Source organism: Paramormyrops kingsleyae, chromosome 14 (genome assembly GCF_048594095.1).
Source record: "Paramormyrops kingsleyae isolate MSU_618 chromosome 14, PKINGS_0.4, whole genome shotgun sequence".
NCBI lineage: Eukaryota > Metazoa > Chordata > Actinopteri > Osteoglossiformes > Mormyridae > Paramormyrops > Paramormyrops kingsleyae.
Genome location: NC_132810.1, coordinates 23,091,682 through 23,163,520, shown reverse-complemented (window position 1 = coordinate 23,163,520; position 71,839 = coordinate 23,091,682). Strand labels below are relative to the sequence as shown.

The following is a 71,839-nucleotide window of genomic DNA, read 5'->3' as shown; positions in this document are numbered from 1 at the left end:
CACCGGTGGTGAGGGATGCTGTCAAGCTGAAGGAGGAGTCCTATTGGGCCTTTTTGGCCTGTGGGACTCCAGAGGCAGCTGACAGGTACCGCGCGGGCCAAGCGGAATGAGGCTTCGGCGGTCACTGAGGCAAAAACTCGAGTGTGGGAGGAGTTTGGCGAGGCCATGGAAAATGACTTCCAGGCGGCTTTGAGGAGATTCTGGTTCACCATCCAGCGTCTCAAGGTGGGAAAGCAGTGCAACATCAACACTGTTTATGGTGGGGATGGGGCACTGCTGACCTCAACTCGGGCCGTTTTGGGTCGGTGGAGGGAATACGTCGAAGACCTCCTCAACCCCACCGACACGCCTTCCAGTGAGGAGACAGAGACTGGGGACTTGGGGGTGGACTCCCCTATCTCTGGGGCGGAGGTCGCTGAGGTGGTTAAAAAGCTCCTCGGTGGCCGGGCCCCGGTGGTGGATGAGATCTGCCCGGAGTTCCTTAAGGCTCTGGATGCTGTGGGGCTGTCCTGGATGACATGCATCTGCAGCATCGTGTGGACATCAGGGGCAGTGCCTCTGGACTGGCAGACCGGGGTGGTGGTCTCCCTCTTTAAGAAGGGGGACCGGAGGGTGTGTTCCAACTATCGGGGATCACACTCCTCAGCCTCCCTGGTAAGGTCTATTCAGGGGTTCTGGAGAGGAGGGTCCATCGGATTCTTGAACCTCGGATTCAGGAGGAGCAGTGTGGTTTTCGCCCTGGCCGTGGAACAGTGGACCAGCTCTATACTCTCAGTAGGGTCTTGGAGGGTTCATGGGAGTTTGCCCAACCAGTCTACATGTGTTTTGTGGACTTGGAGAAGGCATTCGACCGTGTCCTTCAGGGAGTCCTGTGGGGAGTGCTCTGGGAGTATGGGGTGCCGGGCTTCCTTATATGGGCTGCTCGGTCCCTGTATGACCAGTGTCAGAGCTTGGTCCCCATGGGCGGCAATAAGTCGGACTCGTTTCCGGTGAAGGTTGGACTCCATCAGGGCTGCCCTTTGTCACCGATTCTGTTCATTGCTTTTATGGACAGAATTTCTAGGCGCAGCCAGGGCGTTGAGGGTGTCCAGTTTGGTGACCTCAGGATAAGGTCTCTGCTTTTTACAGATGATGTGGTTCTGTTGGCTTCATCAGGCTGTGAGCTTCGTCTCTCACTGGGACAGTTTGCAGCCGAGTATGAAGTGGCTGCAAACTCCTCCACAACCAGTGGAGGAGTTTAAGTATCTCGGGGTCTTGTTCACAAGGATGGAATGGGAGATCGACAGGTGGATCAGTGCGGTGTCAGCAGTGATGCGGGCGCTGCATCGGTCTGTCATGGTGAAGAAAGAGCTGAGCCAAAAGGCAAAGCTCTCAATTTACCAGTCGATCTACGTTCCTACTTTCACCTATGGTCATGAGCTATGGGTAGTGACCGAAAGAATGAGATCGCAAGTACAAGTGGCCAAAAATGAGTTCTCTCCGCAGGGTGGCTGGCTTCTCCCTTAGAGATAGGGTGAGGAGCTTGGTCATTCGGGATAGACTCAGAGTAGAGCTGCTGCTGCTCCTCCGCATTGACAGGAGCCAGATGAGGTGGCTCGGGCATCTGCTTAGGATGCCTCCTGGACGCCTCCCTGATGAGGTCTCATTGAACACTGCTATAATATGGACACATTAACATTAGTCCGTCATAATTCCCACTGGGAGGAGGCCCCGGGGAAGACCCAGGATACGCTGGAGGGACTATGTCTCTCGGCTGGCCTGGGAACACCTCGGGAGCTGGATGAAGTGGCCGGGGAGAGGGAAGTCTGGGTTTCCCTGCTGAGACTGCTGCCCCCGCAACCCAACCTCGGATAAGCAGAGGATAATGGATGGATGGATGGATGGAACTTGACCTTCAAGGAGGGGCAGGAGGTGCCGCTGGGGGGGCGAGGCGCCCCCCTAATATAATGGTAGGGGAAACACTGGAGTTTACTGTGGTAATTAATTTTTACTGTGTTAACTTGGAGTGAATTGAAAATGACACCAGAATATAATAGAAAAAGCATCAATTTTCAATATGTGATTAGATGTCTCTGGGAAATGATTGAGCGCATCAGTTTTTGTAAGGTTCAAATGTTTGTATTTTTCCATCACTTTCTTGCAATAGCTATAGCAAAAGTGTGAGTCTATGATTCATAAATACTGAAATGCTGTGTCCCTCTTTCCGTGACTAATGTTTTTGTGTCTTATTTAAAGGAACAGGTCATTGGCTGGTAGAGCTGATATTGTCTTTCTAATTCTTTCTCTGTTTATTGGGTATTGATGGCTGAATCTAATGAAGGGACAAGACATTCAAAGACAGTTTTTAGTTTATTCAGTATTTATTTATGTAAGAACATAAGAACATAAAAAATTTACAAACGAGAGGGGGCCATTCGGCCCATCAAGCTCGTTTGGGGAGAACTTAACTAATAGGTCAGAGTTGTTAAAATCTTATCTAGCTCTGATTTAAAGGAACCCAGGGTTTTAGCTTCCGCTACACTAACAGGAAGACTATTCCATACTCTCATTGAACACTGCTATAATATGGACACATTAACATTAGTCCGTCATAATTCCTATCTTCTCAGAGTCAGAGATTAAAAAAGGAGACATGAATACATTTATAAACATGTAAACAAAACATTCTATTCATAAACAAATATAAAATTCTATCAGGAACTGGATATCACATCTTCTGTAATCAAAGATATAATGAATTCTTTAATCAAACATAAGGACACTACACCTACAGTATTGTCACGGAGTGAGCCGTGACGCTTGCATGCAAGCACACAGTGCGTCGGCGGCCAGTTGCCGGCAAATTTAAACACCCTTTTCTTTTTGTTATTGTTATTGTTCTTTTCATATGGGTTATGTCTATCCGGTATCATTAATTGCAAATAAACACACTGGCTGTTAAAATTATTTTTATTTATGGATAAAACTTGTAATTGCATTTCCAAATACAGGGTACTTACCACCATTTCAACTTCCGGGTTTTACATGGCGAAACTGAAGGACTGAACCACGTAGGTAAAATAGAGGGGTTTTGTGGGAGGTTAGTGGATGAAGCCATTTGGAAAGGGGTGTTTTAATTGTTATTACCTAAAATGTATTTGTAGGTGCATATGGGGCATTTGGGGTGATCAAAGCTTGCTTTGTGTTATTGTTTATTTTGTATTTGTTTATTTGATTTATTATTTTGAAATAACAGTGTTGTTATTTAGTTAATTGATTTTTGATTCTTGGTTGTTCTGGTAATAGTTCCTCGGATGGGCGGGGCGACAGCTTGCCTTAGGCTGTATTAGGCTCCAAGGCTCAGTGGGAGGACAGTTTTTCTTTTTGGTAAGGTGGGTAATGTGTGGTTCCTGGTGTGCAATGGCTAGTTTGAACAGGGTTAAGTAGGACATAGCCTGGCAAACCTATGCTTGTTTCTTTTTGTTTTGCTCAGTTTTGTTTGAGATTTGAATTGTTGTGATTATCCCATTGTTGCCTGCATGGGTTTTTAAGAAAAGAAAAATAAAACAGAAAAATAAAACTCTTAATTTTTGTGGGAATCTTTTGGGCCTATTCCATCCACTCCGCCGCTGACCATCCTGCCACATTTGGTGTCAGAAGTGGGATTGAGGAGTCAGGTGGAGAGGCAACCAACCAGGAAAATGGCATCAAAGACGGAGAGGAAGAGGGTTGAAGAAGAGCCTGACACAGCAGGGGGTGCTACAGAGACCACATTGCCCGTTCAAAGTGAGTTATCTCTTGACCGGCTGGCAAGAATGTTTGAGTCCTTTATGGATATACAGCGGGCCAGAGATGACAAGTTGGAAAAGGAGTCTGCCAAGCAAGTTCACCAAGTTTCAGTCCTCGACCATCTGGTGACACAGCTTCAGCTGGATATGGAGCGTGAGAGGGGGAACTTGCTACTTCCTACCCGAGGGCCAACACCGGAACCACCTGCCGCCACCAGCAGAGGGAAAGGTTATAAGCTGAAGATGGCAAAGCTTGAAGACTCTGACAACATCGAACACTACCTGACCACCTTTGAGAGACTGGCAACAGCCTGTGAATGGCCACAGGAGGACTGGGCCATTCATCTCATACCATTCCTTACTGGCAAGAAATATGAGATCAATGCTGAGACCCATCGCTTGCAGTTCCGTGCCTTGGAGACCAGCCCGACTGAGACACCACAAGAACTGTACGTCCGGCTGAAGGACCTCTTCTGTAAGTGGGTTAAGTTCGACCAGTGTACTAAAGAAGACCTCCTGGAAACCTTAGTGCTGGAACAATACCTGCGAGTCCTCTATCCAGAGGTGAAGACTTGGGTCAAAGAGCGCAATCCCACCACTGCAGCAGAGGCCGCCCAGATGGTGGAAAACTATGTTGCAGCACACAAGGGCTCCAGGAGCTACCGCTACGCTGGAGTGTTGCCAGGGGTAAGTCTGATGGGGTTGGTCGAGGAGCTGGTTCTGACACTATGCCTAGCCACAGTAGGAACGCTTTGTCCCTCCCCACAGAAAGTCCCCAGCCCAAAGCCATTTCTTGTTATAACTGTGGTAGGGAAGGTCATAAGAGCCCTGTTTGCCCCCTCAGAAAGCCAAAACAGTCTCGCCTATGCTATGTTCCTAACCCCATTCCATCTTTTAAGACCCAGCAGAACAGGGAACCCGTTATTACTGTTAAATTAAATGGTAAACCCGTCACAGCTCTAGTGGACACAGGGTGCACACAGACACTGGTGCAGGCTGACTTAGTACCCCTTGAGGGTAAGAACTGTGAGAACAAGCTAATTATTTGTTGTGTGCATGGAGACCAAAGTGAGCACAGTACAGCTGATGTCTATGTTGAGGTGTGTGGACAGACATACATGCTTAGGGTAGGGCTAGTCCCCAAACTCCCCTATCCAGTGTTGTTGGGTCAGGATCTCCCAGTGCTGCCAGAGCTAGTGAACAAGACTGCTTTGAGTTGTGTGGTGACTAGAGCTATGGCCAAAGAACAGAATAATGATATGTCAGAATTGCCTTATTATGGAGAGGATGTTCCGGCGGAGCCTACATACACCAGAGAGGAGAGTTGTGACAAGTCTGGGATTGCTGTAGAGGCTGCTGGGATTGCTGTACTGTTCGGGAGTGGTGTAGTCGCTGTGTGCACTTGTGTTGTGCGCCTGTTGAAGCGGTTGATTTGAATTATCTGTAAAGTATATATGAGTGTTTGTGTGCCAGCACGGTTACGAGGGTGGTTGTTGTTTCATTTTTAACTTTTATTTTTACGTGTGTAATTGTCTGTCCTTGTTAATTGACAGCGTGAGTTTTACCGACAGCTGGGGGCGCGAGCGGCGTTTCTGTCTGCGTCCTTCGCATCAAACACCCGCGGGTAATATTATCGAACATCGGTAACATTAACTTTAAAAGGACAGTTGCTCCGGAACTTTGTGCGGTCGCCGGTCGGGGCCGGGAGGACATTTTCCACTTTTTTTCCCGCTCCGGCAGTAGCCTGCTTTGAGAGGGTTTTTTGTGGTTTTTTGGCCTCCCTAGAGCAACTTCGCTTTTGTTTAGCTAAACGTGGTTCAGCAGGAAGTTAATCTCGGGTAAGTAATTGTAAATTTGGTTATTTTAAAAGTTTAATTTAAAGGTTGTTATCGCTGACGCTGCCGGATAATTTATAATAAAGTACCAATTTAACGCAAGTATTAATTTAGTGTTTTAGTGTACGCGGCACTTTGTTTTAACTATACGTTAATTTGATCAACTAAAAGTTTAAATATTCTCTATTAATATACTGGGCTGGGAGTAAAGGACGGGAACATAGTGAGTTAGGTAATTATGGGGCCAGCTCAGTGTTGTGTTTGCAAGATGTTTGCCCTTCTGGATGCTTGCGTCCAGACGGATTTCGTCTGCGAGCGATGTAGGTTAGTTGACTCACTCATGGTCCAGGTTCGTGACCTAGAGGAGCGACTGGCTCTCATCCAACATAACAATGAGTTAAACGAGAGAGTTAATACGCCTTCTAGGGAGACTGTGTGTACGTCACAAGCGGGGAGGGGGGAGAATGATGAACAGGTAGGTCGAGAGAGCTGGGTGAACGTAGGTCGTAGACGTAGAAAAGGGCGTACACAATTCACAGAGGCGGCATCACCTGAAGTAACGGTGTCTAACCGCTTTCAGGTGCTTCCAGCTTTAGAGCCGGAAGAGACTGGGGAGGCAGGTGAGCCCTTGGGCACCAAGGAGCCACCTAACCCCAGTAGGAGGGAGGTTGTGGTAGTAGGGGATTCAATTATAAGAGGTGTAGATAGTTATGTGTGCACCCGTGATAGAGGGTCCCGTACGGTGTCTTGCCTGCCTGGTGCCCAGGAAGGGGACCTTCCAGATCGAGTGGACAGGCTTTTGGCCCCAGCCGGGGTGGATCCAGTGGTCGTGGTGCATGTTGGCACCAATGACATAGGAAAGGGCAGAAGGGCTGTTCTGCAAGATAAATTTATAGAAGTCGCGGATAAGCTTAGAAGCAGAACATCCACGGTGGTATTCTCTGGAATACTTCCCGTGCCACGTGCAAGTCAGGCAAAGTTAGCTGAGATAAGGGGATTAAATGCGTGACTAAAATGGTGGTGTAGGAAAGAGGGGTTCAGGTTTATGGGGCACTGGAAGACCTTCTGGAACAGGTGGGACCTGTTCAAGCCGGACGGGTTGCACCTGAACCATAGGGGAACCAGTGTATTGGGGAGGCGTATGTGCAGAATAGTTGAGGAATGTTTAAACTAGGGACTGGGGGGGCAGGGAGGTCAGTTAATTTATGTGGGGAGAGACGGAATGCCCAAATAAATATTAAAAGTAGACAATGTAAAAGGCCTACCATTAGTGGTCTGTATTTGAATGCTAGGAGTATTAGAAACAAAATTACTGACTTAGAGGCTTTAATTTCTTCAGACAATTACGACATTATAGGAATAACTGAAACATGGATGAATGTCAATGATGGTGATGAATATAATATGGATGGTTATACGTTGTTCCGTAGAGACCGGATAGGCAAGAAGGGAGGTGGTGTTGCAGTATACGTAAAAGAAAACTTGCAGGCAAGGGATCTCACTGATAAAAATAAAAATTCAGAAGCTGTATGGATCAAACTTGATGCTAAAGATTCAAATGGCCTAATTGTCGGGGTTTGTTATAGAGCACCTAATGTAGCTGTAGAGGAAAGCAGAATATTATATGATGATATCAGGATTAGTAAGTAAGTAAGTAAAATTTATTTATAAAGCACATTTAAACACAGCTATTGCTGACCAAAGTGCTGTACATCAATGATAAAATAATAAAAAGTAAATAAAAGTAAATAATAATAATAAAATAACAATAATTGCATATTATAAGAAGCAGATCTTATCTAACAAAAATAGACACATTAGGATACCAGAAATAAGAGAATCACGGTTATAGGAAAGCCTGTGAATAGAGGTAATTTTTTAATCTAGACTTAAAGATGGCAATAGAGGGGGCACATCTAATATCTGTGGGTAGCTGGTTCCAAAGGCGAGGAGCAGCCACAGCAAAGGCCCTATCACCCTTCTGCTTAAGACGTGACCGTGGCACATGTAAGAGTCCTGTGTTGGAGGACCTAAGAGACCGTGGGGCTGAATACGGCTGGAGGAGGTCAGTAATGTAAGCAGGGCCCTGCCCATTTAAAGCTTTAAAAACAATGAGTAAAACTTTAAATTGAATTCTAAAATGAATGGGGAGCCAATGCAGGGAAGCCAAAACAGGGGTGATATGTTCCCGCTTCCTTGTTCTGGTCAACAGTCTAGCTGCTGCATTTTGGACCAACTGCAGATACGTTAATGAAGACATGGTGAGGCCCAGGTAGAGAGAATTACAGTAGTCTAGTCGAGACGTAATAAAGGCATGAATTACTTTTTCCAGGTCATTGTAAGAAAGGATTGATTTGATATGGGAGATGATTCGTAACTGATAAAAGCTGGTTTTGACAACAGATTATGAGTAATAAAAATGATGTGGTGGTTATGGGTGATTTTAATTTACCTGGGATACAGTGGGACACAGTCTCTGGCTCTTCTGTAAATGAACTTGAGATGGTGGAATTAGTACAGGATTGTTTTTTTTACTCAGTTTGTTAATACTCCTACCAGGGGAGAAGCCCTTCTTGATCTTGTTTTCTGTAATAACCAGGATAGGATTGGAAAATTAGAGGTTTTAGACCCATTTTATGGTAGTGATCATAACATGGTTAAATTCGAGGTTAATTTTAGTGTCCGAAGAGCAAAGTCGAAATTAAAAGTATACAATGTTAGGAAGGCTAACTTTAATGGTATGAGACGGAAATTAGAAACTGTAAACTGGACAGAGTTAAATAGCAAAACAGTAGAAGAGGCATGGGAATTTTTCAAAAGCACATTGTTGCAAGTGCAAGAGGACTTCATACCTGTTTCCAGCAAAACTAAATCTAGGAAACGACAACCAAGGTGGTTTACTAAGGAAATTAAGAATAAAGTCAGGAGGAAAAGGGCTCTGTTCCACAAATGGAAAATAACTAATGATTTCAAAATTAAGCAGGAGTATCTAAGTCTACAGGCAGAGTTCAAAAATGACATTAGGCTATCCAAGAGGGATGTAGAAAGAAAAATTGCATTGGAGGCTAAGCATGACAGTAAAGGTTTCTTCCAATATTTTAACTCCAAGAGAGCACTAAAAGCTGAAATCACTAATTTGCAGGATAGTAAAGGACTTATAATTGATAATGAAATTGATATGGTAAACGAGTTTAATGATTATTTTTCAAGGGTGTTCACAATAGAGAACACAAGTAACTTACCACCAATTAATACGAATACAGCATCGTCTATGACCAATATATGTATAACTGAGGTTGATGTGATACTAAGCCTAGCTAAACTCAAAATAAATAAATCGCAGGGGCCTGATGGCATCTTACCTATAGTCTTAAAAGAGATGAGGGATATTATTAGCCAACCTTTAACTTTAATATTCCAGAAATCGTTATCTGCGGGTGTGGTACTGGTTGGAAGCATGCTAATATAACACCCATATTCAAAAAAGGAGATAGAAGTAATCCAGCAAACTATAGGCCAATCAGTTTAACTAGCATTACTGGAAAAATAATGGAAGCTATAATTCAAGTGAAAATGGTAGATTACCTAGATGCAAATAACATCATAAAGGATAGCCAACATGGATTTAGGAGAGGTAGATCCTGCTTAACGAATCTACTTGAGTTCTTTGAGGAAGCTACAAGTGAAATTGATCTCAAAAAGGCCTATGATGTGATTTACTTAGATTTCCAGAAGGCCTTTGATGTTGTCCCCCACAAACGGCTCTTGCTAAAGCTTAAAGCTGCAGGGATTTTAGGAACTGTGGCAACTTAGATCAAAAACTGGCTAACTGACAGGAAGCAGCGAGTAGTTATTAGAGGCACAATGTCACAGTGGGCCTCCGTTCATAGTGGGGTACCGCAGGGTTCAATTTTAGGACCTCTATTGTTCCTAATTTACATTAATGATATTGACACAAATACATACAGTAAACTGGTTAAATTTGCAGACGACACCAAGGTGGGCGGGGTAGCAGATACTAATCTAGCAGCAGAGAGGCTTCAACGGGATCTGGATTTAATTAGCGAATGGGCTGATACTTGGCAGATGAAATTTAACACAGATAAATGCAAGGTAATCCATGCAGGGAGCAGAAATATAAAGTACAGATATTTTATGGGTTCCACTGAAATAAAGGTAGCTGATTACGAGAAAGATCTCGGTATGTATGTTGATGCTTCCATGTCCCCCTCTCGCCAGTGTGGGGAATCAATAAAAAAGGCGAACAGAATGTTGGGTTATATCTCTAGATGTGTGGAGTTTAAGTCAAGGGAGGTGATGGTATACTTATATAATTCCTTGGTAAGACCCCACCTAGAATACTGTGTGCAGGTTTGGTCACCATACCTCAAGAAGGACATTGCTGCCTTAGAAAAGGTGCAACGAAGAGCTACGAGAATGATTCCTGGTCTTAGAGGAATGTCTTATGAGGAGAGGTTAGCGGAACTGAATCTGTTTAGCCTTGAGCAAAGGAGACTAAGGGGGGATATGATTCAGGTCTATAAGATTCTAACGGGTCTGGATGCTGTTCAGCCAAATGACACTTTCAATATTAGTCTAAATACTAGAACTCGTGGCCATAAGTGGAAATTAGCGGGAGAACATTTTAAAACAAATTTGAGGAAGCACTTCTTTACACAGCGTGTAGTCAGAGTATGGAATAGTCTTCCTGCTAGTGTAGTGGAAGCTAAAACCCTGGGTTCCTTTAAATCAGAGCTAGATAAGATTTTAACAACTCTGAGCTATTAGCTAAGTTCTCCTTAAGCCTCCTCTCGTTTGTAAATTTCTTATGTTCTTATGTTCTTAAGCGCAGGCAGACCGTTGGCGAGATCATAGTACATTCAGACATGCAGAATGAGTCTGATGTTGATCCACCCAGTGTGACTGAGGCTGATGTGAGGTTTAAAGAGGATCTTGCTGAGATGCAGTGTTTGGACCCCACGTTGGCCCCGTTGTTTCAGAAGGTGAGGGAAGGTGCTTGTTTTGTCCCTGCTCTGGGTAAAGAGGGATTTGTTTTGCAGAATAACCTCCTATATAGGCAGAGTGAGGAAGGCTTGCAGCTTGTGGTTCCTGGAAAATACAGGGAAGAGGTACTGGAGCTTGGTCACACCATTCCCTGGGCAGGTCACTTGGCGTATATGAAGACGCTTCGGAGAATTGGAAAGCGATTTTATTGGCCAGGTATTTTTGTTGATGTGAAAAACTTTTGCAAGTCCTGTCCCCAGTGTCAGCTGTCAGGAGGCAAAGGCCTTGCTCATGCCCCCTTAGTGCCTTTACCTGTGGTAGATGCTCCCTTTGAGAGGATTGGGGTCGATATAGTTGGTCCCCTGGAAAGGAGCAAAGCAGGGAACAGGTTCATTTTGGTTATAAGTGATTATGCCACTCGATACCCTGAGGCCTTCCCCCTTAAGCTCATTACTGCTAAACAGGTTGCAACTTCTTTGTTACAACTGTTCTCTAGGGTAGGCATTCCTCAAGAAGTCTTGACCGATCAGGGCCCTAATTTTATGAGTAGAACGCTTAAGCAGGTGTATGATCTTTTGGGCATTAGATGAGTCCACTCCTTACCACCCACAGACTGATGGACTTGTGGAGCGTTTCAATCAAACATTGGTGAATATGCTCTGGAAGTTTGTGGAACACACTGGAAAGGACTGGGACCAGTGGCTTCCCTACCTGTTATTTGCATACAGGGAAGTCCCACAGGCGTCAACAGGATTCTCACCATTTGAGCTCTTGTATGCGCATCAGGTACGGGGCCCACTGGATGTTTTGAAGGAGACCTGGATAGGAGAAGCTTCAAACAAGACGGACATCATCTCCTACATCCTGAAGATGAGGGAGAAGCTGGCGGCTACATCTGCGCTGGCTCGGGAGAATCTCCAGAAAGCTCAAGAGCGTCAGAAGGCATGGTATGACCAGTCAGCCCGTACGCGCTCTTTCCAGGCAGGTGATCGGGTCCTGCTTTTGTTGCCCAGTTCAGACAATAAGCTGTTGGCGAAATGGCAGGGGCCGTACACGGTGGCCCGTAAGATGGGACAGGTGACGTACGAGGTGCATATGCCGGACCATCGCAAGAAACACCAGGTCTTCCATGTCAACATCCTGCCAGAGGGTCTCTTCGTAGAGGGGCCGGGACGGACGGAGCTGGTGGAGCACCGGATTGTGCTGAAGGATGAGCAGCCGGTGAGACAACCATCCTACCGGGTGCCAGAACGTCTGCTGCCTGTCCTGAAGGAGGAGTTGGATTTGATGCTTCAGCTGGGGGTGATTGAGCCATCTTTCAGCGAGTGGAGCAGCCCTATCATCTTGGTCCCCAAGAAGGACGGTGGCCTACGTTTTTGCCTCGACTTCCGAAAGGTCAACACTCAGGCAAAGTTTGACCCATATCCCATGCCAAGGGTCGACGAACTGGTGGAGCGTTTGGGCAAAGCCCAATTCCTGAGCACACTTGACCTATGTAAGGGTTACTGGCAGGTGCCACTGGCAGAGGGCAGTAAAGAGCTGACTGCCTTTAGAACACCATTTACCCTTTGGCCTACATGGGGCGCCAGCAACTTTCCAGAGGGGACGGAGGGCTTTGCTGCTGCCTATCTTGATGACATAGTCATCTACAGTGCCACCTGGGAGCAGCATTTGGAACATCTGCAGCAGGTCCTTTCCTTGGTGAAGGAGGCTGGTCTCACCATTCACCCAGACAAGTGTGCCTTAGCCAAGGAGGAGACCTCATACCTTGGCTTTGTCCTGGCCCGGGGTATGATTCGTCCTCAGGTGGGAAAGGTGGAAGCCATCATGGCTGCAGAGCGCCCTGCCACTAAGAAACAGGTGCGTTCTTTCTTAGGGCTGGTAGGTTGGTATAGATGCTTCATACCAAATTTTTCGGAGAAGGCGGCAGTACTGACTGAACTGACGTGTAAATGCCACCCGAACAAGATTGAATGGACGGAGGAGTGTGACATTGCGTTTAAAGATTTAAAAGACTCCTTGTGTCGGGAACCTGTGCTCCTCAGTCTGGACTTTGAAAGCCCTTTTACTGTTCAGACTGATGCCTCTGAGAGGGGCTTGGGTGCAGTCCTTTTGCAGGGGAACCATGGACAACTCCAGCCAGTGGCTTACATCAGCCGTAAGCTGTTGCCGAGGGAGCAGAACTATTCCACGGTGGAGAAGGAATGCCTAGCCATCAAGTGGGCCTTGGACTCATTTAAATATTATTTGCTGGGACGTAAGTTTGTGCTTGAGACAGACCATCGAGCTTTGTCTTGGCTTGGATGGATGAGGGACTCAAATGCCAGGATCACGAGGTGGTTCTAAGCTTTACAACCATTTGACTTTGAGGTGCTCTACAGGGCGGGGAAAATTAATTGTACAGCTGATTTCCTGTCAAGGATGCCACAGGGGGCATCTCCAGAAGGGGGAGGAAATGTCACGGAGTGAGGCGGCCAAATTTAAATCCCCTTTTCTTTTTGTTATTGTCATTGTTCTTTTCATCTGGGTTATGTCTATCCGGTATCATTAATTGCAAATAAACACACTGGCTGTTAAAATTATTTTTATTTATGGATAAAACTTGTAATTGCATTTCCAAATACAGGGTACTTACCACCATTTCAACTTCCGGGTTTTACATGGGGAAACCGAAGGACTGAACCACGTAGGTAAAATAGAGGGGTTTTGTGGGAGGTTAGTGGATGAAGCCATTTGGAAAGGGGTGTTTTAATTGTTATTACCTAAAATGTATTTGTAGGTGCATATGGGGCATTTGGGGTGATCGAAGTTTGCTTTGTGTTATTGTTTATTGTGTTTACAGTGTTGTTATTTAGTTAATTGATTTTTGATTCTTAGTTGTTCTGGTAATAGTTCCTCGGATGGGCGGGGCGACAGCTTGCCTTAGGCTGTATTAGGCTCCAAGGCTCAGTGGGAGGACGGTTTTTCTTTTTGGTAAGGTGGGTAATGTGTGGTTCCTGGTGTGCAATGGCTAGTTTGAACAGGGTTAAGTATGCCTGTTTCTTTTTGTTTTGCTCAGTTTTGTTTGAGATTTGAATTGTTGTGATAACCCATGCAGGCAACAATGGGATATTTAAGAAAAGAAAAATAAAACAGAAAAATAAAACTCTTAATTTTTGTGGGAATCTTTTGGGCCTATTCCATCCACTCCGCCGCTGACCATCCTGCCACACCTATAATATATGATATTTAGTTATGTTTACTTCACGCTATCTTCATAAACAACTCCCAAGTGAGGGGCTAGCCATAAAATACTCAAATTAGGAGTATTTTTATATATATATATATATATATATATAAATGAATGAATGAATGAATGAGGAGTTTCAGATCATTCAAGAAGACTTTAATGTGCTCTAAGTCCTCATGTCTTTATTATTGCTACTTGGCAAAATGGCTAGTGGGCGATCAGCAAGTGGGATGAGTCATTTTCTGATCACATTGTATAGATGTAAAATAAATGCGCAAGAGGGAAATTTGCCAATGTGCCAACTTTCCTGCCCTACACTGAGATGCATTTACTTACATTACATTTTCTGGTTAAAGTTCTACATTTCACTAATTCGCTTAGCTAATTTGTCTTATTAATCCAATGGAAAGAATCAGCATAATCAAAAATGTATTCTAAGTAAGTTACATTATTACTAATGAATAAAATATTCAGTGAATTTCAATGGACAAATTACTTGAGATTTTCTAGTACTCTGATGTCAAGATATTCTAAACAAACAGAATGAAGATTTTTATGAGATTTCCCCAGATGCTGTAAAAATCTGTCTTTCAAAAGAACGTCTCTGGTAAAATAGAAGAAAGCAATAAAAGTAATTTCTGGACTTTTTGCTGTCTACAAGTTCCATTAGCAAAACTGGTTTACTCGGAGGTAAGATATTTTTGTCAGTAGATTAATCCTGTGTAGTAGGCCTGTATTATATTCTCAGCATGCTATGTTGTGCTGTGCTATGCTATGCATCAATGGCACCCAACTGTGCTAAAATGGTCCCAATGATATGATTCAAGTGGTTGTTCCTTCACTCAAAGGGTAATACCACGCTGTGCAAAATCAATGCAATGGATCAATGCAGAAAGACATTTGAACACTGTCTAGAATGTAACTATGACATGGCTAGAAAAAGCCAACTGCAGTTTGGATGGAGTGTTATACAGTGCTGCACTTGTGCTCTTATGTGAAACTAAGCTAGGATATCATTTTGTGTTTAGTGCTAAAATTTTCTTCAGTTAATACCGGACTTGTCACTAGAGTTATACGTTAGTCCTGGGCATGTTCTTTGATGTGTGATGGCTCTCCCATAACTAAATCAACAGGTGAGACCAGGCAAATAATGTTTTTCGGAGTTTGAATTATTATCAAGACTTCCTTTCATTAAACATGTATTATTCTGATCAAAAATTCCCAGGATTACAGGGTTGGAGCCATTCCGGAATGCATTCATCAATTCCAATCCAAATCAGGAAATGAAACTGGAGTTGGAATTTAAATCTCCTTGAAATTTGGAATTCAGTTCCAGTTCTGTTCCTAATAGTTTTTTCCAGTCCCAACTCCAGTTCCATTTCCTGATTTGGATTGGAATTGATGAATGCATTCCGGAATGGCCCCAACCCTGCAGGATTCCTTAAATTTCAACCTTCATTTAAACTCTGTAGGTATAATATAATTCAATATATACTTCAGAATTCATGCATCTATGTTTATGACATACTTCATTATTTAACGTTGTGTATACAACATTTATCATCTACCAGTGGCAGCTGCTCTGAGAACTGTTAGCAATGACTTCAGAACAATCTATTTCTGAAAATATCATGGTACAAAACAAGAAAGAATGTGTCCTGTATAATTGCAAAAACAGCCAAAAGCATGTTTTGTGAATTCCTGAAATTTAAAACCTGAAAGGTCAACACTAATTGTTTATTATTTTCTGAGGCTTTTGCTTTAAAAGTTCTACTCACAAACCCAGTAATTACAAGAAAGGTGCTTTTCGTCATTCACTTTCTATGCATGTAAGAAAGAAACCATTCCTATAATTCTAGAAGACAGATATTTAACTTTGACTTTTAAAATAACGTTATAGGGTAGTTGCCTAAGGTGTACCATTTGAAGTTTCTGACAGCATTTAATTTTATTCAGCCTACTGAAGAATGTTATCAATGTGTGTTCCTCTGAGTGATCATTGTAACTTTTTTTGATTTTTAGTTTTTTTTCTCTCATCAAAATCACTCTCCCATTTTCTCATTAGGCTAATTCTTGCTCTTCAAAGCTGGCTAAAAGCTTTAAGGCCAGCATGTCACTGAAACAAGCATTCACTTTGAATTATTCATTAGGCGATTGGTTTAACTCGTAAGATTACCTTTATTACTGAATGTATGCTTAATTCCAATGGCCACCCCCCAATGTGGTATAATACACTGTTGTGACTCTGTAGCTCCGTAGATTATTTTTCTTGCAAAAGTAATTATGAAAAAGGCTGGAGACCACTGTGCCAAACCCTTACAGACATTCACTTCAAAACAGTGGAAGACAATAGCAAAATTTGGTTCATTACATGAATCAGGTATACAAAACAACACAGGCAAGGGTTGTGATGTGTGTCTTTAAGGGCTGATCTTTATGACTATTAAACTGTACATCTGGTTAAGCAGATCTGTATCATAAGTATAATGCATAATACATTGTAACATGTGACATAAGTAGCTGTATAATCCATGAGTCTGCTTTAACAATTTATAATTATTTATCACTTATGTTATTTTGATTTTTAAGTACTTATTGTTTGCTTAATGTGCAACAGTAATGCCAAACACCAAGCTGTGTGCAGCTGTTTGTAAAAACACCTGCAAAGCCATTAGAATAGCAATCATACTGCAACACTGAGCTTCACTGCCTCATATATGTTAATATATTCACAAATTCCAACCACTGCAAACAGTACTAATATGATTATAACTAATTATATGATTGTATTGTTCTTTTCAATCCAACAAATGCTCTCTCCCATTTCCATCACTGTTTACAGCATTAATTACTTATACACGAATCCAATGGTGAGTAAAGATACCGAGTGCACTTCTGCTGTCATTTTATTGCGTGATCTCCCTGCATTTCTGTGTTTCCTCTGTGAAATTGAGCTTTCTGCCTGCAGTTCAGCCTGTGTTACCTACAAGGCTTTTTCGATACACCAAACCTTCATATGACATCACAATAAATACGTGAAAGGCATTGAACAAGAATAACATAATAAATGGTCCAGTTGAATAGGATGTGACTGCATCAATATCAAGCACCCACATCACCCTAAGCTCAGATTATCCCATTTTCCCAAAGATTAACCTTTTGAAGACCCCTACCTGATGCAATTTCACCCAAGACCTTACGCAGCTATTTTCATTCACATAGCTCACATATTTAATCTTAATTTTCAATGCTGACTATATTTTCGGGCACAAGAAAAAAAACCTGTAAATGATATTACCCTTCTGACAGCTGCTAAACCTGGAGCAAATAAAAAGACTTGTTATTGCCTGGGAACATGTAATCTATTTGTAACTACATTAATTGTATTTCCTCTGAAAAACAGGACAAAAAAGAAACAACCTCAATTTAGTCATAGTTTAAGACAGCCGGTTTGAAACATACGAGGTAAAACAGGACTTGAGTTATGTCTTATGAGGAGAGGTTATCTGAGCTGAATCTGTTCAGTCTCGCGCAAAGGAGATTAAGGGGGGACATAATTCAGGTATATAAGATTCTAACAGGTCTGGATGCTGTTCAGCCAAATGGCTACACAGCCTGTAGTTAGAGTATGGAATAGTCTTCCTGTTCAAGTAGTGCAGGCTTAAACCCTGGGTTCCTTTAAATCAGCACTAGATAAAATTTTAACAACTCTGAGCTATTAGTTAAGTTCTCCCCAAACGAGCATGATGGGCCGAATGGCCTCTCATTTGTAAATTTCTTATGTTCTTATGACAGCTGACCCTTGTAATCTATCCAATTACTGACAATAAGGTATAAAAATAATCTTATTTATGAACTGGTATGCAAACATCAGTAAGCATGCCTCTAAACATACTGCAAAATGAATGTGCAGAAGGTGCCAACACACGTTTTCATTATATCAACCAAAATTTTAATTTTTGTTTTGATTGAACTATTTAATAAAGTCAGCAACTGACTTTACATATGTTAAACAGTTGCTATACATTGGATAAGTGAAGAATTAAACCTTAAAAAATAATGTTATACTTATAAAGCTAAAACAATATGCATTATATGTTTGAAATTAAAATGAATGGTATTTAATTGAACAGCATGGAGGCTAATAGCTCTAGGGCTGAGGGTTTGAATCTGGCCTCTGCTGTAGGTGAATTTGCACGTTCCTCTTGTACTGCGCGAGTTTCCTCCCACAATCCAAGAATCTCTAAATTTTCCCTAGGGTGTCTGTGTCTTGTAATAGACTGGCATCCTCTACCCTATTCCGCTTTGGACTGACCCCGTTACCCAGACCAGGATTAGCAACTGACCCCTTGAACAAATAAGCTATGAATAACATTGATTAAACCGAAATACAATTTTTTCTAAATTAAATCATATATTTTCCTAATTATGTCATACAAGGAATCAAATTAAAGGAAGCGTATTGTGTAGGGAAACTGCAGAAGTAACAAAATTCCTCATCCAATACAGTATGTACGATTTGATTATAATCTGGTTCAGTCAATGGGTCAAAAAAAAAAAAAAAAGTGTAGCGCTCAGTTTTCATGATAGTTAAAGAGGAAGCAAACATAGTACCAAAATATTGTTTTAATGGAAAAATTGGCAGCAAGTTAATATGTACATAGCAGATTCTGCGCACTTTCACTATTACAGGAAAATCCAGAGTAAATTTCTTTGTGGCCAGTCTGTTAACTGCAATTATGAGTCTCCAAAAGGAAAAAAAAAAATCTAAAATGTTAAAACAAGTTAAAAAAAATACATAAATAATATGCAAAAAAATATTAATGAGCATTGCCAGAAGTAAAATATCTACATGGGTGAAAAATTCTTATGAAGTAAGACTGATTTTACTGGACATGACAGTTTTCTTCCTGCTTTGTTAATGCCATGTCCTGCCTACGTTTCTCTCTCTGTTCAGGAGTCCTCTTGATGCTGAGGGACCTCCTACTCTTTTGGTCCTCCTTGTTCACCACGGGACTGTCAAAGATGACAATTTTAGGACTGTTGGTCAGAGAAGCAAGAACTCCAGATGTAGACCTGGCAGGGCTTTGAAGTGGTTTGGTCTCTTGAAGCTGCAAAGGAGAGATTAACTGTCAATGAAACATGAGAAGACAAGGCAGTGCAGAAATGTCAGTGATATAATCCACCAAAACTTGGAAACCAGGTTTAGAACAAAAACATCCCCCCACACACACTATATATAAAATTAAGTTCCAAAAAGAGCAGCTCTAAGTTTGAATGACCATTCAAGTTAACACAGAATGGATATATACTGTATATGCAATATTTCTAGTTTAGAGATGTATGTGCTATGTCATATATACTATTTATCCTTAAATGCCAGTCCCATTGGAAATAAGGCGAATGAAAGCCAGACACTTACTGCTTGTTGGCTGCTGCCCTCTGTTGACTGGGAGACGTAATGCACAGCGGAGTCTGGGGTTTGGCAGCTGTGCAGGGACACAGGGGAATTCTTGGCAGCCAGCCGAGGACTGCACCTCCGCACCACAGTTCTACGCATTATAAACGGGCTGGCCTCCCCCACTGGGATATCTGCAAAGCCTGGAGGGCAGATCCCATGATAAGAATTCCTCAATACATAAATCTTTAATCACAGAGACTGGGCGACCATGAATTTCCACATTTTTTTCTTGCATGATGCGTTTCACTGCAAAAGATACTGCAGCACTGACATTGAAAGCTTACCCTTTTTCACCAGCTCAGGTAAGCCCTCTGGTCTGAACTCCTCCTCGACTTGAGGCTGGCGGGACGCTTGAGGAGTGGCACACGCCCGGATCTTCTTTGAGATGTTGTGGAGGGCCTCTTGTGCCTTACTGGCTTCCTCGTTCTCATCAGGCCCTGGGGCCCTCTGCCTCTTCCCCGACACTTGACCATCCTGTTTTCTCCCTGCCTCCTCTTCCTTTTGGGTGGTGGTGATTGTTGGGTTCTGGGAAGTCTTTGATGTAGATCTTCTGCTTTTAGAAGCCAATTGGCTGGTGAGGTGTGATACCTGGTTCTGCAGGGTCTCATTGGCCTCCTCCAGCTTGTGCAGGCTCACCAAGAGGCTGCAGTATTTGTCTGTGCTCTCATCGGCTTCCCTGGTTCGCTCCTCCAAAGCCCCTTTTAACTCCTGAATCTCCATCTGCAACTTCTGCATGCTGTTGCTGCTGCTGCTTTCCTCTCCTGTGATGAGTACAAAAGGACATTTAGATGCCAGGGCTTTGGACAAATCAAGGATAACCAACAACTTCTTCAGTTATTTGGCCTGTTTGGTGCTCATTAAACATTACATACTAGGTCAACAAGTACCTTGTTTTTCTTTAGACTGAAGTGTTGTGATGAGCGCCCCCTGCTGTTCATTTTCCACCAAGAGCAATTGCTTCTCTTTCTCCAGCTGCTTGCAAGATTTCATCCAGAGGGCAAGCTTACTGTGTGCAGAATCTTTCTCCTTGGAAAGCTGGGTGACCTTCTGGGAAAGCTCATCGACCTTTGTCTTTATATATATATATATATATAAATATAAAAAGACAATGGTAAACCATACTGCACTATATAAATTCCATTTTACATAAATAGGATAAATCAGAACACTGCAGAGTGCTTTCAACAAATCAATAAATATCACATCAAATAGCAAAATCTGCCAGACCAGTTAAGAGACTTGGATTAATACCATAAGAGCAGTAATCGGGTACCTTAGCAGCTTACTGAGAAAGGCTGACTGCATATTTCGAACATTGATTTCTTCTCGCAATTACATGGGCCAGCCAATTAAGCAAATACACTTCAAACAATAACAGTGTAAACTATTGTGAAGCACACTTGGACAAACTGTCATTATGAGTGCACACACAGAATCTGGGAACACATTGTTAGCTAGATGAAAAATTCTTGACCTTCATTCTTTCAACTGCTTATCCAGTACAGGGCTGTGAGTTTTACAGGATATTCACATTAAAAATAATGCTTTGTTTTTATTTGAGAAAGCAAAAGTTTCAAGCTCTACGACCCCTGCTGCATGACAAGAAAGTGAAACAGCACTTAATGGGAGCTATATGCACACAGAAACTTGCCAGCGACATCAATTTTATTGATTCACCAAGTGGTTATGTGGCGTCTGCACACTGATTCCCTCTGCAATATATTTTTAGTATCTTCTGTCTTTCAAAATACTTGTTTACCCATGTACTTCTAAATATAGTCTGAACTACATCTTCTGCATTGTCGGCTCATTACCTTCAACTTGTCTTGCTGCTCCAGCCAGCTCTGCATCTCCCTTAGCGCAGAACTGAGCTCCTCTTTACTACACTTCAGGCTACCGATCTCAGTCAGATACTCGGTTGCCTTCCCCTCAGCAGTAATTAAGTCTTTCTTCAAGGCTTCAAATTCAGACTGATGCTGTGCAAAAGACAATGTGATGTTTCAAGCAGAGGAAATAAACTAGTTTACTATTAACTTATGCTATAGCTCATAACTGAAGTACTAATGTTAAGACTCCGAATAGTACCAGGTTTAACAGTAATAGCACAGAATGTTTCCAAAGTTCTCAGGCCCATGAATAGTTACTGTGTTAAACATCATGGACTTGCCTGCTGAATTTGTTTCTGTAGCTCCTGCTGAACTGTATCCTTCTTCTTGAGATCAAGCTCAAGGCTCTCCTTGATACGCATCAGCTCCTCCTTTTCAGAAGACAGGTTCTCCGAGGTTAACTGCAAGGAAAAAAACACAGGGGTGTGAGCAAGTGCTACATGTAAGTGACCCTGAGAATAACCGAATGAAAAAGAATTTCTTTATTGTCATTGTACTGGTATATACAACAAAACCAAAGTCGGAAAGTGCTGTGTTGACCAGATGGCAGGGTGCTTACCTTGAAGCTCTCTATCTGCTGTTCTGTACTCTGTTGCTGAATACTATGACTGTGGCGTTCCATCTCTAAAGCCATCCGCAATTCTTCTGCACTGCTCAAAGCTGAAGTGATTTCACTCTGCAGCTTCAAGTTGTCTTTATTTAACACATCAACCTGATGGAAAAAAAGATTATTAAGACCACACAGTTCATTGCGCCATCCAACATTAGAAACTGTTGTGTAGCTCCTGCTCCAATACTGCTTATACTTATACAGGGTTCTTGCAGGTTTCAGTAAGTTAAATTTAAGACCTATTTAAGACCTTTTAAGACCATTATGAGTAAAATTTAAGACCAACACGATGCATTACTAGAAACATTCGAATACCAGAAATTCTCATATTTTATGTCACTCATATCCTTAGCCCAACATCCACATATCATGTGTTTACAAAGTGTGTTTCAATAAGTTCACATGTGTTTAAAGCATGTGGGAGTGGTATTTTAAGGCTTAAACTATAAAAAAAATTATGTATATGGTCTTTCAGTATCGCGGATTTTCACCTATCGCTGATGGGTCTGGAACGTAAATTCCGCGATAGGCGGGGATCCAGACTAGAGGTCGACCGATATATCGGCCGGCCGATATTTAGCATTTTTTAATGTATCGGCATCGGCCGATATCCGAGTGCACTACGCCGATTTTCAGACAGGCACGTCTGCGGGCAGCCCAGTGTTATTGTTGCTGTGGAACACGTGACCCATGCTGCCTTGTGCAGGACCACAGCCAGAAGTTTTGGAAGAGTCCTGGGATAAAACGGTAAGGCTTAAATTCTGATCTTTCAATGACCTGTTTATTTAAGTAGTTTGCTATGAAATGTTGCTTTAAAAGAAAACACGAATTACGCTATTGGGAACTGGGGTAATGATAATGAGCCTTCAACCAACTGTAGCTTACAGGTAACATTATTAAGGATCATTGATTCTAATGGAGTTCGTTTTGTGCGCTTATTGGTGGGCTCACAGACGTTTTTTAATCGTTAAAAATCATTTTAATTGTTAACATTTTAATTATTACCATATCAGCCCGATGTTATCAGTTTTTCTTGTGTCGGAGAGTTTCACTCTGTGAGTGTGTGGGGCGGAGCAGGCAGCTCTCAAATACTGCAGCTTGTGTGAGAGTTGCGTTACTCTGCCCTGATCACAGACAGCGCCGTCCTCGGAGACACAGAGCTGCTAAGAACAATGCGTGGCGGAGAAAAGTGTTTGTTCGAAAGCGTGGTTACCATTTACTTGAGCTGATGCTGACAATGGTCCTTCTGTGCAACTTTTTTTCATTTGAGACCGGAGATTCAAACAATTTGTCAGACGTCTAGATAAAAAGTGCATGACTTTGCGCAGTTCGTTTCCTCATTAAACATGTCTATCCTTTATACGGGCTTATACGTAGACAACGTCACAATCACTAGGGGCTTATGTTGTCCTTGCATACAAGGCTGTGCAATACGACAGTTATTTTTTTTATTTTCCGGGATCACTAGATTCTGATTGTGAATTTGGCTTTAAGCTATCTGTCTGCTAACAACAGAAACAACATGTTAGTGTACACTACTCATCATACCATGATGCACTTAGTGTTTCTTTTCTCCTTCAAAATGTATTAGAGTGTAATTGTTTTAATGTGCATGGAATACTGGAATTGTAGAATGAATTGAAGATGAAGGTACTATAATAAAAATTCTAACCTTGCATTTATTCTTCTGTTTTAGTAATTGCTGTCTGATGGCTGAACAAAAATCTAATCCTGTACGGCAGCATTTCACAAAGCCAACACCAGGAAAAGCCAGGTGCAATATCTGCAGCAGACTGGTGAGCTTGGGAGCTGAAGAATGAGTTTGCTGCTAAAGAGATTCTGATGCTGCTATCTTTATTGTTTATAAGTTTAAGTTGTTTATAAGTTGTATTGTGTTTTTGTTATTTAAGTTTATATATTTAAATTTACACAAGTCAGTATTCAATAAATGCTAAATTGAGAAATTTTGTGTATCGTTTGTTATTATTAATGTGATATTTTATCATGCAAATAGAGGGGAAAACGTCCAATTTTCGGCCAAAAAATATCGGCAGCATATATCGGCCATCGGCTGACCCTGACTCCTAAATATCGTCATCGGCTGTTGAAAAACCCATATCGGTCGACCTCTAATCCAGACCCATCAGCCATAGGTGAAAATCCGCGATATAGAAAGACCATATACATAAACTTTTTATAGTTTAAGCCTTAAAATATACAGTGATCCCCCGCCTATCGCGGAAGTTACGCTCCAGTCCCATCAGCGATAATGAAAACAACTGGAAACAGCTGATAAACACGGGGAATTAGGGCTGCACGATATTGGGAATAAATCACATTGCAATATTTATTCTTTCTGTGATATATATTGCGATTTTAAAAATTCTAATTAGTTCAATAGCTCTATTGCAGGGGTATTCAACTAAAATTTAAAGAGGTCCAGTTAGAGAAAATTTCTTGAAGCAAAGGTCCGGAAGATCATGATGTCTAACTATTTAGTGTGATGTATATTTAAGTAGCATATCAGTTGTATCAACATTGCATGTAATCAGTACCTGACTGTCAAATCAAATTAATTCAATTTGAGATGTCTGCACACACATGTAACAGTTCTTACCTTGTAAATAGTATGCTTTTGTATTTAACCATGTAAACACACTTTTGACGTAGCTCATTTTAGGTTTATAATGGAATAATATAGATTTGCTGTAAGATTTCCTGCGCAAGTCTGAAATCATGAGTGGCGTGCCAGATGCTGAAAACGTACAATTTTTATTTCACCTGAGTTGATCTATATAACAGATAATATTACTTTATACATGTTAAAAAGCGGAAACTTCCACGAACATGAAATCACCAGTAAACTATGTCTATTTATCCAACATGTTATATAATACATACTGTATTTGAAAACTTTTCAGCTATATGATTTCAGGACAGACCAGCCACTCTCTTAGGAACATTACGGATTTTTGGTTGCGTGTGTTCACTTCGCTGCTGTTATTAACCCCTGTGTATGATAATAAAAACTTGCCTTGCCTTACTATAAGGAGACCGAGAAGCGTTCTCCTCAAGACCACACGAACAACTAAAAACTATATGCTGGAAACTAAGACATTCACAAGGTAACTCCATGAAAAGCTCTGTAAAAGTAGAAATGTGTTTATTTTATGATAAGATAACGTGAGCAAACTGGCTAGTAGTTGCATTTTAACTGAAAAAATTAACTCCAGTCATCAGAGAAAAAAGTTACTAACGCACTACATCAAAACATTTACATTGCAATAATGTATGGCATGAAATAAACTTGTAACTATATCATTCAGTAATACAAATAATAAAACAACATACCGTTCACATTGGCCTCAAGAACTAAGTTAGCGCTTGATTTCCCTGCACTTCCTGTTGTGGCTGAGCGTGCACCTGACGTCAGTGGCTGAAAGTACACGTTCTGCAGCCAGACCCTTCTCTCTCAAACTGTTTGTTTGCCTAGCTGCAGTGACCACGCAATGGGATTTGTAGTTTTATTACCACGCAGACACCAGTGCAGACCAGAAAACACAACCAACAGATTAGTTTTACAGCGTTTTACTATTTTATTTTTTGCGGACAACGCTTTTTGGGAATGAACGGAGGTAAGAATTTTAAGACTTGGGTAAATTAAATTTAAGACCTAGGATGAAAATCTGGGCATTTTATAGACATTTTAAGGCCTTAAATTTAACTTTCTGAATTTTAGACTTTCTAAGACCCTGCGGGAACCCTGTTATACCTCGGCATTCATTGGAAGCTCAGCCTAGCTGTACTTATGCCTTGTTGGATCCTTGACAGCAAGTATGTTTGCAATGTGATCTTTGCCTAGTACGTTGCTTTGGACAATGTACAATGTAAACGTAATCCAACATTTTTCAGCACATGAAAAATAGCACAAAAACTTTTTCATGCATTAATGTCTAGATATACTGCATCTACAGCTACAGGACCTGCATGGCTCTATCATGACTTACCTAGGCAAATTTTACTTGTAATCATTATATTGTTTATAGTCAGGACAAAATTTTAAATAGTTTGAGAAAAAAGTTGCACCGCTTTTACCTTTTCACTGAGCTCTGCATTTGTCAGTCTTGCAGCTTGCAGGTACTCCTCCTTTTGCTGGACATTGCCCTCCAAAGATGACATTGTGATTTGCATGATTTCACACTTTGCTGATGTCATTTCCACCTTCTGCTCCAACTCCGCCACAATGGACTGAAGATGCATCTTCCCCCTCTCAAGCTCTTCTTTTTCTGACTGAAGGAGGGACTGCTTTTCCTCTTTGTCGTCGTCTTTAAACATTTGCAGTTCAGCCACTTGTCGCCGTAACCTCTCGTTTTCTTCAAAGCTGACTTTCAGCTCACTCTGCTTTATCACAAGCTCTTCATGAAGCACCTGGGTTTTGGACTGCATATCTAACTGGAGCTCCTGTGTCTCCTGGAGCTTCTCAGACAACTGCACATTTTCACATTCAAGTGAAGATAGCTGGTATGTCAGGTCTTGCTCTTTGAGTTGCATAGATTCAAGGTCTTTCTGGCAAATTTGCAGGTGACTTTCCACTGCACTCAGTTTAGATTGGAGTTCTTCAGTGGTAACGTTCAAATTTACTTCAACTTCTTTCACTTGTCTTTCAATCTTTTGCAGTTGTTCTGCTTTTTGAAAAACTTCCCTTTCAAGTCTCTCTTTCTCACTTCTGAGGTCATTCTGATCTGCAGTCATTTGCTCAAATCTTTGGATGAGTTCAACCTTTTCAGCTTGTAATTCTTCAAATTCAGCCTTAGCTGTCTCAGCCTGAATGATTGCATCTTCCAGACTCTGTTCAGTCATCTCCTTCTCTTTCTCCAGTCGCTCTAATTTGTCCTGAAGCATGTCTGCCTTCCTTTGGGCATCTTGGAGCAGTTCACCCATTTGATGCTTTTTTCTTTCATCGGATTCGATTTTAACCCGGAGCTTCTCAATGCCAACTCTCATCTGGATCACCTCCTCCTGGGTGGAATTCAGCCTAGATGCTATTTTTCCCTTTTCTAAAAGGGAGGATTCCAGCAAACGTGACAATCTTGAATTTTCCATCTCTAGCATTTGGATTTTGGTCATAGTTGCCTCAGAGCTCTGAGACACATCACACTGTTGTTCTTTAAAATGATCCAACTCCTTCAGCAAGTTGTCCTTCTCCCCACTGAGCAATGATTTTGCTTGCTCCAAGTCTTCAAGCTGTGCTAACAGCTGCTTCTTCTCTTCTTGCAAATGACCAAGGTTATTGCTAGCCACCTCACTTTCTTTTTTCTGGCGTCTTATGTCAGCCTCAATTATCTTATTCAGTTCTCTTGCTTCAGTGTTCTCTTTTTCCAGCCATTCAACCCTTTCCTTCAAATTCAGCAAAGACTGAGCAGCTTTCTCTTTCTCTTCTGTGCAGGAAAGCAGCTCTTGTTTCAGCTGTAGTCCTTCAGTTGTCATTATATTGAGATTTTGTTCAAGGCTGACATTTATTTTCCTGCTTGCTTCAAGCTCTTGCTCCAATTTCTGCTTCCCTTTCAGCATTTCCTCTATATCAGTCTCCATTGACAAGATGTGATTTTCTAAGTTTGCTTTCTCAGATTGTACACGTTTCAGATCACTCTCAAGCTGAAGGACTTGCTCATCCCAGTCAGCATTTGCCACCTCTGTTGTTCCTAGTATCTCGATAATATCTGATGACTGACATTTTGATGTCTGAAGTTGCAGCTTTAAAGTATCCACTTCCTCTTCCAGTTTTTTTATTTGATCATCAGCTTTTTGTTTTTCCACTATGGTGCACTTTAATTTATCAACAGAATCTGATTTTTCTTCTTCCAGTTGATGCAATGTCATCTCCATTTGAGTGCAGAGCTCTTTCCTTGAGTTACTCTCAGCAGCAAACAACTCTAAATGTGAATGTAAGGCTTGGATTTCTTCCCGCAATTTTTGGATAGTTCCTTCATTTTCACCCTCAAGTTGTCGTCCGTGATCGTCCTTTTGAGAGATATTGACTATCTGGTTTTCATGATTTGGTGCCATTTCATCTATGGAGCTGTCTTGCAAACTGGAGATACCTAAATATGCATGTTCTTTCAAATTCTCTGTCTCTGGTTTCTGTTTTTTATGAGGAGTTGCTTTCTTTGATGAATGGGACTGCAGCTGCAAAGTAAAATGTAAAGACATCATTGAAAATACAGTAAAAAAACATTTTAGCATTAAATTATCTACATTCTAAAAGATATTCACATGTACAGACAATTTTACTGTTTTTCAGAGGTAGGGACCATGTCCCTGGTGTGGCTTACCTGCAAAATAGATTCTTCATTATCATCACATAGCAAGGAACGAGAACTAAGGTCCAGACCCTGCATCTGTAACCTCGCAGTCTCCAATTCTGCTGATAACACTGCTGCATGTTGCCTCTCAGCAGCCAGTTTAGCCTCCATCTCCAAGCTCAGGTCAACAAGTTTCTGTTTCCAGCTCTGTACCTCATGGAAATGTTGTTTTTGGAGCTGTTCCAGATCTTTCCTTTCAGACCCTGGCAGCTCCATAATCTCATTTTTGAAAACCTGTTGCTTAGCCTCCATCGGACCATCAAGACCTCTCCTGACTTTCTCAGAGGTGGGAGATGACAGTTCCAATTCTTCACACTGCGCAGCTTGATTCTCTGGAGAAAGCACATGTTGACTGGAGGGATGCAAATGAATTTTCTCCTGTTGCAGATGCAACACCGGTCCATCAAAGGAACACACAATACCATCAATATTATCAGTTGCATTCTGCAAACCAGATCCCCCAACACTGGATGAAGAAACTGAGCCTAATAAAGTACCTTCACAAGGATGACATGGTTCTGTGCTGGAGTCCTCAATGATAGCGCTACTGTGCAGAACATCAAACTCCTTGTGATCATCAAGCGCACTCATGCCATCATATTCTTCTTCATTTGATAAACTGATGTTTACAAATGAACTAGCACTTTGACTGGCATCCACTTCACATTCAGTTTTATGGCCTCTTTCTGATTTAAGCTGTTCAATAAGAGACTGCTGTCCTGATACCTGGGAGAGCAAGCTGCTATACTGTTCTTTCATTACAGCATATTCACTTTGTAAGACAACAAACCTTTGATGCAATTCCATTTGCTCTTCTTCAATCTCTTTGTTTTTCAAGTTTGTCTTATTGTGTTCTGCCATTTTCGCAATGGGGGACTTGAGACACTGATACTCATCTTTCTGGATCTGCAGTAGTTCCTTAAGGCCATCATTCTCCTGTTTTAATCTATCATTTTGCTCTTCAATATCACGCAACTGGTGTTGCAAGTTCTCAACCTTAGTCCTTAGCTTCGAGTTTATTTCTGACAGTTCATTGTAGATTTTTTCCAAGTTAGAATATCTGAGATTCTCCTCCTCTATGGCAACCTGGAATTTTGATTTAGCTGCCAGAAGAGACTCAATTTCAATATTAAGTGCAGAGAGGTTTTGTTCATTCTTGCAGACATACTCTAAATGTGATTTTATTTTTGAGATTTCGTTGTTTTTTAATGTTAGCTCTTCTCTGAGACAAGACAGTTCATTTTCTGTGGTGGACCTTTGCGATTCGCTTTCTTCAAGTTTTGTTTCTAATGAGCTTATAGTACCTTGATGCTCTTCCATTTTTGAGTCAAAGGAATTCATGTAAATCTCATTGTCCTCAAGATCCATCTGAAGCATTTCCAGCTGGACCTTTATCTTATTCATTGTAAGATCTTTTTCTTTTAGTGCTTGAGTTAATCTTACCTGCTCCAATTCAGCATCACAGACACTCTTTCTGAGCATTTGGATTAAATCTTCCTTTTGATCCATGCTATTTTCTGTAGTTGTTAAAGCAGCTCTCAAAGATTCAATTTCACTCAGATTGGACACTTCTTTTTCCATCCAACAATCCCTTTCTTGAATAATTATTTTGTAGGAATCATTCAATTTGACCAGTTTATCATTAGCAGCAGTAATGTCTCTTCTTAACTGTAACATTTCAGACTGACTGTTTTCCAGTGTTGTGTTCATCTCTGAAATTTGACTGCTTTTGTCTTGTAACTCAACCTTAACTGCAACCAACTCCTCCATCAAATTCTTCTGCTTCTCCTCATGATCTTTAATTTCTTGAGAATGCCTTTCTGACTCCTCTCTTTGCTTTGCAGCAAATACATTCATTTTCTGTTCATGCAAAGATTTTTGATCTGATTGATCTTTGAGGCTACTCTCCAGCTTTGAATTCAGCTCTACGGCAGAAGCATACTTGACTTGAAGATCCTCCACCAAACATGTTAGCTCAACACAATGCTGGCTTGAAGCTTCAAACTCTTTCTCAGCCATCAGTGTCAAATCCTCTGTAGCGGCTTTCTCCCTTAACAAGCAAGCTTTTTCTTCACATAAAACACGATTGGCCTCCTGTAGGGACTGATTCTTTGACAACAATTCTTCAGTGCTCTTCTCAAGCTGTTTTACTTTCACTTCTAAATGTACATTTTCTTTTTCCAAATTGGAAGCCTTAGTTTCAATTTCCTTTACTTGTTTTTTGAGATCCGATGTATTTCCACTAAGCGTCTGTAGCTCATTTACTTTTAGGTTAAGAGCTTCTGTAGCTTTTTGAAGAGCACACTTACTCTCTTCTTCTGCGGCAGATACACTATTTAACTGCTCTTGTAGAGAATTCACAGTCTTTGCCTGCTCAGAGAGGATGCTCATTTCATGAAGGACTTTTTCTTCATTTTTCTCTGCTTTGGAAATTTTTTCCTGGAGATCATCATTTGCATTAGAGAGCACGTCATATTTGGTCTGCAGCTCTACAGTAAGATGTTTTTGGCACTTCAAAGCTAAGTCAAGTGAAGCAATACGATCATTTAACAAGGGTAATTCCTGCTGGCTTTTCTCAAAATTCAACTTTGCCTGTTCAGCCTCTTCAGTTTTCTCAGAAAGATTAGTTTCATATTCTTTCATCAAACTGGACTTCTCCTCAGTAAATCTGACCAGCTGTTGCTCCTGGTAAGCCGAAGCCTGAGCTACACTCTCCCGGAGATGCATTATTTCATTCTGCTTTAGCTCTATCGTAGAATCCTTTGATTTAGCTAGGTCACAAGCATTCTCATACTGCGTTAACAGTTCAGTGTGAGAAAGTTGCATGTTCTCCAACTTGCTTGTCTTCTGCTGCAATCTAGCCTCTAATTCTGTCAGCTTGCACTGCAGAAGAGTGATTTGCACTGCTGTATTCTCCAAATCCTTACTATGTTTCTGATCTGCCTCCTTAAATTGTATTTGAAGCTCATTATGAACTTGTTCTTTTTCCTCCAGCTCCACACATTTATTCAGCAAGTCACCCTTCAGAGAATCAATCTGGCACATTAGAATTTCTCTCTCATTTTCCACATTCTTCAGCTTCTCATTCAGGTCACTCTGAGTGTCATTAAGAGTGACTATATTTTTTTGCAATTCACCTATTCTATTCAGCATCATTTCTCGTTCAGTCTCAATGTTGTTAATAAGACCTTCTTTTTCATTTTTCCATTTAAGGATAAACTCTGCTTGTTTTTTCAATTCATCACACTCATTCTGTTTCAGTTTTAAATTTAAACTCAGTTCTTGATGTTCCTTCTCTAACACAGTGTTCTTGTTTGCCATCTGCACCATTTCAATCCTTTGTTTCTGAATTTCCTTTTCAGATTCGTCCTTTTTCATTTCCAGATCAGCCAATTTTTTTTTAATGCTTTCCAGATCTTGTGTAGAAGATTTGGTTTGGCTTTCCAGTTTCGTTTGAAGTCCTTTCAACTCCTCACTTTGAGCCTGAGTTTTAGCTGAAAAAGACAAAAAAGTTAATTTTGATTAGTCGGTCTTGCTTCATTGCAACTAGTGAATTCCTGAAAAACTTCACGTTAGCCAACATGTACTAAAATACACACATCAATGGGAAAAATAGGGTTAAACTTAAAATTAAAAAACTGGCTTGACAGTTTCACCAAAAAGAATGATTCGTTCAGGAATCTCACATCACCATTGTTCACTTGGATAGCTCTTTCTCTGACTGAAAAAGATGTAATAGAAGTGACTGTATATATTTACCAGTGGAATCAGAGGTGTTAACGTTTAAACGGTGAGGCAATAGCCACATACAGACCAATAACAGAAGTTACTGGTCTCTAATAAAATAGTGGGAAAGGATTTTAGGTAATTTACAATCAAGCAATTTATTTATATTTCAGTGGGATACACCGACTGAACTAGGCTTGGGCAGCAATATGGCAAGATGATATATCTTGAGATTTTGCTGACGAAATTAGCCGAGTGCTTGAAATATATTGTTGGGACTCCCCGTCTGATTTCAGAATACCAAAATAGTGATGCTTTTCAAACTACCACATAGTGTGAGATAATGTCTCGACTGTATGAAATATTAGATACTGCACAAAACTAGGTTGAACCCTACCACAGGGTCTAATACTCTGTACTTAAAACTCCATTCTGTAATCCTTTATGGTATTTCAATGCCATGGTTACCTTTCAAATCCTCTGTCATATTGTTGCTCTGCTTCAGGTCTTTTCTCACTGTTTTCAGCTCTTCCTCAACTTCAGACAATCTCTTGATGTTTTGTTCCAGCTTAGAGTTGAGGTTGTTTTTCTCTCTCTGCATCTCCTACAAAAGACAAAACCACCATGCTCATTTAAAAGTCAGGGATGGTAAGGAAATAGGAGGGAGCAAAAACGTGGACTGCCTGTGAGTCCCCGAGGACCGGATTGGGAACCTGAATTAGACCATTGCGCACATACCTCAGATTTCTTCTTTAAGTCAACTTCGTTTGTTTGACTAGCCTGCAGAGCTTGTTCTGATCGACAAAGCTTAGCTTTAAGCTCTTCCAAATCTTTCTCCAAGTGATTCTTCTGTGCCATTACCTAGGTGGAAAAAGAGTACATCTCTAGGCTGTTAACAGTCACGATTCAAATATGACACCATTTGCATGATTGCATATGTCAGCAGCTGTACAAAACCTAGATCGGCACTTTTTCCCTCATAGCTGTCACTGTTACCTTGTCAATGTCAGATTGCAGCATAGTGTAATCCTTTTTGGCTTGCTGGAGCTCCTGGCTCATCTGTGTTTTTGTCTGATTTAACTGCTGCTCAAGTGCAAACTGGGAAGTCTGCTGGCGAGCATGTTCCTACATGAAAGAGAAAGGACTAATGAAGGCTTGATGCTTCGTATCAAATAAGCATTCATGGATCGCAAAAGCCCCAAAGAATAAACAATGTGTCTAACATTTGCATCTCAGTTGAAACTGCATGTCAAGAACACAACAACCAGCACTTTTGACAATCATGACAACGCGAAATACGAAACCTTTTGGTTCTCCTTCTCCTGGTCCTTCAGCTTCTGTTCCAGAGTGCGCCGTGAACTTTCCGCATTGTGCCTTTGGCAATTAATTTCCTCAGTCAACTGTTTCAGCTTTTGCTCAACTGAAATACACTGAATAAAAAAAAAGTGTAAAAAATACAATTTAATCATCATAAGCGTCACAATTTACATATCAGAAACAAGGCTGTGAATTTTCAGCACACTGGTGTGAACACAGTTACTTTTATCAAACTGTTCCTTTAATAACACCTAGGGGTGTAACGATATTACAAACCGAACCGAAATATCGCGATACACCAACCACGATACGTATCGCGAAACTCTCGTGGTGTACCGCGGTACTCTCACGCCCCCTGCTGCCCATTGTTGAGGTTGACGTCACTTGTCTCTAACTAATTTAACCAATTTAAACACATCTTTATTTTATCACATTTGATTAAATTGTATTAGTAATGATGAGCTTTTGTTCTAAATTTTGTTCTAAATATTATATTCTAAAGTTAGTATTAGAATTGTTTTTTCTGACTAGTCTATATTGGAGGTATTTATTTAATTTTTGTTGTTTACTCAGGTATCCTGATTGTACTAAAAATGTGATGGCAAAATTAATAAAGAAAAAGTTTAGTTGTTATTGTTATTAAGTGAATCTATTGTTCCTTAGCATTGCTGTTAAGATGACATCAACCCTAACCCCACAGCAAACAGAAACCGAACCGAGGCTCCAAAACCGCGAACCGAACCGAATCGTGCCTTTGGTGTATCGTTACACCCCAAATAACACCCTATACATGACAGGCAAAGCATTTGATACTTTATCAGGGTTCCTCCAATTCTGGCAGAATAAATTACCATGACTTTTCCAGTACCATAACATTTTTTTCCAAAACCCACAAGTTTGCTTTGATTTGATGATCATGCAGTTTCAGATAGCAATACTACAATTATCGGTACGATATATAATAGTCAATCTGGTTGCCAAATAAACACAGACGGTGGACAACTTTTGCCAATGCAAATAGCGTTCAATTATTAAGAAAATTAATCCCAATATTAAAATAATTACACGTATCTTACAATTGGTAGAGGCAAACTGAGTCAAAAACAGGAAACTGTGATCAATAAAATTCAAATACGTGCAAAAAAATAAATAAATAAAACAATAAAAACTGGAATAGAGACAAAAGCAGCGATCTCAAATATGCAAAATGTGCGTGGTAAAAGTGCCAGAAACAGATTTTTACCAAGGTAGTTAACTATTGACTTCCGCTCGTACATTTCCGTTAGCGCGTTGCGGAATGAAGTGGGAAACAAAAATGAGCAAGGCTAGTTTCGAAAAATTTCCTCTCTATCCAAGAATTCCAAAACTTATCCAGGGCCTGGAAAAATTATTTCAAAATTCCAAAACTTTTCCAGGTTTTCCATGACCACGGGTACCCTGCTTTATGGAAAACTGTACTGAACTTCACTGCACAATAATTGCTTTTACTAAAGGTTTTACCAATAAACACTTAAGTGTTAAAACAAACATCCCATATAATATGATTTTATCAATGTAACTTCTTAAATAAATAACCATCACAACTCCTTATGGGCCAGCCTAGGGAATAAAAGACTGGGCTTACTAGGATCAAGTCTGGGAAATTCCACAGTAATAATGCAATAGTCATAAGTACACAGATTTTGTTTTGTCAAGCCATTTTCATTACCTTAGTCACAGCCTGGTCGTATTGCCCTGACACCTTGGTGAGTTCATCTCTGCACTTGGCCAGAACTTTATCTTTCTCGTTTAGGTCTTTCTTCATTTTATCAAGCTGACTCTGTATTTCCTGAAACTTGTTGATCTGGTTCTTCATCTCTTTGTTGTGAGACTGAAGACGAAGCTCAAGCTCAGATACTTTAGCTTTCAGATCTGAAAGAAAAATCACAACATCATATAAAATCCAGATAGATGTGAGATGATGCAAGTAATCACAAGAAAACTTGTTACGCAACATTAATTAATTTCGCTTTGGACAAAAGCACCAGCCAAACAAATATTTTTAAATGAATGATTGCTTAGTAGGTACCACAATGAAAATGGAACAGAACCTCTGGCTAAATGTCGCAGGGTTAAATCACAAAGGCCTAGAATGTGAACATAGTGCATGCATTAGTATATAGTAATGTCAAATAGAAAAAAATTGCTGTCCTCACCACTTCGGCTCTTAAATAAAAAATATGATGCACGAAAATGACAAAAATGTGAAGCAGTAACTATGACACTCATGCATGCAGTTTGCACAAGTGACATTTTTAACCAATACTGTAATTATCACTTTTTTTACAGTTGTTTTGTACAGTTGCCTCTAGAGAACAAACCTTGATTTGTTGCCCTCAGGAGTTCAATTGCTTCAGAGCTGCCCGATTCACTTTGAGTGACTGATATGCTTCGGGAATTCTGTTTCATGGGTGTTCCCTCTAGATCCCATGGGAAGCTGGGTGGAGCAGTCTTCCTCTTTAACGGTGTCTCGGTATAGCTCGAATGACAGCTTAATGTTTGTTCTTGTTGCCATGGAAAGATTGAGGATTGTGTCTGCTGTCTAGCTATGTCCTTGTGGCTTACAGATGACTGGTTCAGCAACTGTTATAGAACACAAACAATAGTACTTTTGTTTTTCTGGGAATTGTACAGAAAGATAGAACATTTCAGGTTCTATGGAGATGAGTCAGCTTACTTTGACTTGGAGAACTTTTAATTCTGCTTCCATTCTTTTTCTTTCTTCAACCTCCTTGTTGTATTTGTCTTGCAGCTCCTCAAATTTAATTTCTAGGGAAAAATATATATATATTTTGCAAAATACTGCATCAGAAATGTGTAACATACGAAAAATTAGGAGTATATGAAGATACTATACCAAAATGCCTATTGCTTGGTGTCACTGGGGTTGCAAACATTTTCTGTGGTGTGCTAGAAGGTTGCATCTCCATACTATGAGACGGTTGGGTTCTATCCAATGAATGCCTTTGGAAAGAAATATGACAAGATGTACACAAATAATACAAAGCACTTGATATAACTCTGATATAACGAAACTCCCAACAAAGTTGGTCTATTTTGTATGTCTGGCAGGACAAATTCCAGGGTTTGACCCTAAATCAATTCAAGTCTGTGAAGTCTGTCTATTTCTATAGCACGTGCGCGCACATACACACATCGGGTAAACATATCTTTATAGGGACCGCTCATTCATTTCTATGGGAAAAATGCTAACGCTAACTATGATAACCTCAACCCCTAACCATAACCATAAGTAACCAAGCAAAATAGAAGAATTATTAGTTAGTTATTAAATTTTTATCAAATTGAGTTTTCCCTTGTGGGGGCCAGAAAACTGGTCCCCATAAGGGGAAAAAAACAGGTGTTCATCACATTGTGTCCCCATAAGGTAAGGTATACCCGCTCGCACGCACGCGACCTCAAAAGATGTCCCCAAAAGTACATGAACACACATGAAACATAATACATCAAAAGGTAATACAAGAAAAACTTTCAAATCACAGAAGAACACAAAAACAAACGACTATAAAAATCTCTAAAAGCCTCAGGAAATAGGTGAGTTTTAAATCTAGATGTAAAACATTCAATGGAGGGTGCTGCTCCAACATGTAGCAGCAGGTTTTTTTGTCCCTACCACAGAGAAAGTGCATTCCCCATTTCATCGCAAGCGACATTTTTGGCCAAAAAGCAGAAGCTTGTCAGAGACCTTAATGCTCGACTTGTACAGTATGGAGGGACAAGCTCAGTCAAATAATCTGGTGCTAGCCCATTCAGCATTAAAGGGGATCGGCAAATGAAAGCGCAGCTGTGATCCGTAGTTCTGCCCACCGCCCCGCTCCGATTAACATATATTTGCATGTAGTGAACTTGAAAATGAAAAGGCAAATTGGAAAATGAAAAGACAAAAAGGGTTTTTAATTATATTTTTTAATTTTTCACATCTGACTCATACATGAGTGGAAAATTTAAATGCAAATGGTGCTTTTTAATTTTTGCAGGATTTTTGCACAGACTTTGGAAACTAAATGGCAAAGTGGAGATTGTATTTTCTTTTTATCATTTTCATTTTATTTTTTGCAGAAAATACCTCCCATATTTACTATACTGCACTTTCTAATCTTTATTTAGGATATACCATGTAGAGCATAGGTGTACAGTACATTGCAACATCTAGCTTTTTATAAATACACATGATGTTTGACAACACCAAAACCGATTAACGACTCATTTCTCAGAATGCATCCCTGTCGTTAAATGGCAAGACTAATTATGTGCAATTTATAAATCAGAGTAATTAAAATTTTATTCATAACTTAACCAGGTTAATGCAAATAAGTATATTCGGCCTGACTGTTAGGAGTAACTCACCTCTTTATTTCCTGCTCTAGTTTCTCAATCTGTTTTCTGCTGGAATTCATCTGGCCCTCCAAGTAATTCACCTGCTGATCTTTGACCTGCATCTCATGGGTAATCCTCTGCCGTGTCTTTTCTAGACTTTCACAGGACTCCACAAGAGACTGGTTCTCCCTTTTTAGGACAGATACTTCATTCTTTTCCACATCAATCTAGTGAGAATCAACATAAACACAATAATTAATGACACTGACAGTTTAACGCACATGATGGCATATGTTCAAGAGTTCGGAGTTTTTACTGAGGGATGCATAAACCTGAAATACCTTCTGCTTTTGTTTCAGAAGTGTGGCTTCAAGAGAATCCATCTGGAATTGCTTCTGTTGCCTCTCTTTCTTAAGCTTATCCAGCTGTCCTTCAATCTCCTGAATCTTCTGGAGGGCTTTTCCAGGAAGCCCATCTTTCCACTCATCTCCTGCCCAACTCATATTTTCTTCTTTTTCTGGTCTCACTCAGAAATTGGCATTCCCTAAAGATCAGATACACTTTGATTTCTATAATCGTAATCAATTACATCTGTATATTCAATGCTCATGACCTTTAATTACGTCAGACACCCCACCTCTCCTCCAAGTTCTGGGAGTCTACCACAAATTGACAGCAGCTCTCTGACACCCGCAAATGATGTCCCGGAAATCTGTCATTCTGCTATTCAGTGGTGGTAAAATGAGTTGGCAAGAAGTTTTACTGCTGCAACCTTGCCCCAAATTTTACTTCCACTGGTCAACAATTTCTGCCCCCCCACCTGTCCCCACGCTAGTCGGGAACATACACAACCAGTCAAAATTTTTTGCACACACAGAAATTTTCTACATTTGCATCTAACTCAAGTAACATTTACTAAAAATACTCAATACTCTTTGCTGACAAATAATTGTACGGTATGTTCACTATTTGAATACCTTTGTTAGCAAGAAAATGTCAAATGTTTGATTCATCAAAGTAACCTCCTCTAGCAATTATAAAATTTGAGGCATTCTTCCTACAAAAGGACATTAAATACTACTGTTTCATTGAATGAAACAGCTAACTAGTGCATTTAAAGTTAAAGGACAGCCTAGAATTTGCCATCACCACACAACCAGTTAATGGGATGTCAGACGTGCACTGTTACATATTCTTCCCATGTAATAAAGGAAACTTGTTTTATTTGACTTGTACTTTCATTTAAAGTTGTTCACTCTACTTTCCAATGCTTTTCTTTTAATTTGCAGTTTATGAAATATATGGAAAAGAGGTAAAATCCTGTGGTGTGCAAAAAACTTCTGACTGGTAGTGTATATACGGTGCTACTATAATACCAGCCAGGCATTGGCCAGCACCCCGCCCTCCCGGATGTCCCTCATCTGCCTCCCTGAAATCAATATCCATAAAGTGGGATGTCTGTTACATAACACATTTTGACAGTGGAAAAAGTAAATAATTAAGTTATACGCTAAATAAGGCTCTAGAACACGCATACATGCAATGCGATTCTTTGAAAAGTACAAATCACGTGCCCAGCAGTATTCAATACAGAAAAATTACAGATCTTTCGTGATTAAAATTAACTAGTTACTACTGTTATATAAATAAGCCATTTTACGACTTGTATTATCTGGCTCCAAGTTACATTTTCAATTGTGATCTAAATACTTGACATCGAAACTTTATAGTAGCGTACATTTTCTTTAACTAGCCAACTACGACTACAGAACTTAACTAAGTGCCACATCGACTGCGTACAGTTGAGTATAATACATAGTATAAATACCGTGATTCGGACAACATGTTTAAACAATTTAATTATAGCTATTATAATTACCTTGTCTGCTTTCGGTTGGTTTTAGTAAGCCTTAAGAACACCAAATAACTTCCCAACGTGTTTCCTTCGCCAGTTGAAATACAAAACAAAAATTCAAATCCTGTTCGCTTTTGCAGAATCCCCCAGTACAATGTTCTCATTGGTCACAGCACCGAACTGCGTCTCCAATTGGATAGTGTCACATGACGTTTAACTTAAGCTATCCATGATTGGACAATATGCCAGGCTGTATTTAAAAATGATACCCGCTCCCAGGTTTCAAGTTTTTTTGTGTTAAACTGGCAGAATAACAATCACACTTAAAGAATATTTAATTTATTGTTGGTTAATATTGAAGATCATATCACAGTCGAATAGTTCTCAATATGCCCTCATAACTGTCGTTCATTACTTATCTGGTATGTCATTTTTGAAAGATATATTTAAGGTATATTTCCGCAAGCTATCAGCCTCAACATTCAGCTGCAGCCGTACTCATTGCATATGGTTTACAATTAAAAGTTGCGAATGGGATGTCCTGCACAGGACGCGTACGTGCGTATTGGCCATGCCTCGAAAAAGACGGGAATGCGTGTAGAATATCAAAATACAGATAATATATGCTTTTAATAATCGGAAGGCCGATCAGCTTTTCTGAAGAAGTTTTCATATTTTTAGGAAGAATACTAAATTGCATTTAACTTAAGGCTGTGGACTATTACTTTTTTCATATATAGCATTTATCAAATCATGCACACCAGCATAGCTGGACTAAGTGGACTTTTTGACATAAAATCGACACAAGTCCAGAGTTTGAATATTATAACATTACAATGTGTTTTCAATGGATCGTTAGACGCTTTGCCGTGTCACAGTTAATTCAGCTGCAGGTCGATGGTTCTAGTAGGCCTATAACACTTGAGGGCGTAGTTTGCCCATTAATTACGGTGCTTTATCATTGACACTATTATTTGCAGCATTTTACGTAGGAGACTGATTTTTAAAGTACAAAAAAATCAGGAGAATTTGTTGACCCTCCGAAAAGAGACCATTAAGCAGTTTTCTACGCAATTAACATACCTGGGTGGCCACCTTTCAATTTTACGTGTGGTATATTAGAATACAATGAAAAATCAGGTAAACGGAATAAGACGTTTTAGAAAGAATCACTCATTTCTATACAAAATCAATAGAGGAGTTTATTTAAATTGAAAAACTGTTAATTAGCTCTCATCCTGTGTTTTTTTACATCCCCGCCTCTAATAATTTAAATTTATTAACTGATAGTATGTCGTCACGTTTGCATTCCTTAAAATTGAATAATTAATATATGACTATATATATAGGCTGGTTTTAAACAATCCCACCTACACATTCAGTGCTCTCATATCTACATATTACATGCATAGATCTATTCAAATACTGTTGTTCGGCGAAGTGTCGATCCCGATTGGACGCGCGGGCAACATGTTACATGAGCACTTAAAGGACCCACAAAACTTTGAGCTATTCAGAAGTTTTGTTCTGTTACTTTGTTTTTGTAAAATGTTCTAGTTTGGAGTCAGTCTTAAGCTGATACTCTTTGTGGTGTCTTTTGCTTTGTATAGTGATTAGTAAAATAAACTGTGATCGGAGTCGTTTCGGAACGCTATTGATGTGGGATACCGGACGGCGCTGGAATTTATTTAAAGGTGTTTAATACAGCGTGTGCATTTGGTATGTATCAGGGCTTTACACCGTTATCATTTAAATCACATTTTACTGTTATCTGATGTTGTGCTATCTACTATTGTGGCGCAGTGATGTTTAATATTATATTGCTTTATTAATTTTAGCTTATATGGCTATTTGCTCCACTGAAATTTGGTAGAATATGTACTATAGGTCTGTGTGGCTTGTACTGTATAATGCGTGTAAAGGTGTACCATATGTTTACATAATTGTTCTTCTTCAACCATGCATTAATACTTCGGTGAAGCCAAGACAAGATGCGACCTGTACGGATATCAATAGTCTGTAACCCATCCCTTATTACTTTATAAATATTACATGTAAGGTTTTCAGTCAAACAAAATTGCGTAGTAAGTGTATTGTATAGGCCTGCGCAGATTTGAAAAATGTCGAAAAGAGACTAATTAGACTTCAGTATTATGACTAAATATTCATGCTAGTTTGATTAAGTATATAAATTACCTAAATGAGGTTTGGTAATTTACCAAGGTGTATTGTTATAGTTATTTGATCGCACGACAACTCTTTCCCATTTTAGATGTGTTTTTCGCGGTATTCAAGTTGAACGAAAAACACTTCCACTCAGTGGGTGTAAGCGCAGTGACTTCCGCCTGCTGTGACATCATGCGCATACTTTGCAGCACGAGGACCGCAAGAACATCAGATAAGAGAATGACAATCTGGAAGTATTTCTTGCTTTTAACAACGACTAGTTACACAGCGATTTGCAATCTTTGTAAAAACATAGTTTTGAGAGGCGGGAATACCGTTTTATGGAAAATCCCACTAAACAAAGCGCACGCAATTGTGCGAGACAATACGAGTAATACGGAAAAAACAATGGATATTTGGCAGTCGTTAGCTTGGGCTGTGATACAGGGGTGACTGCTATTGCAATGCAGTGTCGCTGTTACCAGTGCGAGAATCATTGTGGGGCATTTTCAGCATTCGCTACTTGCATATCGATCGATCCTCGCTTGGAAGATGTTGAAATTGAACTGTAAAATGTCCAAAAAACGCTTAAAACAAGATGTACAAACACGGTGGAACAGTACTAAGCATTAAGTTTTATTTAATTGACTGCCATTTCAGTCTGCAGCCTACCAAACAGCCTTCATCAAGGTGTGAAGGACAAAAATGAGATGCTGATCAAGGAAATTCTGCAGAAAATGGTAAAACACAAGTATTCTTGGTCTGATTCTCAGGAAAGGAGGTTTCCAGGTTAACACTGTAATTGCAGATTGAGGATTGCCTCCAAGTTTACATTATTGTACAGTGGCACCGGAAACCAGGTTTGAAGAGATTCTTTGCGTTTAATTTGAGAAAAACCCGCACACGCTTTGTCAAAGCATATTCCAAAACGGCTAATTCCAGTATAAAGATTGACACTATGGTTTATTGAAGGGAAAACGAGAGGTAAGGTGATCGTCTTTCAAAGTGATGTGAACATGGGAAGCTGAGATGTATCGGTGCAGTCTTGCTATTTGCTGAGTGTCATTAAACTGCAAGAAAAAACGAAACAGAAGAAATACCGAAAAACTGGACAAGAAGCGACTTGTGAAGAAACAAAATGAATGTTACAAATATTCTAGCTGTTGAATATACTGATATCTTCAGTTGAATATAACTTTACTAAGAGTAGTGATAATAGATATAAGATGTCATTATAAGATACTGATGAATTTATTTGTATATGATACATGTATGTATATCCAGTCATGTGATTTTTTTTTATAGATTGACTGAAAGCTGTTTATTCTACAGCTTCCTTTATTTTGCATGCAATTGTAACTGGAAGTCATATTGGTTTGCTTGTTTTAATGCTACTTACAGTGGGTTCATAACAGTTCTGGATATGACTGGGCAGGTTTGCATCTTCTTTGGAGTCCAAATTACCTGCTTATTACTGAGCAAGAACTTGTTCATCTCCCGAGGAAATCAGTGCTGTAATAGCAATCTAATTCTTGCCAGCACTTCACAGAGGAAAAAAAACTGTAAAAACAAAGAACTTCACAAGATTATCACAAAAAAAAACAGAAAGTACTTAAACAATATTCTGGTAGTTAAAATTACCTCGTATGCATTTGGTGTTTGTCCTTGAGACACTGCCTCAAAGCTTATTTTCAGTTTTTTTTTTAATCACTATTCCTGGGAATTTGCAAGGACTTGCCCCAGAAGAACAAGGCGCCAGAGACTATGGATACGAATATCCCTGCAGCCCTGTGAATGGGGAGGAACAGTCCTTTTAAGGGTGTCGGGTGGGAAGATATCGAGGTCTTGGCTGGTTCAAATTGCAGTTGACAAGCTACTCTTATAGCCTTCAGAAAGGTACTTAACCAAAAAACATCCAATAAATATCTTATGCTAACATAAGGGCTGCAAAACAGTATGGCTGATAATCTTTTTTAACACTTGAAATTGAATGTAGTTGCAGGACGGGTGAAAAACTGTGAGAAGCTTCTTTTCTTTTTGAAACAGGTATTAAGTGCTCCAAGATTAAATCCACCACTAATCAGAACTCGTTCTAAAATGTAAAATTATAGGTCTGTTATGTCAATGGAATTATGGGTACTTTTTGTAGCATTTTTTTGTTCACATCTGCTTTTCTATAACCTATCAGAATTATCTGTAGATACTAGGATCATAATTTCTAAGAATGGCGTACATGACATTCCTCTTGGATTTACTCATTTTTGTATAAAGCCTTGGCCTAGCAAAACCATTGATGTGAAGGTCTGGTTTTGGGATTGTCTCACATATCTTTGTGTTTCTCTGTGACTGTCGTTAGAGGCTAATGGAGCATGCATATGTACTTCTTTAAGACCATGGTTCTAGCTGTTACAGAAGACTTAAGATCTGCATCAACTGGGTGATGCATATAGAACCGTAGAAAGCCTTTTGTACCATATGCGTGCTGCATCTTTAATTAAATATTAAAAGATTTTTTTAACTTAAGTATTAGCATTAGCCTGCATGGGTTGGTGTCCCGTCGTGGGTTAGTACCTGCCTTGTGGGCTTTTTTTTTGGGATAGGTTCCAGACTCCTGCGACCAGGGGCGGATTAAGGTGCACAGAGGCCCCTAGGCTACAGTAGTCTGTGGGCCCCCCAACCCCGCCCCCCTCCGCGCCAATGAGGGCCCCCTTGCAGGCAGGCACACGTGGGGCCCCTAGGCTTAAGCCATATCTAGCCTGTGCGTTAATCCGCCCCTGCCTGCGACCCTGCATAGGATAAGTGGGTATGGTGAATGAATGCATGCATGAATGGATGAATTATCATTAGCATTTAATCATTGCTATGGAAAATGCTTCAAATCTTCTATAGACTTCATAGGATATACAGAAGTTATATACAGTATATAAATCTTTTAGTTTCTCTTGTTTTGGCATTGTGAAATCCATGCCTGAAGTGCTACTCTTTTTAAAATGTGTTAGAGGTGTGGTCAACTGAATTTCACTATAAGCTAGGGCAAATGCACTCGCCTGTTCCCTGCCCCCACAAGCATACCTGAGTCAGGTGTGCCTTTCTTCTCCTTCAGTCTCAGAAACGCCGAGGCAGGGATCCAATGCAGACCCGTAACACACTGTAACGACACTCTCCATCTCTCAAGTTTGTCCTCCTTAAATGCCACTGCCTTGTTTCTATGGACTCCCTCCCGCACCTTTGAAATACCATCAATCAGGTAACATTGTTATAATCTTATTTGCTGTTTGATGATTGCATTGTTTGACACCCCCCAGGTTATTATTAGGAAAATGAATCATTTTGAATTCACTTTTCAGGTATTAAGAAATACCTGGATGACTGTTTCATCAGGATTTTTGTGATGCTTGTAAATTCTGAAGATATGACCTGAGGAGGCTGGTATGTGGTTTGCATTCAGAGTTTGTTACGCTGTTCTCTGTTGGTTGACGAAGGGACTTACTGCAAGGTTTTCAGCATTTTACCTTCTGCTGTGTACAATTGGAATTACAGAGGTGTCAAGGAACAGTCATGTTTCTGTATTATCAAAAGAATATATTTGTATGCAGTTCAGTATTTAATACCACTGACTTCTATCTCGTTGCATGTGACCTGTATATATTTCTAGACATTTTTGATTATTTCAGGCTACAAAAAAAGGAGAACTGTAGAGGCTTTTAGTGTTTTTGGTTTATCAATTTTGATGGCGATTCTTTTTAAATATTCAAATCAGTGCTGCTTATGATTCATTTTCATCACAAAATCCGCTTTTCTTTTCTGCAGGTCAGTGACCTCCCACTAGGAATGGGATGCTATTTGTCTTCTACTCGGATGTACATGTGGGGTCCCAGCAATATTGGGGTGGAGAGAATGTTCTAGAATAACGAAGAACAGAAGAACAGGGGCAGGCTGGTGCATTTATTTATTTTTCTCAAAGACATGCCTTTCCCGTTCAAGATCCGAGGGAGGACCAAGCGTTACTGTGTCCTCAGTAAGAACTGCTTCTTGACCCGTATTCAGCTGCTGGACAGTGGCATCATGGAGTACACGCGGCCCGTGGACAGCACAGGGCAGGACTGCCTGGATCAGGTGGCACAGAAGCTTCAGCTCAGAGAGGTAAGACTCTTTGGACTTAGTAACCTTATGAAAATTATTCTCAACTATGTATTGTAAAAGCAGGAAATACCCATTTGCTTCATATAGCTACCAGTCCAAAAATGTGTTGTGCTTATAATATACAATGACAATAAAGGCATTCTGTTCTATTCCATTCTGTTCCATTCTATTCTATTGTGTTTTACTTAGCCAATAGCGAATTTTTACTGCGAAAATAGTCCAAGATTAAACAATATTAATTGGGTGGGGGACCCTGAAATTGTAAGGGTGTCTCAGAACATTTTTAAAGCTAATTGTTCAACACAGTTATAAGTGCTTTGCCAGGAGGACAGGTTTGTTTGCATGAACCACAAATGATTAACACTAGCTAATAAATATAATGATTTGTATTCAGGACCTATCTGGATGATCTCACTCCCCTGTTTTTCATGAAATGATTTAGCTGTAAAGGGGCAGTTGGCCTCCATACCTACCGTTACCGAATGAGATCTGTTTGCTCACACCGTGTTGTGAAATTTGTCACCCATCATCATTATTAAATAAACATGAGTGTCATCACTGGTCATGCTGTGAGAATTTAACAGATTTGAATTGTTTGCTGTAAAAAAACGGACAGAAGCCAATTTCTTGAAACGGCAAACCTGGCAGGAGGGTTCATAAGGTGAGACGAAGGTGCAGTTTACATTGGATATTTGGGTTTGGCTGCTGGTGGCATAATTAGCTGCCTGGAGTGCTCATTGGCTAATTTTGTCACATGGGAGGTGTGACCCAAAAGGTACACTGGAAATCTCATATCGATTCATTCCAAGCATGTTCCAACTCTCCATGCAGTCTGTAGCCCTGTGTGGTGGAGAGAAAGAGCTAACTGATGTTAGCACTTTGGAGTGTGTCTACTCCAGTCAGAGAATTTATAACCTGCTTCTTTTATAGTAACTATCCAGATATGGGGCATTTAATGGAATACATACTATATTTGAAATTACTAAACTTATTTACAAAAATTCTATTTGTATCTTTCATTTTTCACTGTCATTTTTTATTCTGTACTGTATCTATCTACAGCAACCAAAAATGTGGTGGTGCAGTCACCTAATGGCCACTTGTGTCCAGCGTTCCCGGTTCGATTCTCATCCACAGTTCTATATGTGGATGTGGCTCAGTGCTCAGATGGCTAAATATGGAGTGACACAATAACTGTACTGACACATTAGATATTTGAATTACAGGTCCAAGCAGCAGTGATGCTGGATCCCTGTTGTTTTTTGATTGTTTTTTTGTGCTGTGTCTGATATATTAAAATGAATACAATCCTTCAGAGCTCTATTCTGCTTGCGTTCAGACAGTACAGCATCTCAATGAGAATAGATAATGTCTCTATATGATATGAGCTCTGCTGCTTACTGTTAACCCGAGCAAAGTGACCTGAAAGTCCTGTGTAGACAAGCACTGTCCCTCCCATTGCCTGCCTTGGAGATGAGAAAAGCGTCTGTGTAACACCTAAAACTGCACCAGCTTGCCTGGGGTGCACGGGTTTGGGTTCACGCTTTGGTTCTCACAGCGCGTTACAGGTGTTCCACCAATACATCCAGGCACTGCTGTGATTACTTTCATTGTTGTGTAGGTTTACACTTGTAGTATTTTATGTCGGAGTGACTTTATATGCTCCCTTTCATAATTGGTGCTTTATAAAACCATATTTCTTAACCGTACCAATTATTTAACGGGTTTCGGTTAGTGCTTATACACTCTAAAAATAAAATAATTTTAATCAAAAACTCTTAAAGCATGTTAAGCCTGAACAGATAATGCATAGCCATTTACTCGTTTGTATGATGTTGTACCTTGGAATTTAAAAGCTAATCACATGTATATATTTTGATTTCAGAATCAATACTGGTCTTGTTTTGCAATAACCTGCAAATTTGATGCAGCATTGTACCATGTTAGCGTAACAGCACAATAACAAATCAAACGTGTTACAGCATGATCTGAAGAGTGCAGCCAAGTTACTGGAAATGGAAGTGATTTCCTCAAAGTAAAACAGCATGAAAACATGTAGCTCGAAGTACCAAACAAAATATGAATTATGATTTTGGTTTCTTAAGGCATTAGTAGAACATATAAATATGTGGAACACACGTTTCGATACTTGTTCTTTGTGAGTATACTTTGCTAACTAATGATTAAGAAGGTATAGCCATCAGCCTGCAGTAGAACTTAAAACAGGACCTTTGATCTCTAGGTTTGGAAAGAAGTTACTGAGTAATCCCTTCTGTAGATTGTTCCCAGGTGTAGACATGTGCCAAACCGGTCTTCAGATTTTTCAGTGGAATACTGCGTTCAGAACGCCTTGGAGCCTTAACTGGCTATTTGCAGAGTGATTATTATACCAGTGCCATACATCAGCTCTGTTCCAAACCTTACAATTTTAATAATTTTAATTAAATGAAGGGCTTTGTGTAGGTTGCATGGCTGGAGGCTATGTCTCTGGGTGAAAAAATGTAGAGTAAACCTCTAGAAAACAACTGAAATTGGTTCTCTATGTAATACAACATACCAGAATGGATTTTCTATATGGATTTCTATGTAAACTGTATTTATGTAGAAAAATTTATGAAATTACATCCCCTATCCATTTTCCAATTGCGCATCCGATATAGGGTTATTGGGTACTGTGATATATATCAGATCAGATTTGATTAAAATGTTTGCCTTGGCTTAAAAAAAGAAAGCCTTCGAACAAACTTTGAGTCTCAAGCAAGCATAGCACACGTTGCATGTCTGAATTGATGCCCCGTGACACTGCATGACCTGAGGGAAAGTGAGAGCTGTTTATCTTGCTGAGCCACACCTGAGGCTGCCATTTCTGCTATGTCCTTGGGCAAAGAAAGATATGTCTGTCTTTGGGTGACATAATGTTGAGATCAGACTGGATGTTCTTCTCGATAGTAGTTTGGGTGGAGGGAGTGCAAGATGGGAGGGTTAGGGTGGTGACAGATGTTGTAAAATCCTTTATTGTTTTGTCTGTGTATTCACAATAGTACCAGTGTAGTGTTTTTTATTTTTTATTTTTTTAAAAACAAAAAAAAAAACCCTGATGACTGTTATTACTTGGCTACGTTTATAATACCAGTATACTGTATAATGTGCAGTATATCCACCTTCTTTTTTCCTGCCAGACAAAAACAGCCCAAACAGTCCAAAAACAGCTTGGTCAAGTTTGCTACACACGAGAAAGTGAAAAATTCCACAAATATGTATATTTATTATAATTAGTATATGAGTCATAATAATTATTTCTCTATTTTTAAAAATGCCCAAAGGAGCATATAATGGAACTTTCTAAAGCCTGTTTAGAGTGAATTGCTATTGATTTATTTTTTTTCTTATTGCACAATGTAGGCAATTTCATCCAGTTGCATTAAGCCAACTGAGTAAAGATGAGTTACTATTTTACTCCCGTTTTGTCCTCTAGACACAGTATTTTGGCCTGTGGTTCCTGAATAAATCTCACCTCCGGCGATGGGTGGAGCTGGACAAGGCCCTGAAGAAGCAGCTTGATAAATTTGCCAGCGAGCCGTTGCTTCACTTCGGTGTGATGTTCTACGTGCCGAACATCTCCCACTTTGAACACGAGGTCACCAGGTATGTCGGACCTTATCCACAGTCGAATATAACCCTTTTGGCTTCAGTTTAATATGTTCCGTATTAAATGGCCAAGCAGTAAACATACATGGCTGTGTAGCACATTCTAAGTTGCTGAAACCTTTTATGATTCCCTCTGTGTAATTACATAGCTCTGGCATGCAACGTCATAATTGAGGTATTAAAGTGGCTGAATAACAAGTTGGTACAGGCAGCATTTGTAACAATCCTCACCCAGGAGGAAATGCGAATTGAGACTGAATCAGCAAACAGGCGTAAACAGTAATTTGTGAAGTAGCAGAATATTGTGTCTTACACCTAGAAGTTTGGAGAATAAAATCGTGCCTTCTTCTGTGTGTGTCTGTAGTGTGCATGGTCTCTCCATGTGCAGTGCTCCTACGTGTATTCTGACATGCCCTTCGGTGAACTGGTAACCCTAAGTTGCACAGTGTGCATGTGCCCTGCAATAGACTGGCATCCCATCCAGTGAGTTTCCCTGCGTTGTGCTCTATGCACCCATGGAGCTGGGAGTTAAGGGCATTACTCAAGGGCCTATGGATATGCGACTGTTCTGCTGAACCTGGGATCGAGGCACAGAGGCTTAGCCCACTGAGCCACACTCTGCCCCTAGTTTTTGCTAGGGTTCTGTAATGAAAGGGCTGCTACAAATTGAATAGTCTTAAATAGCCTCCTGTGGTCCAGGTGATGAGACTGTAATTATGGTCCCTTAGAAGGAGCCAGTGTGTGGTTATATCCTCCGTCTGAGCTGTCAGAATACTGCAGGGGCACAAGGAGACGTCAGCAGGACAGAAAATTGGTCTGTTGCTCTGTCATGCTTTATTTGAAGAGCAGTTCGGTCCCTTGTCAGTTACCGAAAAATTATGGGCGATCATTGTCACTGGCTGCTACAGGAGATGTCGCCGGCCTGCCAAAACCTCTGTGACATTTACTTTCCAAGTGTTTTGAAAGTGTTTGTTTGTGGTGGAGTGCTACAGATATCACCTCACATCCATATCATGATCCATCGAGTTTTATATGCCACACATATACCATTCCATCCTGTTTACTTTTCTTACATGGATTTTACATGGATCATACAGCACTAATTGTGTAATACTGAAACTGCAAACCTGTGACCATTTATTTATAAATCCATAGCTGCTACTTCACAATGTCACTAAGCAGTTTTCAATAAGTGCTCCAAGTTACACATAACAGGTGTTTCTTCTGTGGAGATTAAGCCCATAACGCAACCAACAGGAAGTGACATAAGGTGTAAATAAGCACATGGACTAATTCTCTGAAGTTTACATCACCTATCTTAATGCATGGTCTACCGTTACGTTTGTCATAACAATGTTTTAAGAAAGAACAGAACCTCACACCATCTCGCAAACATAAAATCTCCACTCAAAAACCAGTTTTTGTGTCCATAAGAAAAAAGGATGAGTGTTATTACTGTAATTCAAACATGAGACACATCACGTCTCTACGGTACCATGTTCTAGTGAAATTATTAGTGTTTTCTTTAAAGGAGGAGGGCAGATAAAATCCTTAATTACAGCATTGGGTGTTTTTTACCCTTTTCTGACTGGGTTTTATTGTTGCAATAGTCATAAAATTAACTGGCAAAAAAATTATGTCTTTAAGGTTGTTAAAAAGTTGAAGGCATATTTGAAGTCATCATGCCGAATCCAGGTCACCCCCCACTTTGGTTTATTTCTGTTTTATTTTTTTGTTTCTGTTCAGATATCAGTACTACCTTCAAGTGAAGAGCGACGTCCTCGACGGGAGGCTGAGGTGCTGTTTCGAGCAAACTGTCAGGCTAGCAGGCCTAGTGCTGCAAGGTGGGCATGGAGACTAGGGGTGGGCGATATACCGGTAGACACAACTAACCGGTAGAACTTTGTCAACCGATCGAGATTTTGTCTTAATCACGATTGAGATCACGTGACGTTGCACGTTAGGTAACCACACAATACACATTCACTTCGACAATGGAAGAAGACGGTACAGCGGTGAGTTTGCTTACATGTGACGAAACCAACAACGAGGAGATTGTAAAGAAAAAAGGTGCATCGTCTGTGGTGTGGAATTGGTTTGGGTATAGGAAAAGAGTGAGACGAACGTGATTTGCAAGGTATGCAAGAGCACTGTTTTAGCAAGCGGTGGAAACACGTCAAACCTTTTCTATCATCTCAAATCCAAGCATCCAAACGAATATGTCCAAAGTCAAAAAATGCAGTACAATACATTGCAGTAAACGGTATGGTTGTTTTTTTACTTAAAGTAATGCTGCAATTCACAGTTTAAATAAAATTACATTATATAAAACAGTTTCTTTGTGTTTGAATTTTTATTTATGCATTTCCAGATACAAATTGCTATATTGTGATATATATCGTTATCGAGGTAGAAAATTGCTTCTACCGTGATAGAAGATTTTGGTTATATTGCCCACCCCTAATGGAGACCATCATTATTGAGGCTCTGCAGGCTCACAAAATCACTCAGTATCGCCACAAATATTGTTAAGGGGAAATGAGACACAGTTAGAGAATAATATGTAAAATGAAATGGTGAAAACGTTGGTTAAAACTGGCTGTATACTCTTGTAACTAACTAAATATTTGAATTACATTGGTAAGTATAATAAGAAGATCAGAATGCTCATTATCATTATACTGGAAAGAATTACACCGAGGTTCAGTCTCTGCATTTCCCATCAGGCTCTCTTCTGGCACACACACTTAAGTAGGTGAGAAGAAAGCTTGGGGTCAGAATGTAGGGTCAGTCATTTATTAGGTCCTCTGGGACACACGATGAAATGATTACTCTGTAGGATTTGGATCTGCGATCTTCTGATCACGGGTATGGAGTCCTGAGTCGCACACCACCAACACTTTGAATGCTCAGAATTGTAGGCTGTGTCTGTTTTGAATCAGACATGTCACAAGCCTGGGGCATTCGTGGCTGATGCCCGGAATTAGTTCAAATGAGCCCTGAATGATTTGTTTAGCTCAGACTTTTTCAACCACCAGACTGTCAGTTTGACAATTCCGTACATCACAACAGTCCTAGTCCAGGGCGGCCTTACCCAAAACCTTTATTATAACTTTATCCATCCATTTTCTGAAAACGCTTGTCCTATTCAGGGTCGTGGGGGGGTCTAACACATGGCAGGAAACAACCCAGGATGGGATGCCCACCCATCACAGGGCACACTCACACATGCACACCTATGGACAATTTGGTAACTCCAATTAGCCTCTGCACGTTTTGCTTCACTGAGACTGGAGGTGGTGACTGGTGGAGCCTCGAACCCTGGTCCCAGAGGTGTCAGGCCACTGTGCTAACTGTGCCACCCTTAACATTTCGTATGATGACCCTCGGACAGATTAGGTCTCATATCTTTTTATTCTCTTATTTTTGGCAAAAAATAAAATTTGCCAAATTTTTTTGGCAGTTAAATGATGTCACATTGGATCACCGGTAAACAACAAGCCTCAAGACCCTTCCCTAACTCTCAGATGGATTCAAAGAGATGCTTTTGTGGGGGCGACCTTGTGTTGTTTTTGCTCCAGAACTCTGGAGCTGGTGCCACCATCATATGAAAGATTGAATATGTGTCAGTGAAGCTGGTTTTCCAGAAGATGCCTACATTTAGGGCTGTCATTTCACCTTCCATAATGACAAGAGCCACATGTTCTTGCTGACTGAAAAATACTCGCATAACAAGCTGTTGTCAAGGCACAGTAGGGATTGTAATATGCTGGGTAATGCAATGTCTTAGATGCACTTTCTCAGGGAAATTTGCTCATAACTACCTGTCTCTTGCCAGTCCCCCATAAAGACCAAGTCTGTTTCATGCATGAACTGTTGATAGTCATTTATCTCAGCTAAGGAGCTCTGTGAATCAGAGTTGGGAGGTGGGAGTACACAGGGTGGGGGTTCATGCTGAATAGGATGCACTACTTACAGATTAATGACTTGAAAATTAAATTTAGATCATAATGTGATGTCGTTCTCTGTTTCTAACGCAGTGAATACTGGTTTTACATTGACGACCAAATACACACATTAAGATGTGTATATTTGATGCCAGAAACTCGATTGTCCATTTCTGAGAGTGAAATGTATTCATAAGAGGTCATTTATGGAAACTTTATGTCCAAACACTTACTGTTTTTTTTGTTTCCATTCAGCTGATTTTGGAGACTATGACCAGTTCCCGTCTCAGGATTACCTTCGGGATTATACATTATTTCCAGTGGTGAGATCATCCAGTATATTACTTGTTATTCAAATGCACATTCTCTTGTAAAAGTGATCATGTGTTTATGTTAGAGATGCACCGATACCGATATTCGGATCGGTATCGGCGCCGATCCAGACCTATTTGACGGATCGGGAATCGGCCATGCGTGACCGATCCACGTCCTATACTTACTTATTTAGTTTTTGGCAATCAATCGCACGACAGCTCTTTCCCATTTTACATGTGTGTTTTTGCGGAATTCAAATCGAACGCTACCACTGCCCCTAAGTCTTTTTTGCTACTCAGTGGGTGTGAGTACAGTGACTTCCGCCTGCTGTGAGGTCATGCGCATACCCTTCGCAGTACGAGGAGCGTAATGGTGCGTTCGTTTTTCTCTCGGAACTCGGAAATTCCGAGTTGAGTGACATCACGTCCGACAATCTCCCGTTCGAGCTACCCACATCTCGGAACAAACATGGCTGCCTCCATGAACACGTTGCTGTGTGTTGTTGCTTTATATTTTAGCAGATTTGGAGTTTTACAAATGAAGAAAATGGAGAAATTTAGATTTTTCCGAGAGACAAACAAGAAACACGAACTAGTCAAACCACATTAAAAGCTTTATAAAATATTTTAGTACATTCATAGCGATATTCTTTTTTCGAACAGTAAATAAACTACAAACAAACCAAGTCGCCATGTTGAAATTACGTCACAAGGGCAACTCGGGCAACATGGTGCGTTCGTTTTTCTCTCGGAACTCGGAAATTCCGAGTTGAGTGACATCACGTCCGACAATCTCCCGTTCGAGCTACCCACATCTCGGAACAAACATGACTGCCTCCATGAACACGTTGCTGTGTATTGTTGCTTTATATTTTAGCAGATTTGGAGTTTTACAAATGAAGAAAATGGAGAAATTTAGATTTTTCCGAGAGACAAACAAGAAACACGAACTAGTCAAACCACATTAAAAGCTTTATAAAATATTTTAGTACATTCATAGCGATATTCTTTTTTCGAACAGTAAATAAACTACAAACAAACCAAGTCGCCATGTTGAAATTACGTCACAAGGGCAACTCGGGCAACAAAATCTTATCCGACTTCAACGTCATAAAAGGGGCGTGTTTCCGACGGGAAGTGATGTTTTTCGTGACGTATCGTGACGTTTTCATCCGAGTTCCGACTTGGAGAGAAATAATCGAACGCACCAACATCTTCCGACTTCAACGTCATAAAAGGGGCGTGTTTCCTTATCGAATTAAACTTTGGAATTAGCAGATTAATATTGAAGCTAACTTTTTGGCTAGCTGTGCCCACCGCCTTGAATTACCAGGAAGTTCCATGCCCATTGCCATATTAGTCATGATTGATGACAATTAAGCCCTGCCTAGCCAATAATATTGAAGCCTGATATGGCTTTCCTCATGGCTAGAGTGTGTCATAAGGGATTCGGAGGGAGACGGTCAGGTTCTAGCAGGCATGTGTTCTAGAAGAGGTGTTACTAGGATGTCATCTTTAGGTGGCCATTTGGATTATTTGGGCAGATAACAACAAAAATTTAGCTTTTCCTCAATACAGTATGTAAACAAGAGCATATTTTAATTCTGGGGGGTGGAGGGGGGGCATTGCAGTTACAGAATCCCATTTTTGTAGGGGGCTTCAGGGCCATTACTCCATTAAAAAGCAAAAACTAATTCTAGGATTCTAAATAAATTTAGGATTTAAATATTTTAGGGTATAGCTATAACAGTGGTTAGTTTTGAGCAGAAGATTCTTCTGGGTGGGCATTGCTGACCCCAGCCCACCCGTAGACACGCCGCCGTGTCCTAGTGCCTTTCTTATTCCTTAGTGTTTGACAGTGCCTCAGCTTGAGGTTTTGCCTGAGCTTAAGTGTGTGGCTGGTCATTTGTAGGCAGGGCCAGCCCAAGGCATAAGTGGCCTTAGGGCCCAGCGGCCACCAGGGGGCTCCCTATTTGATCAGCCTGTCAAAACTGGAAGTTGACAACTAGATTAATCAAATTTTGCTTAGGGCCCTGAACAGGGTTGGACCGGCCTTGCTCATACAGATTCCTCCCTTTCTTATCAGCCCAGCGGACTTCAGTCAGTCATGGTGTTCAGATGAAAATCTTCATGTGCTCTTTTCTGTCTGTGTGGTGCAGAATTGGACTGTTGTCTGGGATGTGTTGGAGGAGTGGACCCAGAAAGTAAGTGAGGAGCACCAGCAGAACTGGTAAGCTGCTGATCTGTATGCTGAAAGCTCACATATGGAAAAATGACCATTTCACCCACTCAGTTTGTTTGCTTGTTTAATGGAGACCATGCATGTTCCATTGACCATGATAAAGTTATCCCTAGAGCTAATTTTTACCTTAGTCCAGAAATGTAAAGACATGAATAAATTTTACTATAATAAAAATACAAATCAGTTGTATACAGGACATTGTATTGCCAAGACTGTATAAGAAATTCTTTTTTATATATCTTTTTCTCCCCTCAAGTGGATTGACCCCTACTGAAGCAGCATTTCTGTATGTTAAGGAAGTGGAAAAACTTGACGGCTTTGGGCAGGAAAGGTTTGCTGTCAAGGTAATGTGAGCGAGATACAAACAGGAAGTAATGCCTGATTGGGCCCCCTTTCTACATCCACTTTCTTCTGATGTATGACCACACCCCTGCTGGCAACAGCTCTTGATTTGAATGTCTATGCCCATGACAGGAAGTTAAAGCTAAGACTGTTCTGTTTTCATATTCTCCCTTTGAAATCACCTCCTTTTGTTTTTTCAGGACAGCTACACCAATTTCATTTACCTATGTGTCTCCTTCATTGGTGTGTTTGTTAAGAGCAAAGATGGAAGATCGTTGATGCTACACAGGTCTGTTGATATAGTTATTGATGAAGTTGTACCATATCATATGATGTCGTATATCAGAGTTATAAAATGCAAGCGGCAAAATTTTCACAAATAAACGAAGCAGCAGCAAAAGTAACTGTAAGATGTGTCAGATGTCATGTGACTCTGCGCGTTTCCTTTCTGAAAGAAAAAAAAATGGGGATTATTTATAATTTGAAGCTGTCTTAGAATCGCCATGCTTTAATTTTTGTGTTTGAAAGGTGATAACAAAATAATAATAAAGAATTGCATCATGGTTATATATGTGGCTCAGTGGGTAACACTGTCACCAAACGCCTCCAGCTTTTGAAGCTCTGAATCTCACCTCCATGCTGTGTGTGTGTGTGTGTGTGTGGATTTGCATAGATCAGTTCATTTCAGTTTTCAAATCACACCCCCCCCCCCCAAAAACAAACTTCACCAGCCAATTTCAGCCTGTTCTGGGGGTGGCAAAAACTGTTGACTGGGGGGTGGTGTGCTTCAGTGGTTTGATTGAATCACTCACTGGCAAATAAATACACTCAAAATTTAATTAAACTAGGTTACTTTAGGCTTATTAGTGGAGGCCCCTGGGCTTCTGCCCATGTAAACCCGTGCATTAAAGCGTGTCTGCCCATAATGTACCCTATGATAGACTGGCATCCTGTCTAGGGCGTAGCTTAGCCTTGTGTGTTGATCTGCCTGAGACTTCCCATGACCCTGACTGGGATAAGTAGTTAGAGAAGTTTCCAAATTTTTATCCTGAGAAATATCTGATTTTCTCGTTTTCAGATGGAATGACATCAAGTCCATCTCACGCAACAGGTCCACGGTCACCATGGAGATAAGCAAAAATGTTACCATTACGTTCCACACGGTGAGTGTTTGCGGTGATGAATACAATGGGCTTGCTGCACGCAAAAAATGTCACTCATTATTATGACGCTAACATTTGTGAATATATTATTTCTTAATTATGTTAAGGACACACAAGGACTACTGTGTGTTGTGAATTCTCATTATTCAGCTGCTGTTGATTCTAAAAAATATTTCATAAACAAAAAAAGAATAATAGTCTTCTGCAGTTTTGAAATTAATCATAGTTTTAATTTTGCTTTTAGGATGATATGGAAAACTCCAAATACATTGCAAGACTGTTCACCGCCAAGCATAAATTCTATGAGCAGAACAAAATAAGTTTAAAGTAAGATGTTTTCTTACTGACCATTCCTGAGTGCAACAATCGCGGGTTATTGTGTCAATTTAAAGTGTGTTTTTGATGCCAGGGATATTTTAAGTTTGTAAGCCTAATGCAAGTTTGTGGGTCACGCTGCCCCCTGTGGAGACGTGAGGAGAATACACATCTTCAGGCTTTGCCTGAATGTTTCATCTTCCAGCCTCATGGGGGGGGGGCTTTTAACTTTATTCTTCCATTTATATCTTTGTTACTTTACCGCCGACTGTAATTTGAAACATTTTTTGACCTCAGACAATTCCCAAGCATGGCTTATCTAAAGCAAAGTGAGGTTAAATGTTTTAACACGTACCATCTCTTTAGGGTCGTCTAGCTAACACCCCTTCATTGACATTCTGTAGCATCTCTCTTCAGAAAAGTTCATGCTAGACTCCTGGTTATTTGTATTTGGGAATGACATATGAATTGTTTGCGTATGCTGTTTTTCCTTGCCGAGACTCACCTGGTGGCCTCTCATTCTTGCAGCTTATCACGCTCACCGCTGCAGATCCGGAAACGTACCATATGCGATTGGTCCACTATGGTGAGACACTGAGATTACTGACCATCTTATCAAATCTCTGGTGCGGGGGCTTTTAAGATGCTTATTATTAAACTAATATGCTGCATGTTAGTTAGTGTGTAATGGGATTCAGAGTCAAAGGAGAGAGAAGCAGTAATGTGACATTGTTCTTGCAAGAAAAAAAAAGACTATTACTGTAGTTACTGCATGATCCGAAGACTCATAGGCTTTATATAGTATGGATACCATATTCTTAGTGACCAGTTTTTGCAGACAGTAAAAAACAAACAAACCATTGTTTGTCTCTGTATAATTTTGTGTCATTGCTGAAGTCGTGGTTAACATGCTCTGAAGGGGTGAACTGCTAATTGAAGAGGTTTTACCTTTTTTCTGTCCTGGTCAGGCAAGACCTCCATCCTACATGGTCCAGCCTCGGCATTCTCAGTGCGGGGGATTTTACCAAGACCCTCCGAGTTCTCAGGGTACCGACAACATTGAACGCCTTATTTTATTGTAAAGTGATTCTCTTGGGCGCCAGAAAAGGTGTCTACCCACCACGTTTATTTTTAAGAGGCGATAAATGTTCTGATAATTAAAAGTTTAATTTTCTTTATTTGGGTGATTTACTTATTGTGACCTTCCAGAACAGCTTATGACGTAACGTTGTTAGCAAAAGAAAATTGGTACAAGATTATTCGGAGGGAAAAATAAATGTTTGTATTCTTCATAGGCCTATTGGCTATTTAAATGTGTAATAATTGTACATGGCCTTTTGATCTTCTTCTGTCTCTCTAAAAGACAGTACTGATGGTCCCTATTATGAATCCGAGTCCAACTTTCTGAATGGCATGACTCATGATGGCAGCTTGTACAGCGCGCCCAGTACGACCTCCCTCAGCCGCTCGCAGACCATCATCCAAACCTCCCCGGTATCCTCCACCCTCAGCGTCCAGAGCATCGACATCTCACCTCCTGAATACTCCCTTAGCCGCCGCCACCCAGGCACCGCACCTTCTTACCGCCACACCCCCGACTACGAGAGCGTCATGCAGCAGAAGCTGATTGTGGCGGCCAAGGCTCGCCATGGCCAGTCCCTGTACGGCCAGCCAGAGATGAGGGAACGGGTCGCCCCATACCCCAGTTCTCATAACCCTCAGGTTAGATACAGCATGCCTGTGACTACGGCTACCCATGAGAACCTTGGGCGTAGTTACACAACTAATCCAGCTGAGGGCAGCACCATCGTGCAGACAGTGAGCACCCCAGAACTGGCCCACGTAAGACCACAGAGTACACAGTGCAATAGCACCACCCACGTGCCAAGAGGCCCCCTGTCTGGCCCGCTGCCCTCTTACCCCTGCTTCCGCCCTGCCGCAAGCTCCCCCGACTTGATGAGTCCCCATCTCAGGCGTACGGGAGGCAGCAGCCCAGAGCTGGTCTCGAGAAAGGTGCAGCCGTCTGTAAAGAACTTCCACCCAGACAGATCTACCATAGTCCACCACCCTCCCAAGGAAAGCTTGAGAGCTACACAGCACCAGGTGGCCTTCAAGCACTGCCAAAGCCTGGAAGTCATGAGCAGCATGGTGCAGGGGATGGAGGCCATGACGCTTAAGGTACTCAATGCCCCACTGCTGCAGAGGAGCACTCTTAGAGATCAACTGGCTTCCCTTACCTCTGAGATGCCTGTCCAGAAACCCACAGAGAACGTTTTCTCCTACCAGCATGTGAGGAACCCGTCTAACGCCACCGTACTCATCCACAGTAGCGGGAGTGAAGAGGAGGAGATACTTGACCCTGGTCTTCAGGCTCTGAGATTCAGGCAGCGATCCATCAGTCCACAGCTGAGGGCAGCTCTTGCCAGAATCCCAAACAAGCCCCCACCTGAGTATCCAGGGCTTGGGAGGGTCACCAGTAACGAGGCTGTGGTACATAAGAGTGAAGGCCAGAACCGAGTCGGTGATCTGATGCGCTCAGAAACCCAGCTCATAGGATCCACGCTTGGGCCGTCCGTCTCGGAGCCGAACCTGGCGAGCTTAAAGGAGAGGGTCAAGAAGAAGGTGGGCAAAGAGAGGCCTGTCTCAGAGATGTTCTCCATTCAGGACAGCATTGTGGAGCGGGAGATTATGCAAAGGGTAAGGGTGACCCATGTTATCATGATAAAATCTAAGGTCTCAAAAGACTGTTTCATGAGGATAGAGCTGGGCGATATGGCAAAAAAAATCACGATATTTTTTCCTGTATTGACCAATATTGATAATTATCAATGTTATAGTTTTACAATGCTGTTCCATGTAATAATGTAATAATCAAAATAATAATAAAAATAACCCTATTCTGACAAATAAAATGAATACATTGAAATAAACAATATTAGTAAACAAATACTTATTTTCCAAACAAATTTTACTGTTTACATACAAAATTCCCTTAAAATTATATAAGGTTATTGATTTTCAAGTATTTAAAGAAATATAGCTCAAATGAACAAAACCATATAATAATGTAACAATGTGCAAAACTGTATAATATTGCAAATATGTTAAAGGGCAAACATAAAATAAAGCAGGACAGCAACAAGTATCTTCCTCTATTCTTGGTCTCTTAAAAACTTTTAAAAATTATGAGGTAGAAAAGTATCTAAACCAAACAAAAAACACTTATTCATAAAAATGCCAAATCATGGTTAGACTTTTTTGTCCGGCGCTGCAAAACGTCACCACGCGTCACAATGTCACATGGTACAAAATCCTCGCGAGAGCAAGACGACTTAATATGGAAGGCCAACGGGGCCAAAACGTCTTAAAACTTCACGCCTAAAGACGTCAAATATTAACGGCTAGAGACGTCAAATTTGCACGCCTTTAGACGTAAAAAAATCAGCACGTTGATTTTTCACATGCAAAAAATCAACATGTCGATTTTTCACGCCTAAAGACATACTTTTTTACACCTTCAGACGTCAAAAACAGGTAGAATTTCTCTCTTTTTAAATGAGGACATACACTTAACGTATTTCCTCTTTTCGATTATTAAAATTAGAGCACAAGGTGATTCTGCCTTTATTATGTTGGTTTTACAACTTCAAATGTACAACTTAAAGTGAAAACGAGCCTAGAATAACGTAAAATGCCGATAACGATTTCGATGAATGAAGCACTAATGTGACAGATTTCTTCATCAGGGGAGCTGATCAGACATTGCATGGATGATGTATTTGCGTGTTGCAGTTTTTCTGCACAATCGACCATTTTCACTGATGCCCGAAATGGTAGTCAGAGGCACAATATGCTGCCATCATTTTAACATGTAAATTTTTTAAAATGCAGTAATTTTTGCTACAACATTTTCATGTTTACTCACTTTAAAATAATGTCTGTGGGACGACGAATGATGAGAAAAAGTAACAGCTGTATATTACAAGAATTAAAATAATAATAATAACTAATATCTTATGATCTGTCCTTGTGTTTGGTGACTTGTACGATCCTCGTGTGTGCCACGCCCCCTCCTTACCTCGTGTTAATTCCTGATTGTGATCACCTGTTGCCTGTTATTTTCGCCTTGTCCTGTGTATTTAGTCTGCGACTGAGTCCGTTTTCCCCAGGTCTGTCATTAACATTCGTCCTGTGCTGCTTTAATAAAACCCTGTTTACCCGTATTCACGGCTTCCTTAATCTGATTCTCCACTCCCTGCTCCTTCGTTCGCGCAGGTCTCAACAACTTGTATGTATAAAGCCATTTATACATAGATAATAAGACTTCAATATAGACACCATTAAATACCCGCAGTGCTGGGATAGCTGAATAAATATGTTGAATGTAGTCACTGGATGGAAGTTACAAGTATGTGCAATTGTTTGTCTAATGGACAAAAGTCCTTGAGGCAGGTGTGTGACAGCAGATAGTTTGTATGCAAAAAAAGCCAGTATATCCATGTTTTTCATGTTCAGTGTGCATGTATGAATGGATAATGAATGGATATTTTAAAAAGAGGGAAATACTCAATTAAGGGACGTTTGTGGACAGGAGTTGGTGGTGCTTTTATTTTGAAAGGGTCGCTTTGTCGACATCAGCACACGTTGCAAAATGCCGCCTGTTTTTGACGTCTGAAGGTGTGAAAAATTGACGTGTTGATTTTTTGCATGTGAAAAATCGACGTGTTGATTTTTTGCATGTGAAAAATCGACGTGTTGATTTTTTACATCTGAAGGCGTGCAAATTTGACGTCTCTGGCCATCTTTAGGCATAAAGTTTTAAGACGTTTTGGTCCCATTGGCCTTCCATAACTTGAGACAGACCGTGCAGCACAAACTGGAACCGCCTCCATGACGACACAACTTTGCCCTTATTGGCTGAAGATTTTATGGTGCATTCGATTATTTCGCTCCAAGTCGGAACTCGGATGAAAATGTCACGAAACGTCATGAATAACGTCACTTCCCGTCGGAAACACGCCTCTATTATGACGTTGAAGTCGGAAAAGATTTTGTTGTCCAAGTTGCCCCTGTGACGTAATTTCAACATGGCGACTTGGTTTATTTGTAGTTTGTTTGCCGTTTGAAAAAAGAATATCGCTATGAATGTACTAAAATATTTTATAAAGCTTTTAATGTGGTTTGACTAGTTCGTGTTTCTTGTTTGTCTCTCGGAAAAATCTCCATTTCTCCATTTGGAAAACTCCAAATCTGCTAAAATATAAAGCAACAACACACAGCAACGTGTTCATGGAGGCAGCCATGTTTGTTCCGAGATGTGGGTAGCTCGAACGGGAGATTGTCGGACGTGATGTCACTCAACTCGGAATTTCCGAGTTCCGAGAGAAAAACGAACGCACCATTAGTCACACACATGACGTTTGTATCCCAGGACGTTCCAATGCGTTATCTGCTATTTCTCCCGAAAAGCAGTGAGAACTGGTTTTCAGTTCATTTACCTGGTAAAATAAAGTTTAAATAAATTACATAAATGCTCTAACAGTACACATAAGTTAGTGGTTTATTTATTGTTAGTTACTGCAATGTTGCGCTGCTTTATTTGTTTAATCGTCCAGTCTGAAGAAGGCATTCAAGTAAGAATTGCATTGTACTCTGTACATGACAATAAAAACTTTGAATCCTTTAAATGCATGTATCTTTTTCCTGGCAGCTATCTTTTTACACAGAGCCACTATACCCAATAGTTTTATTCACTGCTTTCAGTTTGTATCAGGAGTTGGTTATTGTAAAAGAAGTAATGTGCATGCAGGTGATATTTGTATAGATTTATCTACACCCTTCTGGCAGTGCTGCCATTGCAGTCAGGTCTCGCAGGCTACAAGGAGTAGATGTTGTCCGACTTGGCTGCAGTCAGTTTATACTCCACCCCTGCAGCCGCCAGCAGATCACGTTCCACGTCGCGTCAGCTGCAGACCAGCTGCTAAGTCCAAGTCGAACACACCCATTGCTTCTTTAAGGGAGGATGGGCAAAATTACATCGTCGGTGATCGAGTTGTCTGTCTCAGCGCATTCTCTAAAACGGAGCAAACTTGGTTGATAAAGTTTTATAGTCTGGGTGTATCATCGTGATCGTCCTCATTTTTTATCGATAAAAATCGAGATCGTTTTATCGCCCAGCACTACATGAGGATTTATTTGTGTGGCACAAGTTTTCATGATTAACATAATCAACACACGGGTCATGCCCGTATATATCATTGAGGACTCCAAGATCATGCCTTTGGTATTTTTTCTGCATTTTTTTAAAGGGATATTTTATTGAATGATGTTGAGAACAAGCCTGACCGAGAGATCAGATGTCAGTGCAGTCAGATCGAAGCATAGACACAAATTAAAAATTCAAAATTTATACTGTAGTCTTAAAAGGTTTTCTTGGAGTAACATGCCCCCAAACCCCCCTAGGAAGGGCTAACACTTTTGACCTTGGTACAGTGGTACCTCAGAACTCGAACTTAATCCGTTCAGAACTCGGGTTCGAATCCTAAAAAGTTTGAGTTCTGATCAAAATTTCCCCATAAGAAATAAGCTTTTAAACACAAAAATGAACAGGATAAAACAAGAAGAGCATATACTAAACACATTTTCGCAATTTCTCGCAAACACTGCGCCAACACTGTAAGCTGTGCGTAACATTTTTTTCTTAATGGCTTCCAAAACGATAAAGAATGTACCCCAACACTACCCCAAGCTATGCCCCAACACTAGTCTATGCCATGCGGTCCATTGTTTATTTTTATTATTACTCTGTATTCGTTAATTTGTTCGTAAATGAAACCTAAAACTTTTTGTAACATTTGTACAACTATTCCGTAACTTTTTGGTGAACAATGGCTACCAAAATGATATAAAGTACAGTGTATTGTCTGATATTCTCAATAAAAAAAGCAACTAACAAATGATGTTATCATAGCGAATGCAAGGCTGAGACTGAAGCATTACCCTTTGTTTCCACTGAGAGACGTGCCGCGTGACTCATTTCCCCACACGTAATCTTAGTTATCTTAGATTGGTGTTCACGATTCAACTTCTGAGATTCAGATCGAGTTCTAGGTAAATTTTTTTCAAACTGGTTGGTTCGACTTTTAAGAAATTTGAGTTCTAATGATTTTGAGTACTGAGATACCACTGTATTTAAAAAATCCTGCCCATGGCCCTGGCACAGGTCTTTATTTAACAGACAATGGTCTGAGGACTGCTGATTCTCCAGCCTTCCTGTTTGGCAGGGAGCTAAAATGTGGACTGTCTGGCAGGGAGCGGGGAAGGAGCTGAAATGTGGACTGTCTGGCAGGGAGCTGGGAAGGAGCTAAAATGTGGACTGCTGGCAGGGAACTGGGAAAAAGCTAAAATGTGGACTGTCTGGCAGGGAGCGGGGAAGGAGCTAAAATGTGGACTGCTGGCAGGGAACTGGGAAAAAGCTAAAATGTGGACTGTCTGGCAGGGAGCTGGGAAGGAGCTAAAATGTGGACTGTCTGGCAGGGAGCTGGGAGGGAGCAAAAACATAGTCTCCGAAGACTGGGTTGGGTTGGAAAACGTTGATTTAATATATGACATTTTTGAGTATTAAAAAATACATGAGATTCTGGCACTACTCCATAGTTTGGAAAAAAGATATTTTGTGGCTCACTACAGTGACTATGTTCCTTTTCCTTTTTCATTCAGACGCGGGAAAAGCAAAAAATGGAGATGGACTCTCTGAACAGGCCTTTGAGGATGGCATCCCAGAATTGCTTCTATGCAGCCGGCTTGCCAGGCTCTGAGAACCAGCATGCTGACCCTGTTCCTGTGTCATTCATAGACGAGCCGGTAAGACCGCGACACTCTAGCTGTGAATTGTGAAATCACAATGCACTATTCATGCAAAAGCAACAATACTATTAGTCATGTGCAAGGTGGTGTCACATCCATCATTTCCTAAAATGAAATGACACGATTAAACATACTGACACAGTTGCTATATTTACATATATAGACTATGTTTTTTTCCTCTTTGAAAATATTGATGATATCAGTAGGGATTGATGCCAGGTCTTTTATCATTACTGAAGAAGCCTTACTTTTGTATTTATGCAAGTATGCATGTATTGAAGCTCTTATTGTACCAAATGGCACAATACAGATGACTAACATTCTTGATGTTTACAAGAACTGACAAATGGGAACCTTGATGCCATTCCAGTTTAAATGAGAAATGGAACTGAAGTCACTTGGCAAACAAGGTGAAATAACCTCAGTAGTGTTGATCTCAGTTTACACTAACTCTGAGTTAACTGCTGGTGTAAAACAGTATCTGTAGGTGCATATATAAATAACATAATTAATGAAGCTTGTGTAAGGATTGCACCCATCCATCTTCTAATTTCTTATCCTATTCAGGGTCACAGGGGGGCCTGGAGCCAATCCCAGGCAGCACAGGGCACAAGGCTGGGGTACAGTCTGGATGGAATGCCAGTCTATCACAGGGTACGTACACACATGCAGTCATACACATTGGGAAATTAGTCTAACAGTTAGTCTAACTGCATGTCGTTGGACTGCAGGGAGAAACAGGGTACCTAGAGGAGAGGAAGAACATTAGTTAGTACTAATTAGTTAGCAAAAAGCAGAACCCCCAACCATGGAGATGTGAGACAGCAGGTGCTAATCACAGAGCCAGGAAAGCATTATTATTTTAGGATGTAGTTTTAAAGGCTGCTATAAAAGAACTTCCGAGGAAGATTTGATTATATTCTTCACAGGTTAATACCAATTAATCCAGTTAAACTGGTTATCATTGCTGCAGAAAATTTATTAAAATGCATGCTGTACATAGCAATAGGCTAATCGCTAAGATCTGGAATTTTGCATGTTGCTCCCCTGCGCACAACAGTGTCGGTTCATGGAGAGGAGACTGGAGGAGGAGCTGGTCACCGCAGAATCTCTTGATCAGATCCAGGAGAAGGCTGCCGACAGGGTGGCCATCACGGCATTGCTATCGGGCAATGCTCAGCGGAGTCAGTTCCTGCGCATAGTTCCATATGGGAACGACCACATAGGGCTGCTTCGCAGCAGTGATGAGAGGGGTGGCTACATCAGTGCTTTGCACATCAAAGTTTGACAGGAGCTTTTAGAACTCTGATGTGTGTGTAGCTCTTCTTTGGTGTTGGCCCCTCCCCACCAGGCCTGCCTGAGTTCTAAAACGTAAATGGACGTTAGGGTAATAATGAGTAGCACAGAGTTAGTACTACTTCAATTAAACAACCAATTTTATTGACCCAAAAAAACAATGAGCTCCCGGCAAGGCCAAATTGCGCAGAAAGGTATAAACAACTTAACTCAAAAGCGGCTGCAATTCTATTCACTGCATCTTAAATGAAAACAGAGGAAGATACGTCTGCAGGGTCAGCTCACCAAAAAAATCGGAAAAAAATTTCGGCCAAAGGCCTATTTACCGATACCGGTGCAAGCACCTACAATCGAGCAATATCAACCCGTGCTACGCAGTTAAATACCCCTCCCAAGGTATTAATACCGCTCAATAGTGTTGGCGCGCTTTACTTCACCCCTAATGGGCATCCAACAGTCTCGTACTCACAAAACCCCAGTGAAGCTTGGAAAGTCACACGTCCAGTGAATCCGTACCGCAGCAATCCAGCGTTGCCGGAGGAACTGCGGGCTCTTCCAGTAGCCATGCAGTGCTATTTGGTAAAATGGCGTATCGGTTGCTGCAGGCCTTCGGAGAAACACTTGCTATCCCCACGTCAGTGACTCATATAGATCTCAAACCCTCCCCCTTTATGCCGGAGCTTTTGGAACACAAACCATAAATACTCCTAACTATTACAGTTCCTCCAAACCAAAAAACAAAATGGAAAAAGAAAACTGCGCAATAACTATTTAGCCGCGCTATGCGCGCTAGCATCAGTGTAACTTCAATAACCTGGCGTCTCTTCTGGAGTCGCACTCGCCAAGCGCATCGCCCCTCCTTTACCTAACGGCAGGATAGACTCCTACTAACGCAGTCCCCAGTAACTACTGAAGAACAGCCAGGCAAGCTCAGCGTGGCTCCTTCCCTTCTCCACTCTCTGGCTGCTTAACCCTGTCTCTCCCTCAGGGAGCTGTTCGCCACCCACAGACCCACCCTCTCACCTACTGTGTGAGGGGGAACCCAACAGACTAGTATCTCCTCCAGTCACAGAGCGACTTAGCAATTCTAGCCCAGCTATGCAGCACTGCACGTCCGCATGGCCTGTATGTCCCCTCACAGACTACGCTATGGAGCACGCTCCTGTTAACTTAAAGGAACAGACCATGGTTTGAATAAGCTGGGCTAAACCCGGGTTACACGTGTTTACTACAGTGAAAAGGGAAATGGTGCATGTTTCACAAATTTTACACCACACACAGGGGTGGGTTTGTTGTTTCGGGGGCCCCACTCAAGAAAGTCACTTCGGGGGCCCCACCATGCCACCATGTTTGTTGTACTTTCAAGTTTTTTTGGGATCTTGCCACCATGTTTGTTGTACTTTTAAGTGCATTTTATTGCTTGTGGTGAAGAAACTGGCGAGCAAATCAAACTTCCTACCTTTGGCTTTATTTTTTTGTTGCCACTGGGATGTTATCACTTTACAGTCATGCATCACATTAACGTTAGTTAGCAAGTCAACACAAGTCAAAAGATCGTAGCTAGCTTGCTGGTTAGCAAAATGTTCTGTTTGAACATCTCTTAAATAAGGAACACGTTTATTGAATACTTTGTGCACTACTGTTTCTGGCCAACAGAAGGATCCCAAACCTCGGGGACTTCACTCAAATGCTGACCACGCAGACATGCTCTGCATCACTAATACAAGCCCAGCAGGTGTTTCAAAATGATTTCAGCCTCTAGTGATTCAAATAATTTGACTGAATGCAAGCAAACCTAACTGAATCTCAATGTTGAAAACATACTTGAAAAAACAAACTAATTAAGGAAAATTTTGATAAATGTAACAGTATACAGGTCTAAAGTCTTAGGTCTTTTTAAATCAAGAAATGTAATTATAAATTTTTCTAAAACATAAATTTCCACAGATGCATATTTCCTGAGGCTGCACCTGCAGCTTACCTCCTGAGACCTGAAGATGCAGACCTTAATACCGTAACTCAGTTTCTTAATTAGTGCTTTCATTCTGTCCAGTATTATTAAAAAAAAACACCTTAATAACTTACCGTTATCTATAATAAATGGCACATTTCCCTTGCAGTTTATTGATAGTGATGTTACTTTCAATGAAATCGTCTTTCTATGTTTCCATGGTCACCAAAATCATTGGAGTTGCATCAGAATTTTTTATTTTTTTTTGTCTCGAGCACAGTGCCAAATAATATTATTTTTGGATTGTTTTTCATTGTAGGATAAGAACACACTCATTAAAACTAAGAAACGAGAAGAAAATGGAAGGAATGATAGAATGGCATCAACATGCAATGAAAAACCATTTGAAGTCACAGCAGGGGGAAATAGGTACATTAGGAGCAATGACGTATTGAGCAAAGGTATAAGCCTTCTTAAATACACCAACCCACCCACATCCTTGTCCTCCTTAGCTGAGGTAATTATTCTCCATGGTATGGTCTGACTCACAGAGGACAGATTCTCCCTGTGCTTTGAAATGTGAAACAGCTTCTAAACATATCCCTCCTTTTGTCCCACACTGTTATAAATACATGCAAAAAAATCATATCACATAGATTAAAAGAAGCAATCATGTAATGAGATGTACACAAAGGAAAGAGAAGCACAGATTCTGAGCCGCGGGTCGCTAAAGAAGGCATTGGGGCCGAGGCGCGGTGCCAGAGGAGCAGCCCGCCACGTGTACGGCGCTGTGCTTGTTCTCTGTGGACTCTGCCTATAGCCCCATGGTGCGTGACGCACAGGCGGATGCCGCTGGGTCCCGGGGGGTCACCGTGACCCGGTGCACTTGGCGGATGGGCTGAGGACAGTCTAGAGAAGAAGCTGAAACCTCTGCAGCAGATGGCATCTGCACATGCTCGTTAACTACTAAGGAGGCACTGTTATGAAACAGCTCTGCAGACCTTGAGTACACCTAACATCTGTTAGTGAAAAATAAATTTAAAAAACCAATGTAGCTTCAATACTTGCGATTTGACTGTGCAAAGGCATTTCTGCTGATATTCTCTCTATGTATTCCTCGGCCTGTCTGTGCCCAGGTAATGCGGGGGGGGGGGGGGGGGGGGGGTTTGACTGCCACTACATTGCCACACAGGAGCCTTTGCCAAACACATGCCAGGACTTCTGGCAGATGGTCTGGGAGCAGGGAGTGAATGTCATTGCTATGGTTACAATGGAAGTGGTGTGTTAGGCTCATTCTGAATAGCCCTACAATTTCCTGAAAATGGGCAAAATGGGGATTTTAAATGATAATATTCTCACATAATACATTCATTTTTTAAAAGACAACATTCCCAAAGATACCAAAGAAACTACAATTCCTGTATTTTTATCACTGTGAATGAAAATGTTCTCATATTAAATTCATTTTTTTTCCTTGAAATGTTTCCATGATCTGTGTTTAGTGTTCTGCTTCAAAAGCCCTTACTTGGAGACAGCAGTTACAGTATCTTGTTTATAATAATGCAGTAGAGAACAGCATAATACAGCTTCAGAATGTAATTATCATCATATGACAGATAATTTGTCCAGCCAGTTAAATGTTTGTATAGTGACGGTGGAAAATTGTTTGTTATAAGACAGGAATCTATGTATTTACAAATGAAATGGAGTTGTAATTACTGAACACAAAGCCTTGTTGAAAGAAATTACTGTTTATTGTAATTACATTGGTCTAAATACATGTAAGACAGCCGTAAAAAAAAAAAAAGTGGTTCAGTCCATTAAGAAGAGCTTTGGATTTAAAATTGTACTGCCTCTCTCTTGTGACGTTGTTCTGTTGGAACGTAGGAGCCAATTTCATACAAGAAAAAAATAACTAGGAGTTGGATTTTCATAAAAATGTAACATTACTCATTTGCAGTTGATGTGTGGGACTCGCTATAATAGTACTGGTTACTTTTCTGACTGCCCCAGAACTACCTTAAGGTTGTACTGGCATCATTACAAGATAAAATATCACTCAGTTTATTAATAATGTATTATGTGCAACTATCAAGATTGAGCCTGGATGTTGGCCCACGCTGGTGACAAAATCTGTTTGCATGGACTGGCTCCCTGGATGACTGCATTAGCTTATGTTGCTTTTCTGTTCTGGCTGTGCTTGGCTTGATAGTACATGTTCAAATGGAAAAAGTGCCTCTGCACGTGTCATAAAGGGGGTGTCTCAAAATGCACACGTTTCTTAGATTATATTCCTGGTCACATAGATAAATTAGAAAATCAGAATAATTAGGCTGTGGTCAGCATGGTAGGTAGGCATTGGTTGTTAAAATGTTAGATTGTAATGGGCTTTTGGCTAATATGCGTTCAAAAACCTTACTAAGGATCAGTGGCAGCTCTAGACAATTTCAGCTGGGGGGGGGGGCAGACTGGGGCCAGATGCAGTTGACCTTAATGCCCTCTAAGTATTACACTAGGTTGCCAGCATTAAGAAGCAAAAGACCATTTTGAAAACAGATGAGTTACTTGCAATGCTATTATGCAGTTACATTTTACAGTTTTTACAAATATGTAACTCACTCTGATTTCTTGTTTGGACTGTCTTGCTTCCACAAGCTTCATTATTATTTTCTGTCGTTAACTTGCCCTCGTATATAAATGTTAATATAATAATAGTAATAATACGTAGCATACATTTTATTTTTTTTGGGGGGGGGGGGGCATTTTGTCACAGGGTCATTGCCCCCACCTCCACTAAAGATTTTACTAAATTTTGCACTGATGCAGATATGGGGCAGGTTATGAATATGCAAGTATACATGTCTTGTTTGTGATCCAAGAACAACCTCACTAGCCATTGCAAACTTCAGACGACTGCAAAGTTCTGCACAGACTTGAAATCGAACATCATCACGTGGTTAGAGGTCAAGCATCTTTTGTCAGGACAGAGACGATATCTGCAGTAACCAGTTGCCTGA

The 71,839-nt window shown here is 40.7% G+C and overlaps 2 protein-coding genes and 2 long non-coding RNA genes across 8 annotated transcripts; 3 read left to right on the top strand and 1 right to left on the bottom strand.

Moving 5' to 3' along the window:
• Window positions 1-18,443: 18,443 nt before the first annotated feature.
• On the bottom strand, window positions 18,444-38,077 carry cenpf (centromere protein F). Of its 2 annotated transcripts, XM_023791988.2 has the most exons (20): window positions 37,916-38,077; window positions 37,605-37,801; window positions 36,094-36,200; window positions 35,914-36,005; window positions 35,558-35,819; window positions 34,906-35,108; window positions 33,185-33,310; window positions 32,877-33,005; window positions 32,619-32,741; window positions 32,349-32,484; window positions 28,652-31,648; window positions 28,125-28,486; window positions 25,888-27,978; window positions 21,742-21,894; window positions 21,464-21,583; window positions 21,111-21,272; window positions 20,184-20,367; window positions 19,581-20,057; window positions 19,258-19,436; window positions 18,444-18,946 (listed from the first exon to the last, which is right to left on the bottom strand). In XM_023791988.2, the coding sequence occupies exons 1-20, from the start codon at window positions 38,075-38,077 to the stop codon at window positions 18,722-18,724; spliced, it is 8,487 nt and encodes a 2,828-aa protein (XP_023647756.2). In that variant the 3' UTR covers window positions 18,444-18,721. The 2 variants fall into 2 exon arrangements, with proteins under 2 accessions (XP_023647756.2, XP_023647755.2); XM_023791987.2 differs by having other exon boundaries at window positions 28,125-31,648.
• On the top strand, window positions 22,368-23,756 carry LOC140578328 (uncharacterized). The gene is made up of 2 exons (XR_011982431.1): window positions 22,368-22,539; window positions 23,489-23,756. It is a non-coding gene; the product is annotated as an uncharacterized lncRNA (long non-coding RNA).
• Window positions 37,653-38,803, top strand: LOC140578329 (uncharacterized). Its single transcript, XR_011982432.1, has 2 exons — window positions 37,653-37,703; window positions 37,934-38,803. It is a non-coding gene; the product is annotated as an uncharacterized lncRNA (long non-coding RNA).
• A 2,158-nt stretch (window positions 38,804-40,961) lies between these two features.
• On the top strand, window positions 40,962-69,963 carry LOC111833505 (tyrosine-protein phosphatase non-receptor type 14-like). Of its 4 annotated transcripts, none has more exons than XM_072698855.1 (18): window positions 40,962-41,148; window positions 44,699-44,842; window positions 44,943-45,024; window positions 45,406-45,738; window positions 49,214-49,383; window positions 51,133-51,230; window positions 53,589-53,656; window positions 55,807-55,877; window positions 56,146-56,233; window positions 56,432-56,520; window positions 57,310-57,394; window positions 57,639-57,721; window positions 58,238-58,295; window positions 58,678-58,756; window positions 59,073-60,406; window positions 65,429-65,572; window positions 66,143-66,229; window positions 66,636-69,963. In XM_072698855.1, the coding sequence occupies exons 4-18, from the start codon at window positions 45,562-45,564 to the stop codon at window positions 66,861-66,863; spliced, it is 2,859 nt and encodes a 952-aa protein (XP_072554956.1). In that variant the 5' UTR covers window positions 40,962-41,148; window positions 44,699-44,842; window positions 44,943-45,024; window positions 45,406-45,561; the 3' UTR covers window positions 66,864-69,963. The 4 variants fall into 4 exon arrangements, 3 of the variants coding, with proteins under 3 accessions (XP_072554956.1, XP_023647579.2, XP_023647580.2); XM_023791811.2 differs by lacking the exon at window positions 40,962-41,148 and adding an exon at window positions 41,786-43,491; XR_002835774.2 differs by lacking the exon at window positions 40,962-41,148 and adding an exon at window positions 65,913-65,985 and having other exon boundaries at window positions 44,340-44,842; window positions 66,636-66,679.
• The last annotated feature ends 1,876 nt before the right edge of the window (window positions 69,964-71,839 follow it).

Excerpts from the sequence above, each read along its gene's own strand:
- cenpf (XM_023791987.2), bottom strand. The coding sequence starts at position 38,077 with ATGAGTTGGGCAGGAGATGAGTGGAAAGATGGGCTTCCTGGAAAAGCC. Across the intron at positions 35,820-35,913 it reads TAAAAGTTCTCCAAGTCAAA|TTGCTGAACCAGTCATCTGT; the intron begins GTAAGCTGACTC and ends GTTCTATAACAG. Across the intron at positions 21,584-21,741 it reads AGCAGATAGAGAGCTTCAAG|TTAACCTCGGAGAACCTGTC; the intron begins GTAAGCACCCTG and ends TTTTCCTTGCAG.
- LOC111833505 (XM_072698855.1), top strand. The coding sequence starts at position 45,562 with ATGCCTTTCCCGTTCAAGATCCGAGGGAGGACCAAGCGTTACTGTGTC. Across the intron at positions 53,657-55,806 it reads ATTATACATTATTTCCAGTG|AATTGGACTGTTGTCTGGGA; the intron begins GTGAGATCATCC and ends TGTGTGGTGCAG. Across the intron at positions 58,296-58,677 it reads TATGCGATTGGTCCACTATG|GCAAGACCTCCATCCTACAT; the intron begins GTGAGACACTGA and ends TGTCCTGGTCAG.